The sequence below is a fragment of the Eucalyptus grandis genome, chromosome 8 (genome assembly GCF_016545825.1).
Source record: "Eucalyptus grandis isolate ANBG69807.140 chromosome 8, ASM1654582v1, whole genome shotgun sequence".
Lineage (NCBI taxonomy): Eukaryota > Viridiplantae > Streptophyta > Magnoliopsida > Myrtales > Myrtaceae > Eucalyptus > Eucalyptus grandis.
The window spans coordinates 72714640-72786081 of NC_052619.1; the positions used below are offsets into that span (position 1 = coordinate 72714640).

Here is a 71442-nt window from a genome sequence, read left to right on the forward strand (position 1 = left end):
TGTGCAGTTATGTGTTGCACATATGTGAGTAGTTTCTGCTTTGTATTTAGTTGTGGTACTCGACAGTTTTTCCTTTGAACAAGATGTATGAAGTTCTATGCTGTATTTTTCATCATTTCTCTCCCTTGAACAATAGAGATGTTTTCTCTTTTTGATTGTTGTTTTATGAGCTTTAACAAGATTACCTTCACCGAGAAGCCCTTCGCTTAAGTAAGAAACGGCAACTCGAGCATCCCGGTGGGGCTCGAGATCAACACTGCATTGTTCCACAAATGTGGGTTCGCCACAATTTTGTACCAAAGTTCAGAACAAATGAAAGCCTTTGCATTCATGGGTTTCTCGACATTCTTCCTCTCTTCATTCCCAGATTGACAACCATGGGATTCATCAACCGAATGTTCCATATCTTCTTCATGTCGCACAGCAGAAAATTCGGGAGGTATAAGGGCGAAAGCAATGAGAGCAGACAGGTCTATTGGACAATCAATCAAGATCCTAAACCCACGGACACTTAGCACGTGACATGGGGGAGAGTAAAACCCTTTACCTCTGCTCAAGCATGTCTACATAAGAGCGTATATGTCGAATTCAAATTAAACTGAATGCAAGCGCCAGATGCGTCAACTGATGAAAGAAAGTGTGTTACAATACCAGTTAAAGAGAGATTTACCAACTTCATGAGGCCAGACCAATGTGAAGAATTTAACAGGTAATTCACACCAAATTTTTTAATTAGAATGAGGAGATTTAACACAAACACGGTACTCTTGTTCTTGGGTAGAGCTCAAGCAAAGGAGAGTAGATGGTTTTTGGTTTTTGGCTTTTGTCACTCTTCAGACGAGAAGGAAGAAAAGAACGGAGACCGGCAAGCTCTCAACGTCCGCTCGATTCCTACTATTCTCGACTCTTACAATTGGGTCCTCGCGAAAAGATAAAAAAATTATCACCTTTGTTTCGCCAAAAATGAGTGACGTAAAAAACAAGAACGAATAGTCTTTGTAAACTAGACCTAAGAACAAGAAGAGGAGTTGTACGGCGACATCAGAGGAGAAACGGGAGCAGTACCTCGAGCGCCAAGTTGGGGGCGGCGGACGGCCGACGGCGACTGGACGGCGAGATGCAAGACCATGGTGTTGGTTGCACGAGAGAGAGAGAGAGAGAGAGAGAGAGAGAGAGAGAGAGAGAGAGAGAGAGAGAGAGACGGAACTCGAGCGCGGCACCTTGGGCAGCGGATGGCGGCCAGCCGGCAAGACCACGGCGGCTAGGCGATGGCTGGCAGGCCGCGCGAGAGAGAGGGAGGACTGGTGCGAGCGTAGGGGCGGGAGATGAGACAGAGAGGGGCGAAAAGGGGAGAAAATTTGAGAATTTAAAACCTTATTTAGAAATTTTGCTTTGCTTCGGAATAATAAATTTTTTTTTAAAAAAGAGGAAATTTGGGCCGTAAAAAAGAAGAATAAAAACACAAGGCCTAAGAATTGAAAAAAAAAAGTTGAGAAAAAAACGCAAACATAATTTGGTAAATTGCCAATTGAAATGTTATTCATGAAATTGAAATAATTTTCCAAATGAAATCCAAACCGAAAATATTTTCGGTCACATATTACTAAATAAAAGAAAATTAATCGTTTTCCAAAAGCATTTTCCCTTATCATAATATTTTTTGCCAAACAAAGTTATGAGTTCATTATCTATGTGATGAAGTCATTTCTTTATTGACCCACTTAGGTGTGTTGATAAGAGAATCTCTAATATCATAATATAGAAAATGCAAACCTCCACAAGTATTTCAATACAGCCCCCTAAAATGCAATTATCCATGTGAACACGATGGAAACCTCAATAAATTATGGTAAAATCATTCAAATTGCAATGAGTAATGAATCTATTTGAAGAGCTCCTAATTCATGTGAGTGATTTGAGGAGGAAAAATTTGAATTGGTGGTTCGAATGGCTTCATCACAATTTTGAAATTTCATCGTGTAAAAGTCCCTAATTTTTTGCTAATATTGAAATTGTACCGTTCTTTTTTCTTTTTCGTTTTGTTGGCTAATAACTCATTCATCCTTAGTCATGGATTAATTGGCAAGCGAGGATTAATAATAAAGTAAAGATTAATTAATCATTTAGGGTTGACGAATTGCTATCATGAAGTAATTCATTTTCTTTTATTTCGGAAGATCGAGTTGCATTGACGAGTGTGGTTAATATAGTTAAAAATCATATTTTCTAATCCAAATTAATAAGCGGCTTTATATGAGACCTTTCCAAGTGAAGGCCAGTTGTAATTTTGCATGAAAGATGTGCTCTTTTTTTTTTTTTTTTCACATTAAGCTTGCAACCAAAGTACTACAAGAGGAGGATTTCCTCTCACCTAGTGTCAATTTCTCTTAATCCCCCAGGCGATGGTTCTCCTCTTTCAAACCCTAGAAACCCAAAATTGGATTTCCCATCCCATGGCAGCACTAATCTCACCTTCTCCAATTAGGGATTTGGCTGACTTCCACCAAGCTTTCTCCAGTTGGAATCAATCCGTAATGCCCTCCTTAGCGTTGAATCCATCATCTCTATTCTCTCTCCCCTCAAGAAAAATCAAAAATAGGAATACTGGAAACCACCCTTCCACTCATACTTGAACCTAGAAACCCATACAAGCACACCTTTACACAACCATCCCAAAAAACCATCTAAACCAAAAACCCCAATTGTAGCGAACTCTGCTTTGTTAAGAGCTCCCTTCACTCCATAACTTGGAAGCTTCTAGCCCTTCTTCCTCACATCTACCCCTTCAAGCAATTGGATCACAGTAGGCTACAAAAGGTAAGGGCTTCCAAGAACCATCTTAGGCTGGCGACTTTGTGCAGGAAAATGAGCAATCTATGGTTTGAAGAGGATATCAAAAAGCTAGCAACAAAAATCCCTAAAGAAGAGAAACAAGAAAGTGAATTGATCCTCTATGGAAAACTTTATTATAAACCCAATATCAATTTTCAAGCATTTCTAATTATGATGAGGAAAGCATGGATACTAGATTCAGTAAAATGTGAGCAAATAGAGCTTGGGATTTTCTCTTTCATTTTCAGTTTTGTTGAGGATAAAAGAAGAGTATTGAAGATGGGACCTAGGTCATTTGCCAGCAATCTTCTTGTTCTATAGGAAGGAGACCCAGATATTTCATAACATTGTTATGAATCCACGCATCTCGCTTTTTGGGTACAAATTATGGAGCTCCCTCATGCTTGTATTAATGAAGCCTCTATGTAGCAAATAGCAGAAAAATTAGGCAAGTTAGAAGAAGTAAAACTGGAAGCAAAAAGCAACAACTCATGTAAAGCTAAAAAGGTGAAAGTATGTTTAAATTTGACAAACTCACTGAAAACTGGCACAATTATCAACATGGGTGACAAAAAAATGGTGGTTAGACTTCAAATATGAGAGAGAATTCCATATTTTTACTACTCATGTGGGCGTATAGGCCATTATGCTACCTATTGTCCAGAGAGTTCTTCTAAGAAACTGGCATGGTCCAAGATCAACCTAGAAGATATGGTTCGTGGCTCAAGGCGGAAGTGAGGGAATCGAGCCCGTTTTGGAAAGTTTTTTTTTTTTTTTTTATGGAAAAATAGAATCATGTTTTGAAGAAGAGAAGACAATGCCAACCTCACCAATACTTTCTATTGATGTCATTACAAGGAAGGAAAATGCAGCATGAAGTGAGATGGAAATTACCCCACACAATGCATAAAATGACATTGTGGAAGAGGATAATATGGCATCAAACAAGTCCACAAGCCGGGAAAAGAGAACACAACAAATGCAAGTTTGGCCACTCAACTCAGCAAGCCCAGTGAAGTATCCAGAACTGTTGAAGAAGGAAAAAACATGACACAAAATTCCAGTGGCCCAAAAACAGAAGTATATCCAATCTTATGAGAAGAAGATATCATCAGTTATCTTACCTAATGATGAGCATCTACTTGATACTCCAATCCAGGTGTGGGAAAGGGAACAAGAACCGGCTTTAGTGGCTAGCCTTAATAAGCCACCCAAGCATACATGAAGTTATTGAGTTGGAACTGTTAAGGGTTGAGCACACCATTGATAGTCTAGTATCTTTGAGCCTCAGTGGCTCTAGATAGGTCCGACTTAGTTTTCCTTAAGGAAATTAAGAATAAAAACAACATGGTGACTCGCATAAAATAGTAATTGAAATTTACATATTCAGTCATCATTGATCCTATTAGAATTGCGGGAAGACTAGCACTTTTGTGGAATGAGGAGGTGAAGGTAGAAGTGGAATCTAGTTCTAGGGAGTTAATAGACGTCACTTGCAAGGACATTAACAGCAGATACCTAATGAGGATATCTTTTCTTGGTGCCCCTACAAACTACTAGGAAAGATTACAATTATGCCAGATTATTTGCTCTATTATTTCATCCAATACTCTCCCATGGCTTTGCATAGGAGATTCCAATGAAGTATTGTACCAATGGGAAAAGATTGGAAGGTGAGAAGCGGACCAACATAGGATTGTAGCGTTCTGGAAACTTTTGAATACGTGCTCACTCATGGATATTGAGAGCAAAGGATGTACCTATACATGGACAAACAACAGGGAATGAGATGAGTTAGTGAGAAAGAGATTGGATAGGGCCATATGTAACCTATAGTGGAGAGTTCTCTCCTCAAATGCAGAGGCTTTTGCATTACTAGCTATGGGGTCAGATCATTGCCCAATCCTACTTTCCTTGGACTCTAATGGGGTGTGAAGAAAGAAAATTTTCAAGTTTGAGGCCTACTGGTTAGAAAACACGAAATGTATAGAATTATATGCAGAGCTTGGGAGAATGAGAGCTTCAATTACTAGAATATTAAAGCCAAGACAAAACAAGTGGCTACAGCAATGGGAAAATGGAGCAGGGAGAAATTCTAGAATGCATCAAGGCAGATCCAACCACTTCATAATAGACTTACTGAGCTTTTCGACTATATAGAAGATGGACCAAATAGTGAGGAATACATAAAAATTGTAAAATAGATTGAAAACTTATGACAGCAAAAAGAAATGTTCTGGTTCATGCGATGCAAAATAAATTGGATGAAATGGGGAGATCAAAACACAAAAATTTTCACATCACAACATTATAGAGAAGACAACGAAACAAGATCTCCATGTTACAACTTGATGACCAGCATTGGAGCTAAAACCCATTGAACATCAAACAACACATCAAAGCTTTCTATATTTCATTATTTACTTCAGTGGGTTATAGAGAGTACCAGCCCATATTAGACCAATGCACACAAGTGGTAAATGATGATATGAATGAGTCTTTGATCAAGCTAGTTTCTAGAGAAGAAGTTAAAAAAGTAGTGTTTGAAATGGAAGCTACAAAAGCCTTAGGGCCAGACATGCTAAATGGATTATTCTACTAAAGCCAATGGTTGGTTATCCAGGAAGACATTTTCAAGATGGCCGACACATTCTTCAAACAAGGTATTTTCGACCCTTTAATTAATGAGACCTAAATGGTTCCAATTCCAAAAGTAAATAACCCAGAAAACATCCCTTACTATAGGCGGCTTAGCCTTTGTAATTTCAACAACAAAATCATTGCAAAGGTAATGGCCAATGAATTGTAACTATGGATTGTAACTCTGGCTCCCTAATCTATCGCCCAAGAACTAAGAGCTCGTGTTTGTAGCCACCAAATTCAAGACAACAAGTTCATCATCTAGGAGGTGTTGCATCAGCTAAAGGTGCAAAAAAGGAAGAGGAAATTTCAAGCAGTCCTAAAACTTGACATGCAAATAGCCTACGACAAGATCGAGTGGGACTCCTTATGTAATTATATGTTGAAATTGGGCTTCAAAAAACATATGTTTGCTTGGATTCTTGCCAAAATTAACAAAAAAAATAGAAGGATGGAAACAGGAAACTGATTTCAAAGGCAGACAAATTTTTTTTTATCAAAATAGTTATTCAAGCAATGCCACAATAAGCCATGTCCATCTTCAAAATCCCTATATCCATTTGTAGGGCAATTGAAAAGAGTGTCTTCATTCTGGTGGAGACAAAACGCAGCAAAGATTGGCATACATTGGAAAAGATGGGAAAACTTGAAAAAAAGGAAGGATTGTGGGAGCCTAGGCTTTAGAGATTTGGTACATTTTAATAAAGTGATGTTGGGAAAGCAAGCTTGGCAATGAATCAAAACACCATATGCTTTATGGAGCAAAATTAATGCACAAAAAGACCCCCCACCTTCTTGGGAGGCAAAGTATTTTAGTAGGAAGAGATGTCATAGAATCAAAAATTAAATGGGAAGTTATGGATGGAAGAATCATCCAAGTAAGGGAGGACAAGTGGCTGATCTTTGGAAAAATTGGAGGACCAGCAAACTATAATGACCCCACCTGGTCAAGGATCCAATTGACAAAACCTCAAGTTAGTAGAATACCCAAAAATTGAGCGTCTTTTTTTAGGAAAGAATAGTCAACGAAATTACAGTAACCCCTTTGAATCTAAACCTTGGACCTGATAAACTAGTGTGGACAGCAAACAATGTAGGGATCTATCAAGTCAAGTGTGGCTACAATATTATACATGCTTAGGAAAGTAATAAAACAGAGAAACAACCATCAACATCCTACCAAGCCCCTAAAATGCTATGGAATAACATCTAGAAACTACAGATCTTCCCAAAAGTTCAATTCCTATCGTGGAGTATTTGCAACAAGGCAATCCCAACAAGGGAAAATCTAAACAGGAGGAAGATGATACTCGAACCAACTTGCTCACTATGCAGCCAAGCTCTAGACAAAAAGAAGTTTGGTTAGACCCCAAAATGGAAGCACATGTCTCACCTATAACAATCACTAGAATCGACAAAGTGGTTTGTGATTTCCTCACCTTGAACACGAACCCAAAGTCAAAAGCACTATTTGCGGGGGTCCTATGATAGCTCTAGAAGGCTCGGAACACTCTAGTTTTTCAAGGAAGGAGACCATACCCAAAATCTATTATTGAAGAAGCCACCTCCAAGGATTATTTTTATGTGAAATGGAAATCCAAGGGAACAGAAGGTGAGACGAGACCCACGCCGAGATAGACGCAATGGAGTCTACCGCTGCCAAACTCCCTCAAGCTAAACATCAACAGCTCTTGGAGAACGGGGATTTGCCAAGTAGATCCGAGCTCCTTTGGTGTTGATTGCGGAAGCCATAGTTGTCCAAGAAGCCTTATTGTGGCTAAAGAGAAGTTCTTGGAAAAAGGGAAGTACATCCACACGAATTGAACTGAACTTTGAACAGCCTTTGCACATGGAAGTTATCCCCAACAATTCTCAAGTGGTGGAATGTGTGTCGGGTCGGTTGGAAATAACTTGGGCCGCTCAGTCCATGAATGAAGACTTCAGATTATTAATGGGCCCACTACATGGGGTTTCTTTAAAGTGTGAGTCGAGAACTACAAATCAAGCCACGGACTGGATTGTAAATGTCCACTGAACATATTCTCTACAACCGAATTGGAAAGGGAGCCCTCTCTCCACTATGTTTAATCTTATGTCTTGATCTTGAAACTTTTATATTATCCACCTAATCGTTAAAAGTTCATCTTCTGACCTTAAAAAAAAAAAAAAAAAAAAAGTACTACAAGAGAAAAAAGATGAAGATGATTATATTTCTGTACTTTAGAAAGTCAATAAATAAATAAAATAAATAGATAAATGGAAAGTGGGAGAAAATTCGCAAGAAAGAAAATCAGGTGATGTCGACGTTTGCGCCAATCCTCCTCCACTTTAACTGCGGTGGCTCTCCGAACTTGCTTGGCCCTCTCGGGTCATGACTCTCTCTTCCAGCTTCGATCCTTCCTGTTCCCTCCTCAAATCCAATTCCTCATTTTCGATCACCAAACCTCGCGTTCCGAACTCAGAATCACGGTCCTCGTACCCAAGTTTTAGTCTTTTTCCACGAGGACGACACGTTCTTGCCATCACTTGGTTTGAGCAAGAGGAAGGTGAGCCTCTCGATTCATGCAATCTTGCTAAATGGGTGTGGCTCAAGTGCGTCGATGGCGACATCGTCCCAAGAATCGGAGCTGGACAGGTACTCAGACAGGTACTCAAACTTCAAGAATTGCAATCTTGGATTAAGGTACGCACTTGTATGTACAATGTACAACGAGGTATCATGGACATCAGACTTGCAAAAATTGCTGCGACTGTCCATGCATTGTTCGAGTAAAATTGAGGTTGATCTTTTGTTGGGATTGAAGGTGGATAAAGCAGGAGCGACTCTGCTGTTTGAGGAGCCAAACAAGGGGGGCAGCAATGTGGGAGTGGTGGAGAGTCCAGTTCGTTTTGCAAGCCTGGCGAATTTGGCAGTCCTCCGTTTGTTGCGGACAAGCTCGTACAAGCCAAAAAGCCCAAAGTAGGTGCTTTTGTCTAATCGCTTGCTTCGTTCTAAATGTGGTATGTCTTAAAATATGGCGTCCGAAGCCTCTTATGTTTTCGAGTGATGGACTATGTTGGTAGTTTGTTTGTAAAACAAACAAAAAGATGTTTTGTACCACGTCAAAAAGATGTGAGTGCACATATATTTGACATTAATCAAGGATCATTATTTTTTTATTTATTAAAATTCGAATTAATAATTATAAAATAACTATTGTGTCCTATTGAAATAGTGTGACTATTCATAATAAAGTGATGGTTATTTTTTAGTTATTTAATTTCGAATTTATTATTTTTGCCTAACGGTTATTAGGCACTCTTACAACCTTTGAAAATTTGTGTTTATTCGAATATAACTTCTTCATCTTTGAAAGGTTGTATCCGCTCAAATATTTATTCAACATTGGTGTTCAATTCTTTGCAAAACTTTCAAGTCTTTTCATGATCTTCCTCTTCCCACTTTCAATTTCTTTCGAAAGAATATACAGTCATTATTTTTAATTAATTTCCCCTGAGAAACTTTGGAAAAATACTATAATTGCTATCTAATATTCTCATTTGAAACTTTGTTATATCCATGATGAAATTTGCCAATGATCATTAACAACGTTGTAGGACAAATAAATTCTTAAAGAAAATTATATTACGTCTCAAAGTCCGACTTGATTACTCTAAAGATCCGAGTTCATTATTCTACTCAATTTGAAGCCTTATTTTCTCCAACAATTTTAAGGATTTATTTTGCAATAATGGAGTCAAGTGGATGGAAGTTATGAATCAAGCGCCGGTTGTCGACGCAAGCCTTCATCGTCTGATCCACGCGTTCTTCGTTCATTTACAAAATCAATTGGATCTTCTGGTGGAGTTACTGAGGATCAAGGAAATTCGGAGGATCCGTGAGTCTTTTCTTTTCTTTCCTTCACTTTTTGTTATTTTTGCGCATGGTGATTGGGGGACTCGATGACAAGAGAGATTTCGGCAAGAGCGATCCGCAACGAATTATGCGCACCATGTGGGGTTCGATTTTATCGAATCCCGACATGGGTTGTGGGTCGCCATGAGGAATGTGCCAAAATGCTAATCTGAGAGTTCCTTCTTCTTCTACTTCTTCGTTCTCTCTTGTATGTTTCGATGTTTCGTTGTTTTGTTACTGCAATTGGGTGTCTGCGATTTGATTGCTCTTCGTCTGGTAAACAGTGCTTCCGTTTAACTATGAATGCTTGGCTCGCTTCTGGAGATTCTCAGTCGGGGATCCTTCGATTTGAGAGAATCATTTCGGGATGCGACCGGGGTTGGTTAAATCCGATCCCCATGCATTTGACTTAATTTTGCTTACGTTTCTTTGTTGTTAAGACCGAAAATCTGATCTATATATATATATATATATATTATGGATTTGGTCTCTGATCTGGGTTCATCAATGCCAAGTTTTATCCATCGGTTGACGTACACAAATTATATGCTAAAGCTATTATTATGCTCCGACTTTTACATTGGATTATCATCTCTTTAAGAAGGGTGGTTGTTCCCCTGGGGTTGCATTGGTTTCTAGAGTGCATGCATGTCGAGAAGTTGCAAAGATTGAAAGAATGTCTTCTCATGGTCTCGTGAAGTCATAAATCTATTGGTTTATGAGAGTGGTAATGGTCATTGTAGTGGCATCGAATTTTACGGCACTAGAACTTGGCAATTTCCGCATGAACATTCGTTGATATTTAGTGTAACAGATTTGACATAATTCTGTGATCAGTGAAGAACATCAAAACTAATGTAGTCAACCTGGGGCACTTTAGGATGTATACGTGGACTCCATGTTATGGCAAAGTGATGCAGTCTTGCGTGCCAAATTCTTTAGGTATTAAATGTGCCATCATAATGGTTAATAGCTTGCTGGAAATTAACCATATGAACATTCTGTATATAAGTTTGCACTCATTTTGAGCGGGTTGAATCTTTTGCTGTGGATTTTCATTGAAAGTGAATAAATATGTTGCACATCCTGACTCCATTCTTCTTCGCGTCATGGGGTGCGTCATCCCCAATGAGAAAGGTGGAGTCAATATAGGTCTCTTGGATGCCTCTTTAAATAGTCTTGAAGTGGGGGTATTTGAAGGGGACCATGGAGCCAATGTGATTGGAGTCATTGAGACAAAAAAGTATCTAACGTTCATTTTAAAATGAAAGATTTGAGTGAAGTAGATACTATCTTAAATATTAAAATTAAAAAAAAAAATTAGTGGGGGTTATTCTTTAAACTAAAGTGATGACATGGAAAAGATGTTAAATAAATTTAAACATCTTGACTTCAAAGAAATGAGTGCTCTATTTGATTCAATATTGAATTAAATTATAATATTGGTAGACCAATAACACAGTTTGGTATATTAGTAAGTTGAGTAAGACTTTTAGTAATCAAAATATAGAAATGGTGGGGGGGGGGGTTTATATTATTGTTCTATAATAATCCGGCTATATTAGAAGGATACGCTGATGCTACTTGGATTACAAGTGTGGAAGATGAAACTTCTGGATGGATTTTCACATTACGTGAATGTGTTGTTTGAAATAAATGTGTATAATTCACTCAATTATGAAATTTAAATTGTTCTTTTAGTAACAACTAGGAAAGATGCTGAATGGATTAGGAATTTGTTGTTAGATATCAAGTTATGGCCTAGTCCTATGCCTCATAATTCTATCAATTATAATAGTTATGTCACTTTGATAAGAGTTTGTAATAACACCTATAATGGTAAGTCCAAACATATTAGTCTAAATTATGAATATGTGAGACAATTGGAAAAATGGTACCATAACAATTGTTTATGTGAAGTCAAGTAATAATACCAAGAGACATGGTAATAATGACCTCACAAGAAACAGGATTGAAACCCTTTAATTAAAATAACCAGTAATGATAACCCGACATTTTTCTATAACATTACCAGTTACGAGATTTAATGGGAAAGAACAAGTTATTGAATATGATTGTTTGATACTAACGCTAACTCTGATTTGTTACGTTTTGTAGATTGAATTAAATTCTTAATGAAATGTAGTATAAATTTGTAATGATTCTTAATGAAATGTAGTATAAATTTGTAATGTGTTAATAGTAACAGAATCACATGGTAGATACTTCACCTATATGAGCTTAGAAGTGACGCCACTTTTTACGAAAGTCAGGGTTATTTTCTAGAGAGCTCATGAAATAGGATCAAGCGCAAGGCCATGATAGTGCGAAGTAATATAAAACTTCACGCTGAAACAAGGGGTTAGTATATGTGTGGTATGTCCGATTCTATTATATAAAAGTATAAGTTTAAAGCCGAACTATTTGTCATTTTGATAAAGTTTTGAGATACTTGCACTAAGTAAATGTTTAACTCGAAAGAGACTTTTATGTGTGTATATTAATCTCGCTGAAACTTTGGTTGTATATTTTTAACGTTTTCTTTCTATTTTTGTTTTACAAACAAAGTGGGAGATTGTTGGTAGTTTGTTTGTAAAACAAACAAAGGGTTGCCTTGTCCCACATCGAAAAGATGTGAGTGCGCACGTGAATAAGATTGGCACTAATAAACGATCATTATTTTTTTATTATTAGAATTTAAATTAATAATTATAAAATAACTATTGTGTCCTATTGAAACCGTGTGTCTATTCATAATAAAGTGATAGTTATTTTTTAATTATTTAATTTCGAATTTATTAATTTTGCCTGACGGTTATTAGACACTCTTATAACATTTGAAAAGTTGTGTTTGTTCGGATATAACTTCTTCATCTTTGAAAGGTTGTATATGCTCAAATATATTTATTCAACATCTTTTCCATCTTCCTCTTCCCAATTATATTTTCTTTCAAAAGAATATACAATTGTTTCTAATTGTTTTCCATGAGAGACCTTGAAAAAATACTAGAATTGTTATTTAGTATTCTAATTTGAGACTTTGTTGTATTCAGAAGAAAAAATTTGCCGGTGACCATTAACAACGTTATAGGGGCAAATAAATCCTTAAAGAAAGTGATATCATATCTCAAAACCTAACTTGATTACTTTAGAGATCCAACTTCATTGTTCTACTCAAGTCGAAACCTTATTTTTTCCAACAGACTGTTATAGTAGATAACTTGGTTTTTGGTAGAAGTGCTGTAGATATTAGGCTTGGAGCTGTGTCATTAAGAGGAAACATCAAAGTGAAGTATCTTTCTACGGTAGATATTTTAAGTTTGCTACATAATTATTTTGTTGTATGCATGGTCACAGTATCAGTTTCTTGCTCAAAACTAAAGGCAAGAAATATTAGCTTCATATCTAGATCTAGATGGATGGACTCATTTGTGAGTAAATAATTCGAACTCAATTGTCTACACAGTGCATAAGAGATGATCGACATGATGAGCGAGAGAGAGAGACAATTCTGGGCTGCAGAGATAATGGCAAATGTTACATGATTCTCTTCAATATTGACTGCCTTATGAGGCGTGGTTGCTCAGAGTCCCAGTTCAATTTAGCTACATGTTACACCAATCGTCAACCTGACATGGTCCGTTAATTTCAATATTTGGCCAGATCTAAAACCCGAATAATTTAAGAGGAAAACTGAACCAAAACTCTGGTTCAGCTGCATTCAGTGTTCTATCATCACACGTGATGGTGTAGTTATAGTTATCGCTTGATCATATAATTGAATATGTAAAATGCATTCAACTGTGTTTACTTGACTTTCATTCCTCCATATTTTAAGATGATGATTTAATTAAGTCAAAATTGGCTTGATTCAGGTCTTTAGGTTCTTTGTCTGTAAACCTATAAGTGATAGGTCGATAGTTTTGGCTTTGGCTCGGAGCTTCCATTTGCTCAAAACGCTCTTTTTCCAAACAGGAAAGTACGAAAGACGCTGAAGTGATTGGAGTGGCGGAAAGATCGGGCCATGGAGGCTTGCCAGTTTATGGGTTTGAGTACATAGTAGACAGCACCAGGGGAGGGATGAAAAAGGATCGTTGGCTGCCTTTGTCACCTCAAAGAAGCTCTATCTGTCAAACATCGCTCACTGAGACAAGCCAGAGAACCCGCTTGACACCCAAAATAAGGACGTTGGAGGAAGCTCTCCATTCTTTTGATGCTGTTCTGGGAACATGAACATTAGTGTCTATCACGACATGACTATTTTCTCGATGTCGCTCTGAATACGGTCACTGATCCTGAGGTAATGCACTACTGAATTGATTTAGTTGAATAGGTGTCGATCTAACGGAACGAGAAAACGCAACATGGTTTGTGCTTGGACTGTTTGGACTGTGGCAGAGAGATTGAACTTATGACCTCTTTGGTCCAAAAAACTATTGCAGAATTTGGAATATGATTAGCTTAAAAATATTAATATAATCACATTCTTCTGTGTCACTCGTTGCGCATCTATGTGCCGTGCAACATACGGTACTTACTATGATTATCTGGCACCGTTTTCGTGCAACTTAAAATGCTACTTGACTGTGAAACTTCGTCATTTAAATCTCATGCGTCAGTGAGGGCATTTCAAGAATTTTTTTTGGGCATTTTTGTCTTGTGGAGAGGAGTAAACAACATATCTTTTGAGCACTTTATCTTACAAGTTAAACTTGTGTTACATGTGGCAAAGCTCACCTCTTCAATGACTCTGGCGATGCATTCCAAAAATCATTCTTTACATTCTTAGACGAAGTAAAAGGTGAGGTGATTTTTGTAAGTAGCCTCCGTGCGGCATTATATCATTCTTGCGTTTCCACATACCTACAAGAATTTGTTATGTGAGATTTCTCAGATTCTTTATTGTGTTAACGTCATTAATTTGTTGGAGAAAAGAGGTCCTTCTCATACTTCGTTTTCGAAACTTTTCAAATGAAGAAGGTAATTAATAACATATTAGCTGAAATGCTTGGCAAATTTGAACCTTATAAAGATTCTTTGTCCTTCTGTTTCAAGAGACGATAGCACAACCGATCCAAGAAGACAAACAAGAGCACTTTATAGAAGGGAAAGCGGTGCATGTAAAACCATTTTGTCGAAACCTAGTTGCTGGTCCGTTTTCCAATAGTATTTAAAGGAAGTTGGGAACAACGTCCTCCAAAGTGCCAAATGTTTCATTTTCCTTGATATAGGTTTTAGTTATGCTAATTGGAGGGTTTCTTTCGAAGAAGAAGTTCATGCTTTTTTGAGATATCTAACGATCTTATTTTTGTGAACTTTTAACAGACGACCGATTCCTTTTATTTTTGGGCTGCCCATCTCTCCAGCCCCACTTGGGTTCCATTTGCTTCATGGGGTTGCGCTTGACTTGAAGCCATATAGGCCTCATTTGACATCGATATCCTGGTAGATTCCGTATTCTGTTTCATGTTGCATTACTTCTTTGGAGTATCTATCAAATTTGGTGAGTGAATTGATCCCACGGGTGATTTCGGAAGGCATATGGAGGATCACAAACCCTTCAGAGCATCATATTATTGTGCACTGGCACAAACAAAGATGCCGGCTACCTTGTGCCGAAGTGTTTTGTTCTTATGCATGTACATGGCTCTTACTTTCATATGGACTGTCCTCTAACACATTCGTGCTTGAAGTAATTGCCTTCATTGAAGTGATCTCAATGTGGTGAGAGGTATATTAAAAAACTTGAGCATTTTCTATCAGAAAATGTATTAATAGTTTGTATGGACTAAAATGAGTATTATCACCTAAATTTTGATGATCCGATTAATTGTTTATTACATTAAAAATTAGGGATTAATTTTTAAGCCCTAAACAAAAATATAAATTGTATAGCATATAATTTTAGATATATTTATTTTTCTTATTATTGTATTCGCGTTGGATCGGCAATGGCGAATAAATTTGAATGAATGGTTATGAGCTTAATAAACACAAGGATACTCGATTTTTTGATGCGATATATTTTTGTTTAAAATAAAAAAATAAAGCAAGAGGGAATAAATATCTTCGTTAAATATTTGGAACGAAAATTCATTATCGGAACAAGATAAAAAGAAATATTGTGCATATATTCATTCACAGCAAGATCAAAAGGGAGAAGGGCAAGAAAAGGTCTCATAAGTGGACGCATGTCTGAGCAATGTATCATTTAATAATATTTGATTCACAGAGAAGGAAGATCTGTTTGTATCTTTTAATATATTGAGTGATATATTTATTGTTCTAAAGCAGGGAAGATGGTGCCGTAAAGAGGAGTCCACGCGTCCAAAAGGAAAGAAGAAAAGGACAAAAGTAATATTTTAACGGAAGTTTTCCTTTCTTGATTAGACTTTAAAAAGGAGATTTCCGTCTTTTGTTCAACAGGTCAAGAAAATGTTTTTTTTCCTTTCTCTGACAGAGTGCAGAGAGAAAAGAAAAAGGAGAAGAAAAACGAGTAGAAGAGAGAGAAGAGAAAAGTAAGAAAAGAATAAAGAAAAAGAGAAAGAGGAGAAGGTGGGGGCAGGGGGGGTTCATCTTCTTCGGCCGTCTGCAACTTCCCACGCTCGCCACCCACCCCGCCGCTTCCATTCTTCGGACAAGCTACTACGCCATGCAAGCTTCGACGCCATCGCCGTCGTTGCTGCCTCAAACGCCACCGCCGTCCCAAGCTCGACCGCCTCGACGACGTTTGCTGCCCCTCGGCAACGCTTCTGACGCCCTTTGTCCACAGTCACGGAGTTGCCATCCGAACCCTCGACGCCAATCGCCGTTCCCGCTCGTGTCCGAATCAAGTCAATTCCGCAAGCTTTCTATTCTTGCAGGTTCATTGGTCGTGAGCCCGCTGCTGCTCAGCCTATCTCGACACAAACCGTTACTTGTGAATCCTTCATGCCGGTCCCGTTTTGGAAGCAAATAATCAAACAAGGTAATTTTCTTGATCCAAATCTCATCTCGATATTATTTGCCTAAGCTAGTAATTAAAATCATTATAATTATTAATATGATTTTAAGACTTTGAATTATAATTTTAAAATATTTTGATTTTTCTTGCGTGTTGTGGTGTTTAGGGTTAGAACACAATGTATTTTTTTTTATAATTATTTTAGCCATTTATTCGAATATTTTGAGTGGGTTGGATATAATGCTTATATTTGATAATTGCTTGTTTTCGAAAAACACCCAAAAAATCAAAGTATGTATTAGATATGATAGTTTCCTAAATTAGGATGGCATGTTTTAGATTAGATTGTATATTAGAATATATAGGATTTCTAGTTTGAATAGGATTGCATGTTTAGATAATTCTAAAATAAATTCTTGATACCATTTTGTTCTAAATATACTTGCATGTTTAGATAACATCACATCTTTAAAATAGTCTTTTGAGATAGGATAGAATTTAGGTCAAATCAATTCCTAAACTAGATTAGATAACTATTCATTTTAGATAGTTTAAATTAGGGTTTTTATAAACTTCGAATTTTAATATAAAAAGACAAAAATAGCTTGTGTATGTCATATAGGTTTTAATTTCAAGACAAAGAGAAAACCCAAAAAAATAATTTCTTACTTTGGTGCAATTTATTTGATTAAAGTTTTAATAATGGTTGCACACTTGCATGACCATCTCATTGCACGATAGTGATTTAGTCTAAAACTAATCTAGACGGTTTGCAAAGATATTTTTTTGAAAATGAAAATAACGGTACCAATTAGAGAAATCTAGTGTAATTTAGTCCTCTATCCAAATTCTCTTATTCATAAGAGTAAAATAGTTCTCATGTTATTTTACTTAGATGTCTAATTGATCTACTATAAACTGATTAGTAGTGATTTCTAAATAAAATTTATTTGCATACTAAAAACTTGAACGTAAGTCGCAAATTGATATAGGTTTGGGAGAGCTTGAACTAAGTTTAGACTTAATAATCCATTAGATCCGAGGTTAGGTCGCAACAATAAGTGACATATGATATTCAAATACTAATCAAAGCTTCGTTTCCTTTTCCCTTAGTTAATGGGCGGAATTGTCGGCGGAATTGTCATAGTTATAATGTTTGTGCTCATAGCACTGACTACACAGTCTGCGTCTTTTGTGTTCGGCCATTTCGAAATGGCTGAAACAGCTGAGACATCAAGCGAACCTTATGCGGTAATTCTAGCTTTCTTGTCAGTCAATATTCAGGAATGATGCGGTTGCGCATCTAACTAAAGAAACTAAAGGCGTTGACAAGAATGTCACATTGCCATTCTTACCGGTCTAGGTATCATTTCAGTGTTTGGATGGGCCTATTTATTGGGCCCGTTTGGTTTAACTTTGCGGAAATGACTTTAAGAAAATGTAAATATATTTGAGCTAAAGGAGTTTCCCAAAACATACCGTTTGGTAAATTGCAATCTCAAATAGCATTGAAAAATAATTTTATCGTAAACACCATTTGGCAAAACTCACATTTGTAATTGGCTTTTGCTATTTTTTTTTTTTTAAAGTTTGAAAATAAAATCTAGCGGCCGGCTAACCGCCGACCAACTGTCAAACGGCCAGATCTGGCAGCTGAGGTTGTGACCTCAGGCTGCGTCACCTGGTTGTGCGAGCCAGACGATGCCGCCTGGGTCGCGGGTCGTGTCATCCTAGTGGTCATTGGGGACGCGCGACCCCCACAAGGCAGTGGCGGCTACTAGAGAAGCTGAACTCTCAGGTAGCAAGGAAGACGAAGATCAATAGTAACATTGATAAATAATGAAATTGCATTTCCGAAATGCCCAATGCTCAAAGCTAGTTCGGATCTGCATTGGGCTTTCAGTATTGAGAATGTTGATATTTGGCCAATGAGCTTTCAAAAATGGTTGCCAAACACAAAATATTTTTCCTAGGGAGCTTTGGGACCCAAAGTAGTTGGGAAAGCTAAAATTACTTTCAGCATTCAAGTAAGGAAGTAAGGAACTCTTCAAATCTACTTATTAAGTGAAAATATTTCTTTGTTAAGTAATGAAGTACCAAGTTGAATGTGGAAAAAATTTGCAACTTCGGAAGACTGAACACACAATTTTACCTCTCATAGATTTCTGAGTTATTCCAAAATTAAGAAATTGAGTAGACTTTTTCTTGTTAAGCCACATCTCACATCACCACTGAACTCCACTCCGCTACCTTTTGCCAATATTGAAGTCAGCGACGTAGTATGTCTAAATTTGTACAAAGAGCAGGGGAAGAATGCATATGTACTTTTTTTTACCCTTATTCTGAACATCGTTATTAAATCTATCCTTTGATTTGCTTTTGAAACTGTTTCTGCTGTATTATGCCATGTTTTGCATGCTGATACTTTCAGAACTTTTGACTATCTATATGATCGGACCAATGATACGATAGGTGTGCTCCATTCCAGCTCAAATACTCTATGATGCAGTCCATGGGTGCTGTCGCACTGCTTCTGCTGCAGTCATCTTGCTATTCATTATATGGGTTCATTCTTTTTAGGTGGGCTTTCCATCACTACCAGTGAAGCAAGCGTAGTCGGTGTCTATTTCTCTTTTCTTTTGTTATGCTTAGTTTCGGGTACTCTATCTATCGATACAGTACCCGTTCACCACGGCTCTCTTCAGGTATATGCATTGTCAAGAGACAAGGGCATCGCATTTTCATTGATATGGCAAAAAGTGCATACGAAGCACAAAGTCCCATCTAATGCAGTGTGACTTTGCGCAGCCATCTGCGTTCTACTGGGAATTCCAATATTGAAAGTGAATATAGTCTTCACTGCCATAACTTACAAATGCACGATAGGATGAGTCATAGGATACACAATTGTGATATTTGCGATGGAAGAGAAATATTTTAAGCCTGGGCCGTTTTACTTGTGCAAGGCAAATAGATTGATTAGTTTGGTAGTGTTTCTGTAGATGTGTTATACATACTCAGTGTTTCTTCTGCCGACTCTATATCCCATTACTTAAGACACATTCAACTATGAACCAGTTGATTGTCTAGGTATGATAATGCTTTGGTGGGTGTTTGATGCCCAGGGATGGTTTAATGGACCTGCTAGGAACATCAATGTACAGAACGGAAAGGTATGATCCGATGCTCTATATCCAATGTTTCGCTATAGTCAATTGGTTGCCTCTAGAATGATTTGAAAAAAAATTATATTGTGTTCTACCTTCGGCAGATGTCATAAGCATTCGAACTTGATAACTTCTTAGTGCAAAACATGACCACTTAGTTAACATTCCAAAAAAGCATGAAACTTGAATTTGTTCAAAGCGCAGAACTAGTTTTCCTGTCTTTGCATCACTCAATAGTCCCTCATGCATCTTTGGTCGATCGGTGAGGAAGTTTGAGAATTGATGTAACGACATAATATCATCCCAGGTGCATCATATCAAGTTTTATCATCAGCATATTCATTCGTACATAAAAGATTATTGTCTTCTAAGGCTTGATACTTAAAACCCACCTCAGTCCCTGGCACCATATGAAATCTTGCTCTATTGTAATATTACACTAAAACGACGAATTAATCCCCAGTCGAGTGGTGTACAATGTCAAAGAAACATATATGAGAGCCAAGTCTTATGGCCATGGAGGTGTTGATCCTCTAGATCTCAAGGTAGTGGCTCCTTCGTGGCCATGGAAGCCGAGCTTCTGGATCAGAAGGGGATGGCCCCTTATCGGCTCGGGCAGGAGCTTGATGCCATGTCAATTGATGCTCTTAAGGGGATAAATTTGTGATTTCAATGCTCTCCATTCTTCTAACCACATACTAAAGCTTGAATTCTTAGCCACAACATCAGCTGACACCTCTAATCCTTTAACCTTCTTCATTGCGTAAGTTTCGAATTCAATGAGTCTATCCAAAAGAGAAGCCAAGTTTGCCGGTTTGCTCTCTCTCTTGATTTTATCTAACCACTCCTTTGCTTCCTCCACCATTGCCCAAAAGCAAGTGTCTTGGGTCAAGCCTGCATACCGAGTCCTCCTATTGCCCAGTTTCTTTATAACAACTCTTTGAGCCCACCACTCCCGAAAATTTCGTACCTCCTTGCTCTTCCATTGCCTATGTAGTGGCCTTTCTTAAGGTGCATCCTGACCGATAATACTCCGCAATGTCCAATGGCTCCACAAGAAGCATGTAGGAGTGCGACGCGCATTTACCCATTTTGACCCTCTGTGCAAATCATGTGGGAGCTCTTTCCCATCCAACTTGTCTATGACATCGTCCCAAAAGGCTGCAAGCTTGAACCGGTTCATGTTTATCTTGAACTCTCTCTTTGAGGCCCCCCTTTGTTTGAAAGAATCATAGTATCCTCTTTGCTCGTCAGACTTATCGCAACAAGCTTTATACCACTCAATCTCTGCCTTGTAAGGAGTGATTTTGGATAGCCTAATGGCTAAATTAGCGGCATTTAGGTTTGGTGCGCGCCCCATTGCCATAGTCAAGCAATCTTTTGCCATTGGCGCAATGGATACCTGCAAAGTTGAATGAATCATAGAACTTCTAAACTAGAGGAATAGCACATGGGAATAAAAGCCTAAATCAATACATTTATAGAACTCGATCACCACCAATCGAAGGTGCCATTTTCCTACCTGTCGATGAGTCACCGAGAAGTTCAAAGCCATCGAAAGACTTGCTTCATAGCGTGATTCAAAGGGATCTCCTTCCATGAAGCTTCTAATTAAAGATTGATGAGTCATTCTTTCAACATGCCATCCATACTTAAGGTGCTCTTCAATGATACAATTCGGAGAGCTTGTCCTTAGCATTAAATGCATCATCTTGTTGATTGATATAGCGTTGTCCAAACAAACCGCACCCTCATCTGAACAAAACAAGTAATTCCCAGACGGCCAAAACGACCTCCCTCCTGAGCCTTCCCCTACCTGCACTAGGCACTCCATGTTGGCAGTAGTGAAGGAAAATAACCAAGCCTTGTCTTCTTCAGTTAATTGGAGGTTAGTGAGATTCATAGAGTTTGGTGACATCATAGATGTGTACCAGAATCTTATGAGGGCCTGCCACTGGGAAGTCGGAACAAGTGATTGGTTGAGAGATAACCTCGGCATTATATCGTGCGTCAACACGATGTTGCAGAAGCTACTGCCCCATCTCTCATGGAGGATGGCTCGAGAAAGTGACTCATTGCCGAGGAAGGGAGAGCCAAAACCAAGGCATAAGACTGAGACGGGTGGGGAATTGGCTTTGAGCTTGGAGAGGAGCCAAAGAGCTGTGAAGAAGGCAATTGATCCTCCTATAGAGTGGCCTGTGATCACTATTGACTTGGTTTTATCCAACAAGCTATTAATCTGCATACACAGTAAATAATTTCTAAAATCTGGTTAAAAGCTTTTTGAAAAATCTCAATTACAACGCTTCAAAAGTTGCACTAAAAATCAACTTTCACTGGATCATGTCAGATTGGAAGAGTTGCACGAATAGATCAAATAGGAAATCATTGGTTTACTGCAACTGCGAAACATATGGAACTATTTATTAAGCAAGCTAAAACAACACTAACATGTTCAGCAAAAATGATAAGTGTGCAAATACGTTTTAACACGTGTATAGAATGTATTTATACGTATGGCTCTTTTATTTAGATAATCTTGTGAGAAGAGTACAATTCATGACCAGGAGATCTGTTTCATGAATAAACGGTTCGGTTTGAAATAACTCCAAACCAGACTCATCGGGCTACAGTAATTCGAAATTCGGACCCAGAGGTTATCATGGACCAACCGGGCGGATAGACCCACAGCCCATGCTTGATCAACGTGAATAGGCCCGAAGGACAAAATCGCGGGCCTGAGCCTGGCCAGCCCACTTTGGCCACTTCATGTAGAGTAGAAAGAAAGAAAGAAAGAAAGAAAGAAAGAAAGAAAGAAAGCTGGTAAATAAACAGTGAATAACGTGGATATCAGGAAATAGAAATTGCTAACCTGGCTCTGGAAATCAGGGCGCGAATGATAATGAAGGAACAAGCCGAGCACTCCGGAGTGGACCATGACCGGCTCCTCGCCATCGTAACGGCATTCCAACGGCGCAAACAGCTTGTCGCCTGCCGCATACAGCGGAGCCAGCATGGTGCCGTTCGGATCCCAACCAAGCGCCGGCAGCTCTTGGATGCCAGAGAATGCCACGTACCCCACGCCCCCGACTTGCTCAGCCATGAAGGCACCACATCCCATTGCGTTTGCAGTGCTGCACAGCCTCCACGCCTCCTTCAGCAGCGGCGTCGACGCCAGGAAGGTCCCCAACATGTCGCTCATCTCAAACCTTTTCAGAAAAACAAAGAAAAAGGGGAAGAAAGTAAGAAAAGAAAGCAAAAGCTAAGGAAGAAGGGCGGGAGGAGAAGGGAGGATGTCGTTACGCTGTAGCTTCGGTGTCCATGATTATATCCGATTCGGGCAGAGCTACAAGGCGGAAAGAATATCAACTCTCTATGCACTGATCCATTCCCGGCACACAGGCCGTGGAGGCTTTATATTTCATGACGTGCCCGTGGTCAATTACAACTCCGCCATCCGCTTGTCTGCTAAACACAGTAATGATTGATGTGACTTGCGTTTTGGGTTGTGATGGAACAAGCGTTCGAAAGGCAAAATGTCTTCCTCAGAAATTGAGATAAAACATTTTTTGTAGTATGGTTTTTTGAATCTTCTACGAAAGCAATAGCTTGGATTCTTTTAGTGCTTGGAACCATAACATCACAGTGATGTGTGATTCATCTACTTGACTCATCCTGTTCTTTTGGTGCTTGGAACCATAACATCATAGTGATGTGTGATTCATAGTGGCGACGTGTGATTCGACTACTTGACAGCTACTTTTAGATTTTTCTTAATTTTTTGTGCCCGGTATCGGCAATGAGTGTCTAGATTCGAATCTGCATGCGCCAGCACTAGTATTAATACTGAATCTTTAAAAATTTCGCCGCATCTCCTCTCCTTGTTAATTGACGGGAGGCAATAAAAATGTACTTTATGGGATGAGGGCTTTCGTTTTCTTTTGTACCTTCATTTTCTTTCTTCTTCTTCTTTCCTTTTATCGAATGTTTTAATCTCGTCATTATACTCGATGTAGGACTAGCTTTTAATTCACATTGTCGAAGATTTGTCCAGCTAGAACCGCTTTTAAATTGTTATTTTTGTGTTCTTGATATGGTATTCGAATTTTGACATGTATTTTAATTTTGTACACTCCAAAACTTGTGACATTTTTAGAATCTCGCGAAACTATTTCAACTTCCTAAAACTAAAAAGAGTACTTTTTATTCTGGTGAAGCTGAATAATTTATAGTTTTCTTTTGCTTAATCTCATGGTTCCCGTCTTAAATAAACTCTAAAATTGAGAGAGAGAGAGATGGGGAAACAACTTAGGATATTCAACCTTATGAGAATTTAAGGTTAATTACTAAGCACATTGAAATTTAAATGTGAGATTTTATGAAATCATTGTCAACTGTTCTAAAAACTTAAACCGTCAGATGTAGCGTAATTTAATATTTAATTATTCGAACATCAAGAATCAGCAAAATAGGAAAAAACAACTAGAAAAACAAGAAAATCAATGGAGACACATCAAAAAAGTTCAAAAAAAAAAAAAAAACGAAAAGGAAGAGAAGGGAACCTACTGCTGATATAGACCGTGCTTGCGCCTCTTGAGTCTTGAGAGATAAAATTGCCTTATTGACATCGGCGACCTTGGGCTTCTTGACAAACAAAATCCCCATTAATTAAAATCGACTTAGGTGATCAATGCTTATTGATGAAGTCAAAAGTTGTTTGATGAGGGAGGGGCTTTCGACGTCGTTTGTCTGGTTTGGCAAGAAGGGGAACGGAAACTATTTGGTTGATCTGTCAAATGTGCTAAGGATATTTTATGTTCTTTGTTTGTTCGTCAAAGACGGCTAAGGAATCCGAATGATCAGGATCATGGATCTAGCCCGATAAATCAACCTGACTCTTTTTTTTCTTTTTTTAAACTCGACTTGAGTTTAAATATTAATTAATTACATAAATAGTTCATAAACTTTTACTCAATATGCAATGTTGTTCTAAATGTTTAATACCCAATATGTAATTTTCTCTATGAACTTTTAATTTGTTCGAGTGGTTAAATACATGTTTCAAACATCTATAAAAAAAAAAAATTCAAGAATTTTCTTAAATAAATTAAAAATTCAAGTCGGTATTGAATAATGAGTTAAAGTTTAAGAACCATTTGTATTATTTTTCATTTTCAATATTGAAATCCAAACTCAATCATAAAAATGAATCTGAAACCTTTGCCAAGACCGTCGGAAACAAAACTTGGCTTGGCCGAACATATTGTTTAAATTTATGATGAATTATGAAGTTCACATTCAAGAGAAGATGTTATGCTTTCGATTTGAAGTGCGACGAAATCATAAAATGAGGACATTTAAATAGCGGAGTCAATTAGGTCCCAGTGTTGGGAGATTTACCAAGTGAACCCTATGCGGCTCGTGCCCAGCAGGACTTTCTACGGGGACCTCGAAACCAAAATCGAGGGCGCATTTAGACCTAAATGGGGTTCGGAGATGTTGAGAACTTGATTAGTTTCAACTCATTTCCATACCCATGCACTTGCATATCGTCTGCTGGTCAAATTGGAACGAGTATTGCAATGCGTCCGGTAATTGGTAAGACACTCATAACATCCGAAAGAGTTCCTATGCGCTTAAATGCAGGAATCATCAGGGCAATCCACAAGACACTCATAACATCCGAAAGAGTAATTATGCGCTTAAATGTGGGAATCATGAGGGCAGCTCATGTTCGAGGTGTCCTAACAATGTATTCATGATACCGGATTGATCAAATGGAATTGCCAGAACACTACTGAAAAAGTTAAGTTGAATTTCAATCGAGACTGGTACTTAACATTTGGATTCAGGCACGGTTTGAGCCACGACATCACCCGAAAGAAACCAAATTGCCAGATCTTTGATATTCATATTTCAACCTGTCAGCCATGCCATGGTGTGTTTAGCAATATATTCTATGTTTCCACACTGACTTGTGGTCCACTCACAGATATGTGCATGCTGGCTTTCAGTATATCTCTTGCTCTCCAAGCATAAATCAAAACATTCCAGCATCAATGTAACCCCCAACAACATTATGCCGAGAAGCAACTTCTTTGGTTAGCTCATTTCTAAGTCAAAGAGTACAGATAAGACACGAGATCAAGTACCATCCAGGATGCTGTCCACGGCATCCCTAATGAGGAAAGCCAACTCCTCATTTGCAGCACTAATTAAAGTGCTCGTGCTCCTAATTTCAAGCTTCACTAGGAGCGTCGATGCACACGATACAAGCATCGCTTGATCCATCTGTGACACTGTCTTCTTGTAGAGATCCGCCAATACCCATCTCTGATAAACAACCCAGGAGCCTCTGCAAGTCTGGAGCCCCCCAAAGCAACGGGGGTTCACTTTTTGAGCAGGATGGCTCACTGCTAGGTAGAATCCGCCTTCTGGTTTCTCTCATGACAAGGTTTCCTTTCACTCTTGTGATGCTCAAATTTTGGTCGTTCAAGTTTTTCCAACGTAATTGGGAGATCAAGTCTGCTGTGATTTCTAGTTCTAAATCTTCCTTCAGGGTAGGCAGCTTTAATGTCTCGTTCACAGAGAAGTGAAGGAGTGAGTATCAGTCTGTGACTGGTGATATGGTTTGCTGCCTAAAATCTTCAGGTAACCATCTTCAACAGAAAATGCAAGAACAGAGAAGTTATCAGTCTGCAGTACCATCATTAGAAAAAGAGTGGATGGAAGGTTAGGTGATGTTACCACAACAAACTTTGGTTGCAATACATGGATTAAAGGTTGAACCTTCTTCAACTGACAAGTGAGGTCGATCCGTGAGATAAAATGTGCAAGCATAATATTTTTATAGTTGATGTACATGCATGAATGCAAAGCAATTGGACCGGTGGAGTAGTTCAGTCTCATGAAGAAACGGCGAAATAGCTAATGCAGTCCTTACACTACTCCTGAAAGAAATGACATCGAAGGACCTTCATCTTCATCTACTTTGGATCAAAAGGCAAGAGAGCTATATCACTATCCATGCCATCCTGCAAATTGAACAAAAAGGTTCTGCTCGTTGAATGGCTTTATTTGCTGAAAAAATAGGAAAGAGAGAAGCACTTTTTGTTGTCAGATGAGTGATAGAATATATTAGCACCTACCAGATGAGTAATGATTTTTCATCTCCATGCCAGCGTCTGAGCAAATGAACAGCTGGGCCAAGTCGAAAACTCCAGTAAGGACAAAATACAATGCACGGCTCCTGTCATTGAAGTCTGCACACATTCTAACAGCAATCAGAGGATATGATTATGTGACAAGTTGCAGAGTCAAAAGAAAAGGTTACCTTACAATAGCTTAGGCGAGTAAATTGCAGGATACACTTGCAGCCTTTCTCCATTCAAAAGCTCGGCATGGGCAAATAATGGCTCGCCAGAGAACAACTGTGAAGGACATAAAATCAACAAAAAATCTTCTTTTAGTAGGGATGTAAACAATCAATTGGAGACATATATAAATCATATGTCCTCAGTTATATACCTTTTCTTGCCTTTGTTTGCACACCCACTCGGGTATTATGTTGGTATATGCCAATAACTCTTCTGCTACTGACCAGATAACAAATATGGGAACCTATGGAGAGAACAAATGGTATTACAAGGACTCTTTTTATTTATAAGACAGAGAACTCTGGAGAACCATTTTTCTGAAAATATCGATTGCCTTTTTCATTCCGGAATATCTTATTCAGGAAGTACATTGGACATAAACTTCACGTGCAGCAGTGAGAGCGGCCAGGACTCTAATTCGCAAAAGCAATTGCAAAAAATAAAATACTGAGACCTGCATGATCACCTAGGAGATAACACTACCAGGTTGACCACAGCCAGTGATTTTTATCCAGCAAAACAATAGGAGGATTATGTTTGTAGCTCTTTGTGGTTCTGAAGCACAAGATCACACTGCTGTTCAAACGTGCAAAAGGAGTTCCCACCTGGTTACATTGTAAAACCATCACACAAGCACGAAAAGTAAACAGAATATACAATCTTCAGAATCAGCAAGTCTCATCAAAGTAAGATTGGTTTACAGCTAAAATGAGGTGACAGCCAATAGAACTAACTAACACCATCAAATCCTAACCAGATGAAGACACACTCAGGGCATCTGATGTGGACAAAGTGCCAAATATAGTGATTATAGCTTGTTCAGGGATTTTGCAGAGGGTTTAAACGTAGCATACTAATTGATCACCTGACTTTTTGGAAGGTGCAACTAAAGAAACAACATAAGGATATAGTTCAGTCAAGGTAATTTTCATCATCCAAAAGATAAAATTCTCACATAGGAACACAAATAGTTCGGGCTTTTTTATCACCATCATTACATTCATTTCAAGTGAAAATCAAACTTTATGATTGTAGCATCAGCTTTATCTGATATCCACTGAAGTAAGAGAAGACCAATGTCACAGTATAAATTTTAATTGCAAGCCAATGGAGTACTGTATAATGTGATGATTCCAGGCAAATAGATATCTGCTCCAAGAGTTGTAGGATGATTCCAAGTCATCCTAGAGGAATGTGTGCTGAACCACCAGCTTTAACAGCATTGTTAAATTCCTGATCCAATTTCTAGAATCAACTAGAAGATACTATAAGAAAAATCCTGACTTTGGCAGTAAAGGAAATCTCTAAAGTACACTAGATTTATGTAAAATAGACTACAATGTTATCTCTGCAATTTGCAGAGATATTTAATTGCAGAGATATTTCCCCTTGAAAGTTGGTTTACAAGCTGACTAAGGGGAAGAAAATCTCTGACTTGGGCAGAGATTTTTGCATGAAGAAGTCGGTGATGTAGGCCTATAAATAGGCTTGTGGTCTTCCATTTTGAGGGGTAGATCAATAAGGTAAGCTCCTTCCCCTTCCCTTTGTACTACAACTAAATAATAAAATTTTTCTTTTGTTCCCTTGTGCTCCCTTGCTGCCACTCTATATTGTTACTTTGCCCAATCATTTCTTACCCATATTGTTCTTAGTTCTTTTGCTCTCTCGATAGTTCACACACAAAACACTCACTTGCATACATATCAAACACACACTTCCGCAAATACCAACAAGCATCAACTGCACAGGAGCATATAAAGTTCAATTTCTCCATTTCCTCTGAGCTCTCATCTGCATGAAGTAAGAGCTCCTCCAAATCATTGGTTTCATCACAGTAAACTCACAACTCAATTTCATAGATGCGAACTGTCAAAATCTACTGTATTAGAAAAATAAAGAGCCAGAAGAATCAAATGGCATTACATTATATAATGATGCATTTGGCCATAGTATTCACAACCCAAGAGGAGATATACTCAAAAAAACATGATACCTCGAAGTGAAGAATCCTCAAGAGTAGTGTAATTACTCCCCTTGTTGGCAGTTTCCAAGTTATCCAGAGACGAAAAATCTGAATATATCAGCACATCACACAATCAAAGAGCATTATAATTAAACTCCAAACATGACCAGGAACAAATTTAAAGCTCAAGACAAATCCTATCATTCCATCTGGATATCTTATCGTCCAATTACACACTCCTACTTCCAACCCAGAGCTGATTGGTTTGATACTTAATGTGCCATTGTAGCATGCCACTTCCGCATATTCAAGTCTTTGAACCTTCTTAACACAATCCTCTATGTCAGCTGCATTGATAGGCACTCTTCATCACTATCTCTTAAAAGGTTATTAAACAAACGAAAATGCAGTTTCTTGGAAGAAAAGTAAGGTGTAATATGCAAACAAGTGTGGTAACACCTTGGAAGATGAAAGGACGCCAATAATTCATAATTTTCAATGGCTGAAGCTTCTGACCACAAGATGTGAGCCTTTGCGCATTTAATAAAGAGATGCGTGACCAATCAAGAAATTCATCTAACAAGAAAAGGCATTTTAAGCCTTGGCTGCAGGACAGAACTCCCAACATCAAAATATAAGCCCCATCTCGGGAGATTATAGCATCTTCTAAAGGCACGCCAAGCCAATTGCTGCTAAAAAGTTTGGGGTCTATCCGGACTAAGGGAGGGGTGAAGTAGAAGAACCAGTACCCTGAGTTCCGCAAATAGTTACAATGAGGATCTAAGCCATGATAAACTATCAAGCCACATCTTGTATGCCATTTAGCTATAGAACAGAACTACTACACAAAGGGCTGTTCCTTACCTATATAATGGGATCCATCCACCAAGCTCAATCCCATCACTGCCCAATACTATCTCCTTCAATGCAGAAGGACGTGATTCCAGCTCCTACCACTTCATCCAGTGAGGACTACTGGATTCTTTAGACCCATACAACTACCTGAATTCCTCATGCATCGAAACAAGGTCCTCCATCATAAGTTTCCCAAGTTTCGCTGCTGCCTCGGTTACATATACCTAATGTAAAAGCACAAATCTTTAAGCAAGTCACAATCGTTTAATGCACAAGCCCAAGACCAAGCGATAATTAAACTAACACTCAACCGTATACGTAAAAATTACTCCAGATTCAATCAATGAGATGAAGATTACCTTCACTGAGAAGCCCTTCGCTCAAGTAAGAAAAGGCGACCCGAGCATTCCAGCAGGGCTCGAGTGTTCAACACTACATTGATGAACGAGGGATTCCACAAGTGCAGGTTCGCCACAGGTTTGTACCACGGTTTGGAACGAATCAAAGCCTTTGCAGTCATGGGTTTCTCAGTATTCTCCCTCTCTTCATTCCCAGATTCACAGCCATCGGACTCATCAACTGAATGTTCCATATCTTCTTCATCTTGCACTAGAAAACCCGGGAGGTTTGGGGGCGAAAACAGCGAGAGCAGACAGGTCTAGGGGACAATCAATCAAGATCCTAAACCCACAGACGCTCAGCATGTGACGTGGAGGAGAGTAAAACCCTTTTACCTCTGCTCAGGCATGTCTGCATAGGAGCGCATATATCGAATTCAAATTAAACCGAATGTGAGCCCCAGATGCGTTGATTGACGAAAGAAAGTGTGTTACAATATCAGTTAAAGAGAGAATTACCAACTTCCTGAAGCCAGACCAATGTGAAGAATTTAACAGGTAATTCACCCAAAATTTTAAATTAGAATGAGAAGATTTAACACAAACTCAATGCTCTTGTCCATGGGTTTTTGGTTTTGGCTTGTCACTCTTCAGACGAGAAGGGAGAAAAGAACGGAGACCGGCAAGCTCTTAACGTCCACTCGATTCCCACTGTTCTCGACTCTTACAATCGGGTCCTCGCGAAAAAAAATGAATCACATTTGTTTCGCCAAAATCGAATGATGTGGAAAACAAGAACAGACAGTCTTTGTAAACGAGACTAAGAACGAGAACAGGAGCCGTACGGCGAAATCAGAGGCGTCGGACCCGCGAAAGAAAATCGAGCCAAAACGGGAGCAGTGCCTCGAGCGCGAAGTTGGGGGCGGTGGACGGCGACCAGATGGCGAAACACAAGACCGTGGTGTTGGTTGCGCGAGAGAGAGAGAGAGAGAGAGCCATAGAGACGGAACTCCAGCACGGCACCTTGAGCGGTGGATGGCAGCCAGCCGGCGAGACCACGGTGGCGGGCCAGTGGTGGGCTGGTGGCTGGCAGGCTGCGCAAGAGAGGGAGGACTGGACCCAGGTCCCGTTTGGTTAAGCATTCCTAAAGGCTTTCAACCCCGAAACCCATTAGGAAAAAATTGAGGTATTTGGTTCAACTTAAATGTGTCCTTAGCCGAATGTTGGCATTTGAAATGCTGAAGGCTCAAAGTAGGTGGGGACCGCTTTGGGATTTCAGCATTTTAGAAATGCAAGTCTATCTCTATTATTGACTTCTTCTTCTTCTTTTTAAATCGATCATCTTCCCCATCTCCCAACCGTCATTAATCGGCGACGAGTTTCATTAGATTTTATTTTTATTTTTCTAAAAAATAATAAAAACCATTTGCAAATGTTAGGTTCACCTTTTTTTGTCATTTTTATCTTTTGACAATCAATAGCCAAACTTTTTATCAATACACTAGAATGATAATTAATTAACAAAAATGATTAATACTATAATAATTAAAAAAAAATATTCAAAATTGAAAACATACCTAAAAGAATCCTAGGCCAAAAGTTGAGTTTTACATCTAATCTATAATCAAATTCTTTTAATATAATTTTTAAATAAATTTACAATTATATATCTTTTACATTTTTCTCAACATAAAAATGTAAAATATTATATAGTCATTGTTTTTTTTTGCAATTTTAAAAATACTAAAACTAAAAACTTAATTTTGTCACACTAAAGAGCTTTTCAAATCTATGTTTACCAAATAGTCTTACATTCCTTTAAAGCACTTTTCGGTTATAGTTTACCAAATAGTCTAGCATTTTGAAAAACCCCTTTACTTCAAAGGTATTTGCATTCTTCCAAATGCATTTTCCCAAAACCGAACCAACACAGGCCTTGAGAGCATGAGCGTGAGGGCGGGAGAGAGGGGTTTGCTTTTCTTTAAAGGTGAAAATTTTAAATAAGGATACGGAGTGTCATCATCTTTTTAAATAGAAGCATAAAATGAATATGTCTCAAATAAATATTTGAAGTGTTATCATTTTTTCAAATAAAACAATGAAGTGGATCTCCTTTTAAATAAGGGCTTAAAGTGTTCCTAATAATCTCAAAGAATGGTCTAAACCCAAAATAACAATTTCATCTTTAAATTTTTCATTTTTTTCTACTATTTCTTTTTCATAAAAAAAACATATAAAAAGGAAAATATAGGTGGGCCAATGCCCCATCGTTGGAAGAAGGAGAGGGCGGCAACCCTCTCCTAGATTTAAGGGAAGGTCACCTGCCCTTGCCCTGGAGTGGGTGAGGGTTGTTGATCCTTGTGCAAGCTTGGCGACCCTTGCCTAGCAACTCTAGATCTAGGGCAAGGCCCGAAGGCGCTGGGCGAGGACCGGCGATCCTTGCCTAGATCTTGGAGAGGGTCATCACACTCTCTTGCTTTTGGCAAGGGCCTACTAGCCCTCATCTCTAATCGATGAGGGTCGTTAGTCCACGCCCAAGTGCCAGTGATTGTGCCAGCCTTCGTCGGGCCGTGGCCATAGGCACTCCCTCCCACCCATGTTTTCCTTTTTTAAAAAGTTTTTTTTTAAAATTTTTTTAATCCAATTTAATTTATGTTTGGACAATGATATCTTTGATCGACTGTAATATTTTACTGATCAATGAGCTAGCGAGGGTAGGCTCTTATTTGAAACAAGCATAATCATTTTAAAAATTTCTTTGGGATTAATATGGCTACTTCAGATCTTTACTTAAAATAAGGTTCATTTTGGGCTCTCATTTAAGAAAATGAGAGCACATTTGGCTCTTATTTAGAATTTTTACCAAATGAAAAGCTAAAAAGAAATTTGGGCCGTAAAAAAAAAGGCCAAAAAATTGAAAAAAAAAGTTGAGAAAAAAACAAAATCTAATTTGGTAAATTGTTAGATCAAAGGTTATTCACGAAATTGAAATCATTTTCTAAATGAGATTCAAACACCAAAAAATATTTTCGATCACATATCGCCAAATGAGGGAGAATTTACCATTTTCTTATAAAATGATTTCTTCAAAAGAATTTTCTTTTATGGTAAGGCTTTTCCCCAAACAAAGGTATCGTAAGTTCATTATCTGTCTGATGAAGTCATTTCTTTACTAACTCATTTAGTTGTGTTGATATGAGAATATCTAATATCATAATAATGTTCTAGAATGGAAAATGCAAACTTCCACAAGTATTTCAATACAACCCCTAAAATGCAATTATCCATGAGAACACGATGGAAACCTCAATAAATTATGGCAAAATCATTCAAATCGCAATGAGTAACAAATCTATTCAAAGAGCTCCTAATTCATATGAGTGATTTGAGGAGGACAAATTTCGAATTGGTAGTCAAATGACTTTATCACAGTTTTGAATTTCATTGTGTAAAAAAATCTCTAATTTTTTGCCAATTCTGAAAATTGTATTATTCTTTTTCCTTTTTCGTTTTGTTGGCTAACAACTCATTCACCCTTAGTCATTGGATTAATTGGCAAGCCAGGATTAATAATAAAGTAAAGAGCAATTAATCATTTGGGGTCGACAAATTACTATCATGAAATTATTCATTTTCTTTTATTTAGGAAGACAAGTTGGGTGTAGTTAATATAATTAAAAATCATATCCAAATTAATACGCGACTTTATACAAGACCTTTCCAAGCGAAGGCCAGCCGTAATTTTGCACGAAATATATGGTCGTTTTTTTTTTCCACATTAAGCTCGCAACCAAAGTACTTCAAGAGAAAAAAAAATGAAGATTATTATATTTCTTTCCTTTAGAAAGTCAATAAATAAATAAAATAAACAAATAGATAAATGAAAAGTGGGAGAAAATTCGCGAAAAAGAAAATCAGTCAACGTCGACGTCTGCGCCGATCCTTCTCCACTTTTACTGCGATGGCTCTCCGAACTTGCTTGGCCCTCTCGGGGCATCACCTTGTCTTCCAGCTTCGACCCTTTCTATTCCCTCCTTCTCAAATACTATTCCTCATTTACGATCACCAAACCTCGCGTTCCGACTCAGAATCACAGTGTCCTCGCGCGCAATTTTCGGTCTTTTCCCACGAGGACGACACGTTCTTGCCATCGCCTGGGTTGTGGTTTCATTCTTCACTTGGTTTGTGGGGATCGCAATGGCTGAAATCTGCTCCTCTTTCCCAGTTTGTTCCTTGTCACTTGTTCTCCTTTATATCTTTTGTCATCTTTGTTTGTCGATCCGGTATTATCTTTGAAGTTTTCGGTGATAACTTAGGATAGTTTGTTTGTGCAGTATCTTTTGATACTTAAGAACTTGTTTAAAAGTTATGCAGGTGGTGTCATTACTCTTAACAAAAAGGATTGTTTATCTGAGCATCATGATCTATCTTGCTTAAAAGAAGGGTACGGTTTTCGGTCTAAAATAGACTCCTCTAGCCAAAACATCTTACATGAATTTTGGAAAAACAAACAGAAAGGATACTCGAAGTTATGCTGGTGTAATTCTGAACTGCAAAGCTCTTTGCTTAGCTGAAATGTTTGGCAAATTTGAACCTTATGGAGATTCTTTGCTCTTCAATTTCAAGAGACGATAGCAGAACTGACCCAAGAAGACTAGCAAGAACACTTTATAGAAGGAAGTTGGGAACAACCTCCTCCAAAGTACTAAATGCTTCATTTTCCTTGCTATAGGTTTTACTTATGCTAATTGTAGGGCTTCTTTTGAAGAAGTTCACGCTTTTCTGAGATTTTTAACGATCTTATCTCTGTGAACTTTTAATAGATGACTGGTTCCCTTTATTTTTGGGCTGCCCATCTTGCCAGTCCCACTTGGGGTCCAATTGCTTCATGGTGTTGCACTTGACTTGAAGCCATGTAGGCCTCATTTGGCATCGATACTCTGGAGGATTCCATATTCTGTTTGCTTCTTGTTCTGTTTCATGTTGCATTACTGCTTGGAAGTATCTATCATGGTGAGTGAATTGATCCCATGAGTGGTTTCGGGAGGCATATGCAGGATCACAAACCCTTCAGCGCATCATATTATTGTGCACTGGCACAAACAAAGATGCCAGCTACCTTGCGCCAAAGTGGTTCTGACACATTCATGCTTGAAGTAATTGCCTTCATCGAAATAATCTCAATGTGGTGGCAGGTGTATTAAAAAACTCGAGCATTTTCTATTAGAAACTTAATGTATTAATAGTTTGTGTGGACCATTAAGTGACCTATGAGATTAATTTCAATTACTAATCAAAGCTTCATTTCCTTTATCTTTAGTTAGTTGGCGGAATTGTCATAGTTATAATGCTTCCACTCCTAGCACTGACTACACAGTCAGCGTCTTTTGTGTTTAGCCATTTTGAAATGGCTGAAACAACTGCGATATCAAGCAAACCTTATGCGGTAATTCTAGCTTTTCTTATCAGTCAGTATTCACTTTGCGGGAATGATGCAGCTGTGCATCAAACTGAAGAAACTAAAGGCGCTGACAAGAACGGTCCCATTGCCATTGTTACCAGTCTAGGGATCATTTCAGTGTTTCAATGGGCCTATATATTGGCTTTTGCTTTCAGCATTCAGGTAAGGAACTCTTCATATCTATTTATTAAGTGAAAATATTTCTTTGTTGGAAGTAATGAAGTACCAAGTTTAATAAGGAAAAAATTTGTAGCTCCGGAAGAGTGAACACACAGTTTTACCTCTCATGGATCCCTAAGTTATTAGTAGACTTTTTGTTGTTAAGCCACATCTCACATGGCCACGAAACTCCATTCCACTACCTTTTACCAATATTGAAGTCGCTGACGTAGTATGTCTAAATTTGTACAAGAGAGCAGGGGAAGAAGCACATATACTTTTTTTCCCCTTCTTCTGAACATTCTTATTAAATCTATCCTTTGATTTGCTTTTGAAACTGCTTCTGCTGTATTATGCTATATTTTACATGCTGACACTTTCAGAACTTTTGACTATCTATATGATCCGGCCAATGATATGACTGGTGTGTTCATTCCTGCTCAAATACTCTATGATGCATTCCATGGGAGGTGTCGCACTACTCCTGTTGCAATCATCTTGCTATTCATTACATGGTTCATTCTTTTTAGGTGGGTTTCCATCACCTTTTCTTTTGTTATGCTTAGTTTCAGGTACTCTATCTATCGATACGTAACCCGTTCACTGCGGCTCTCTTCAGGTATATGCATTGTCTTAGTGTTGACACCTAAATTTTTGCATAAAAAATGGGTTAATTTTTACCCCAAAAATATGTCCCTCGGTGTATATTACCTGAATATGTGAAAAATCTCACGTCGAATCAATGCTCACCGTCGGTCCAATGCAAAAATGAAATAAAACTTAGTAGTCCATTAGCCTAAACCCTAAGTGGTGTATCCGAAATTTAGGTCGCAACTCTTGGTATGGCAAAAAGTGCAAACGAAGCACAAAGTCCCATCTAATGCAGCGTGGCTTTACACAGCCATCTGCTTTCTACTTGGAATTCCAATATTGAAAGTGAATATAGTCTTCACTGCCATAACTTACAAATGCACGATAGGATGGGTCAGAGGATATGCAGTCGCGATATTTGCGAGGATGGTCATAGAAGAGAAGAATTTCAAACCTGGGCTGTTTTACTTGGGCAAGGCAAGTAGACCAATCCGTTTGATAGTGTTTCTATGGATGTGCTATACTTGCTCGGTGTTTTCTCTGCCGACTCTATATCCCATTACTTGGGACACATTCAACTATGAACCAGTTGATTGTTTAGGTATGATAATGCTTTGGTGGGTGTTTGATGCCTGGAGATGGTTTAATGGACCTGCTAGGAACATCGATCACAGAATGGAAAGGTATGATTCGATGCTTAAATATCCAATGTTTCGCTATAGTCAATTGGTTGCCCTTAGAATGATTTGAAAATTTTTTTTACCTTGTTTTGCCTCCGGCAGATGTCATGAGCATTCGAAGTTGATACCTTATTAGTCCAGGACATGACCACTTCATTAACATTCCAAAAAAGCATGAAAACTTGAATTTGTTCAAAGCGCAGAATTAGATTTACTATCTTCGCATCACTCAGCAGTCCCTCAGGCATCTTTGGTCCATCGATGAGAAAGTTTGAGAATTGTTGTAACTGCATAATATCATCCCAAGTGCATCATATTAAGTTTTATCATCAGCATATTAATTTGTACATAAAAGATTGTTGTCTGCCAAGGTTCGACATACTTATAACCCACCTCCGTCTCCGGCACCATAGGAAATCTTGCTCTATTGTAATAGTACACTATAACGATAAATTAATCCCCGGTTGAGTGGTGTACAAGGTCAAAGAAGCATATACAGGAAGTAAGTCTTGTGTCCATGGAGGTGTCAATCCTTTAGATCTCGAGGCAATGGCTCCTCCATGGCTATGGAAGCCGAGCTTTTGGATTAGAAAGGGATGGCCACTTCTCGGCCAGGGCAGGAGCTCGATGCCTCGTCAATTGATGTCCTTAAGGGGATAAATCTGTGATTTCGATGCTCTCCAGCCTTCTAACCACAGACTAAAGCTTGAATTCTTAGCCACAACATCAGTAGACACCTCTAATCCTTCAACCTTCTTCATTGCATAAGTTTCGAACTCAATGAGTCTATCCCAAAGAGGAGCCCGGTTTGCTGGTTTGCTGTCCCTCTTGATTTTATCCAGCCACTCCTTTGCTTCCTCCACCCTTGCCCAGAAGCAAGAGTCTTGTGTCGAGCCTGCATACCTAGTCCTCCTATTGCCCAGTTTCTTTCTACAAACTCTCTCTATCCACAACTGATCGAAAATTTCGTACCTCCTTGCTCTTCCATTGCTTATGTAGTGGCCTTTCTTGTGGTGCATCCCCGACCGATAATACTCTGCGATGTCCAATGGCTCCACAAGAAGCATGTAGACTTGTGATGCGGTTACCCATTTTGAACTTTTGTGCAAATCGTGTGGGAGCTCATTCCTGTCCATCATGCGTACGACACCATCCCAAAAGGCCTCAAGCATGATCCTGTTCATGTTTATCTTGAACTCTCTCTTTGAGGCCCCCCTATGCTTGAAAGAATCATAATATCCTCTTTGCTCATTGGAATCATCGCAACAAGCTTTATACCACTGTATCTCCAAGTTGTAAGGAGCAATTTTGGATAGCTTAATGCTTAAATTGGCAGCTTTTAGGTTTGGTGAGCGCCCCATTCGCCTCGTCATCTTCAAGCAATCTTTTGCAATCGGCGCAATTGATAACTGCAAAGTAGGGATCAACGAATCTTTAAACTCAGGAGAATTGCACCCAGGAATAAAAAGTCTAGATCAATACATTTATAGATCGCGATCACTTGATGATCTAAGGTGTTGTGTTCCTACCTGTCGAGATGCCCCCATAGAGTTCAAAGCCATCGAAAGACTTGCTTCATAGCTTGATTCAGAGAGATCTCCTTCCATAAAGCTTCTTTTCAAAGACTGATGAGGTAGTCTTTCAACATATCGCCCATACTTAAGATGCTCTTCAGTGATACAATTTGGAGAGCCTATCCTTAGCATCAAATGCATCATCTTGTTGACCGATACAGCGTTGTCCAAACAAATGGCACCCTCCTCTGAACAAAACAAGTAATTCCCAAATGGCCAAAATGACCTCCCTCCCGAGCCTTCCTCAGCATGCACCAGGCGCTCCATGTTGGCCACAGCCAAGTAAAATAACCAGGCTTTGTCTTCTTCAGTTAATTGGAGGTTAGCGAAATTTATAGAGTTCGGTGACATCATATACGTGTACCAAAATCTTATGAGGGCTTGCCACTGGGGAGTCGGAACAAGTGAGTGGTCCAGAGATAACCTTGGCATTATATCGTGCGTTGACATGACATTGCAGAAGCTGCCACTCCAACTTTCACGAAGGATGGCTCGGGAAAGTGACTTGTTACCGAGGAAAGGAGAGCCGAAACCGATGCATAGGACTGAGATGGGTGGGAAGATGGATTTGAGGTAGGAGAGGAGCCAAAGAGCAGCGAGGAAGGCGATTGATCCTCCTATGGAATGGCCCGTGATCACTATTAACTTGGTTTCAGCCAGCAGACTATGAATCTGCATACATATTCAGGATTTCTTAAAATTAGCTAAAGCGCTTGTTAACTGCAAACCACAGGCATCGGTTTACAGTCTTCCGAAATTTGGATGCAGAGGTTTACAGAATTCCGAATTACTGGAGCGGGGACATCTCAAGAACGGCAAAAATGGCTAACCTGGCTCTGAAGATCAGGGCGCGGATGATAATGAAGGAAGAGGTGAAGCAGTCCGGCGTGGACCATGACCGGCTCCTCGCCGTCGTAGTGGCATTTCAGCAGCGCAAACGGCCCGTGGCTCGCTGCATCCAGTGGCACCAGCATGCTGCGGTTCGGATCCCAATCGGGCACTGGCAGCTGTTGGATGCCAGAGAATGCCACGTAGCCCACGCCCCCGACTTGCTCCACCACGAACGCACCACACCCCATCGCGTTCGCAGTGCTGCACACCCTCCACGCCTCCTTCGGCAGCGGCGTCGACGCCAGGAAAGTCCCCAACATCTCGCTCGTCTCAAACCTTTCCAAAACAACAGGAAGCACATAAAGAAAAACGAACAAAACAAAGCGAAAATAGGGCAGGAGAACGGAGGAGGCTGTTACGGTGAAGCTTCGGCGTCCATGGTTTCCTCTTTTGCTCGTCGAATGGGCACCGAAATGGAGTCTAGACGGTGGAATTATGGTTTGGATATAAGTAAAGGAGGCGGTGTTATATAGGAGGGACTGAGCGTGGGCCAGCAATGCGGGTCCTCTTCGGACAGATCGACATTTATCTGCCGTGTGGAAGTATCTTGTCCGAATGCAGCTGTAATCTTTTGTCTTCTCCCTCAACTTTCTTAATTAAGAAAACCCTTATCGAAAACCCCAATTTTACCAGCGAAGTCAAAAGTTATTTTTCATTATGTTTTCAAAATACATTTTATTAAACACTACTTGTATTTCGATTTTTTTTTTTTAAACTCAAGGGTTTTTGCAATTTTTGAGGGACATCCCCTCAGAATCGAAAGGCCGAGAACCCTCCTTTTGAAGCACCATATGCTCAAGAGAGTTGCTTTTGCCTGTACCTTTTTCTGGCCAATCACGTAACTCAAATTAGTGTAGTCAAGCTATAATTGATTTTTCCATTCGCAATTTCTGAGGGACGTTCTCTCAAAGCCGAAGAGCCGAAGACCCTTCTTTTGAAACACTATGCTCAAGAGAGTTGCTTTTGCTTGTACCTTTTCCGGGCAATCTTGTAATTGGATTTCTCTTGGTGAGCTCAAGTCGTGCCAAGACTTGGATCTTCCTAAAAATTGGACGTTGATTTCCAGAGATGAGGAAGATAGAGAATGTGAAATAGCTAGTTGTGTTAATTATACAACAACAATTATAATTCAGCCCTCTAATTTACACAAATAAAGAAGATTTTTATGAATCCATGGATCTTCCTCTCTATGACATGCATTATGTCCAAGTATGAAACTATTTTTCTTTTTCCATAAATATTTATACAATTTCTTCTTATTATGTATTCTTGTTGATAATTTCCCTTTGTCATATAATAATTCAAATATTTCGAAATTATATGAGTTGAAAGTAAATTATTTATTAAACATTCAACAAAAAATAGAACACTCTTGAATACCAAACCCATAAACGAATATAATATACAATTATTGCTTATTAACCATATCCATAAACCATGATGTGATGTTTGATATCATCATTATCTAAAAGAGTTATGACTCGAGAAGGAATTGATACACGTTTTTTTCTTGGGTCGAAGGAATTCATGCACTTTAACACACGTAAATTCCACAAAATTTCTACGACTTAACAACCCGTCTTTTGAAATAAATAAATAAATAAATTCCCCGGTGTTCACCACGGAGGTTTATGACCGTGGCTTGCCTTGGGTCGGTCAAAGGATCCCTTGGAAACAAGTGAGGTGATTGCCAAGTGTACCAATTGTGAACGACTGGCTGAGACAAGGGGGACCTAGCAATTTATGGACCCGAGGAAGAAAATAGCCAGGCAGTAGCTATCCAAAGCTTCCGAATTATAATAAACAGAAAGCACAAAGCAAAAATAGTTATCCTTAAAGATAATACAATATAATATTAAGATATGTCTTGAATTTGAACTCATTAAAGGACCGATTCAAAGTTAAAGACAAATCTTACGGATTAGGAAAATTATTTATGTATTGAAGATGCGGTCAAGAGTAAAAATGTTATTGACTTGGACTTTTATAGTATGAAGTACGTCAATAAAATATCTCCTATGAGGTATCACAGTTGACCAAGGAAAGATGGAAAAGGACAGCTACACTCGTGTGGATTGAATTCCACTGTGCCTTCTTGACCAAGTTGATTCCATGTTTATACAAATATATTTGGGCCAGGTTCATTAAAAATTCTAAAACTTATCATGGAAGTGTAACTGAGCTTTAAGACTTGCAAAAAGTGTATTAAAATCTCAAAACTTATTAAATTAGTTCAATCAAGTCATTTTGTTTACTCATCAAATTTAGCTAATGGAAAATATTAACATGTCTTATTTTATTCTTAAGACGTGGGGCGATGATGTACACCAACCAACATGTCATAAAAAAATTATTATAAAAATAGATTAACATAAAGAGCTAATTTACACTCAATTGACTAGTTTGTCTTTTGAGTGTAAGTTTTGGATCTGGGATCTCCTTCTTTTTGTATAGTTGGTTAAAGTTCAAAATAATATATTAATAATAATTAATAAAATAATAATAATAATAATAATAATAATAATAATAATAATAATAATAATAATAATAATAATAATAATAAAGAGCTAATTTTTACTTGTATTTTTTAAATAAAGAAAAGCACAAACCCACCCGAGGCTTGGCTAGGCCATTGTGACCGCTGCCATAATGTTGGGAAGGGCTAGCGGAGGTTGCTTGGGCCTTCTTGAAGCCCATTGACCTCGCTAGCCTCGAGTGAGTGCTTGGCAACCCCTAGTGAGGGGAGAGCATGACTCTGGCCCCAAATCTAAGGGAGGGCTGGTGAGGCCTCACCTACGGTGGAATAAATATATATATGAGAATTGACACATTAAATTCTAATAGAATAATTGCACATCATTTTGTTCTTCCAATTATTATATTTTCATTTTTTTTCCCTTTCTTCTTCTCATTTCACTTTCATCGTGACAAGCCACCATCAACTAGGGGTGAGCATTGATTCAAGGTCAACTTTGAACTAGTCCAATCAGTTGGTCCTAGTTCGGTTCTCAAGTGGACTGGGCTGGTCCTTGTTCTTGGAACCCTTGGACCTTGCATTGTGCAGCTTTGTCCTCAATCATCGGACTTAAGGGTTAACCATGTATATATTATGTATATATCTTATTACACATCATATATAATATATTGTCAACTTTAAACCATTGTGCCTCTACTATGTTTTTTCTTATGCAATTATGTTGTGTAAATTATAAAGTAGGAATCTAGCCCAGATTCAATCAAAAAAAAATTAGAAACCCTCTTCACCACTTCATTGCTCACCCTGGCCTCTCCTCTCTCACCTCACAAGCATACCTCAGCTAATGAAATCACTCGCCTCTCTTGACCCTTCTCTCAAACATAACTCAACAAAAGATTCTATATATTTTATCTTAGATTTATGTTTGATATGAGCCGGTGTTCATAATTTGGTTGCTTAATGTCGCATCGATGATAGATATGTAATTTGAAAAAGTATATTTGGTGTTTCAAGGAATATAAAAAATGAAGTAAGAAAATAATGGGTTGGTCTCGGATTGACCTTGGAATCAGATTGGACCCATAAGGTCAATAGCAATATCTCTAAATAGGAAACACAACGCCGAAATTCAATCAATGGGGCTGAGCTTGTGGAACAACACTGGAATTTAATCGACAATGATGAACCATATAAAGATACGTCAGAATTTAATTAACAATGAGAATCTTAACAATTACATCTAAAATGCAATAAAATAAAGATAATTGTGTTTTCGGGGGCTCTTCGTTGAATAGGTTGGGTATTTATAAGGTGAACTGGTAGCCATCAATTGGTTATTTCTCCTTGGACGCCACTCTTAGCATTCCTCACGTTTTCCTTTTCTTCTTGGCAACTTTATCTATAAGTAACGGTTTCCTAACTTGTCAATGACACTTGCATGACTTGCCCATCAAGTAAATAACAGCTTCCTATTTTTATGCCCATTTCGTGCTAGCTATTCTTGCGTGGGCTTTAGTGCTAATTCCCCTTAAATTCCAAGTCTAATGCGTTACACCTAGAGTCTGACACGTGGCAATTAATTCCCTTGCCATCGACTCAGGTAAATATGTCTAGAATCCTGTCGATACTTAGCTCAAATACCCTACACAAACGCTGGAAAAAGATGTTTTCACAAACAAAATAGAGCGTATCACCCTTATTATTCCCCCTCGTGGCCAGCATGTGAAAACATGAGTACTTTTGGGTGTCAAGAGAGGGCAATTTGGCTGTTCTTGCTCTGGGAATCAACACCTCGTCCTGGGTTGAAAAAGTGATGATGGGTCTTGGTGCATTTCCTCGTCTACTATTTTAGTGAGACTCACCAGAAAGAAGTTCAAGTTCTGAGAGTTTCGAGGACTGAAAATGGTCCGAATCAAGAGTTTTGAAGCCAAAATGATTTGATTTTCACGGTGAATCTGTGAGTTTGAGCCCAAAGAGCATGTGCGAAACTGAATCTTGGTTCTGTTTGGTCCAGGGTAAGAGGAGATTACCCCAAACGTGAGATTGCGCGCCTCAATCGCGGGTGAACCTCCATTAATAGAGGTCGACCATTGGGGAGAGAGAGAGAGCTTGGGCTCATTTTGTCGTCGCCCGGGCACAAAATGGATCTACAAAGGTAATGGCCAGCGAAGGTGCCTTCTTGAAGCTTGAAAAACTGGAACTGGAAATGGGGGTCTTGGCAAAGACTGCCGGCAATGATTCCGACGACTGCCCACAGTCACGGAGGGTTTGTCAGAGCTCGTGGTGTGGTGTAGGAGGTCTGGGTGGCCATGGATGAGCGCAGGTGAACTGTGGCCCAGCGAGTCCGTGCGAAGAAGCCGATGAACAGTGTCGCTCAATGGCGGGAGTAAAAGGAGGAAGAAGAACAAAAAAAAGAGAAATGTCAGCTAAGCTGATATGTAGGAAAACGACACAGATCTCTGCTGGCGTATATGTCTCGCTTACACGCATGTTTCACCTCTACTGGCGCAGGTCCCTCTGTCGCGCTTCTTTGTAAGCTTCACGAACTCTACTTCGCGCTTCGCTATGGTTCTGTTACTGTTTGTGCCTGCAGTACGGCGAAATGTGCGGTAATGTGGCTCGCGTTTCATATTGTAAGTCTTTGATCCTTTAGAGTCGTTGACCTGCTGGATGTGCAATTGAGGAAGTTTGCTGTGAGCCACGCTGCGTTGCTTGCTGACATTGCGCTCTATTGTTGCAAATGACGAGCTAAAAGCCGGTTATTTAATCGGTTTTTTGCATAATGAGGGGCATTATAGTTTGAGGGTGTCGCGTAAGATTTTTTAAGTCTTCTCACACTGGGTGTTTAGGTCTCTTTCCTTTTGGGGCTTCGGTGCTCTGGTTCTGTCTTAGGGCACTTCTGTGCATTTTAAGGGAATATTATTGCGTCCCTGTTTTTTGTTATGCTTGAAATAAGGGTGTAAATGAGTTAAACTATCTTCTTGTCTCAACTTGTAAATTACTTGAGGATGGATAGAGATGGAGTTGGCGTAGGTTGCCCCAAATCCACCTTCGGCTCCTCTAAAGGTTGTGGCTTCATTCTCGACTCAACCATGAGCTTCTCAATCCATAGCTGTATTCTGGAGATGCTCTTGGTCTTTGTCAACCCAAATATCATTAGTAACACCCATGGCCATTTTGGGTTAGTGATAATGATTGCCTTGTTTCTCGTGTCGATCATGGCATTCACACTATAAAAGAATTCCAAACCAAGATAAGATCATATTCATCAAGGGGATTACCTCAATATTGAATTTTCCCTTCTAGTCACCAATGTGTAGTTCCATGTTTCCAGCAATGCCAATAGCTGGTACATCCTCCAAGTTGACCTCTTTAAATTGATGTCCCGTTGGCTCCACTTAAAATTCCAAACTCTTCATAGCTTTGCTCAACAGGAACACGTTAGACCGCCCTCATTCAACCAAGGCATAAAATTTTGTGTTCCTAACCTTGACATCTACGAATGACAAATTAGTACTTGGAGGTTTCTTGGGTGGAGCTTGAGTCTTTACGAAGTTGAGAATCTCTACGGTTCCAAACCACACTTCTCTCTTCTCCTATTTTGGTTTCTCCTCTTCTATAGTGAGCAGTGTCATGAGTTTGTTCTTCTTTGGGCAATCTCGCGACCATGGGGACCATCGAGAAAGAAGTAAGGCAATGGTGGTGGCTTCTTTTCCCTTTCTTTGTGAGAGTCACCTTTGGGTCAATTCCATCTTTGGTGGGTCATTTGAAAGGAACTTCTACCCATGATCTTTCCCATTGATCTTTTCGACCATGGGTAAATTTGCCTTACTTGTCTTCATTATGGAGGTGATCCATTCTCCACTCATTTCCATTGGACTTGGGAGATTCAGGTTTTTAGAATCTAGCAGGAGACTTGGCTAAGATGAGTGCTTTCGAGATACGTCAAACATCTTGTTGTTTTAGATTGAGTTGGTCCCAAGGCTTCAAACCATCAATGAATGCTCCAGGAGCTCTATCCTCTCCTAAGTTGGGAATTTGGAGCTTGAGTTCAGTGGACTCCTTCATGTTTTCCCAAATCATGCTTTTTTTGTTCAAGGCAATGAAGTTTGCTATGGAGCTTTGTTGGGCAAACTCGGGAAAGAAGCGATCTCAAAATTCTTCGACAAAATCATTCCACGTGTTGATGGGATTGGCACTATCCTCGGCCTCATCATCATTTATTTTGCCATCAAAGCATGACATTATCAGTTAGGAACATAGAGACGTTTTTTACCTTGGCCATTTCATCTTGAATGCCAATGGTGTCGAAGTATTGTTCCATGTTTCAAATGAAGCTGTTCACCTCTTTAGTGGATTGGTTGCCTTTAAACTACTAGAGCTTCGACATATCCACCTTGTGTGCCGCTAGAATAGGTATGGCAACGTTTGCTATACTAGTCTTGCATAACACTAGTTCAGTCTTGAGCTTTTAGACCTTAAACTTCGAAGCTTCGACCTTGGCTTTGTGGGAGTTGTCCTTTTTAAGCTCTAGGACTTTCATCTTGAAAGTCTTGATTGTGGCTCAAGGGATTTGTCTTTAAAATGTAAGGGGGCCGTGGATTGATTCACGATAGTTGTGAATTTGGGGCGAAGCATTTTTCAACCTTGTTGATTTGCCCTTTTGCCTCATCGAGTCCGTCCATGAACTTCACCATGGCAACCTTCACTCTAGCGAACCTCTCCTTGAGAGCGGACATGACATTTGTTGAGAAGACCATCCTCTCAGCTCTACCGCTGGTGTCTTTCTGTTAAACAATCTTCTCTGGGGAAGCTTTACAACGATAGCAACAATGGTAGTCCCTTGGTTCGACATTCTCTTGATCACTTGATATGCTCCTTGATTACTTTGAAAAAGCTTTCTTCTACTTGTGATCCGATATGACTTGTCACAGGCCGACACTTGAGATCGAGACCATCGGCAACATAGGCTTCCGCTAGTTCGTTGGGTCCTAAGCCTAACCTTATTCCCAAAGATTGACCACTCACTTACTCACTTCTATTGCTCAAATGTTTGACAATACAAATAAGGGGAGAATGCCCCTATCTATACATGAAGTATTGCAATTATTACTGTCCCAACTACTATTTATCTTACTACTATATACCCCACTAGGGGATGAGGAAGTGATCTCAAGTAACATATCAGTTTTGGAGTGCTTATCAGGCAAAGCTCAAAGCGCATGGGCCATTTGAAACCTCATCGAGGAGTGTAATAGTTAGATGACCCAGTTGAAAGGAGCTATAGTAATCCATTGTCCATGAGAAATAAATCGAGATGTAGATGTGAACTGGATTGTGAAAGCCCATCAGAAAGGGAACGTTCCTCTTAGTTGGATTTCTATGCCTACCCAACAATCCCTTTTGGAAATGTTTAGGGACTTATAGTGTATGTTCTACGAACTTTGTTCTTGAATGAAGAAAAGTTTTTTTGACCAAAAAAATAACCTGCTTGATTTATGCTTCAATTAATTAAGTCTATTAGAGTACGTTCATATTAAATCGCACATTCATCTATTAAATTAGATTTTTAAAATAGTTAGCAGTGGTGTCATTAAGTTTTACAAATTTCATGATTTTTCCTTAGCATTTTATGCTAAACATTGTCTGTTTTATATTCTATAAGCGAGATGATTGTCTAAAATATCTTAAATCTGTTGTTTGGAGGCCAATATAGTTATAAAACAATTCAATTGAGCATATTTTATCCTAAAAATTTTGACAATTTGCCAATATAATCATTTTGACCAGTTTTAGTTTAATAATGTTGACATACACACCGACTATTGTATGTAGCATGGTTAAAGCTGAAGATCCACATTTTTACATTTTTTTAATTTTTTATTTTCTTTTTCTTTTTCCTTTTCTTTTTATTTTTAAGGGCCAATGAGGCCATCAACCAATAGTCGAGGCCTAGGGACCCACATTAGCCACTAACTGAGAATTGTGACCCTTGCCCAATGCCTGCAAGGGTCATGGAGAGTGCTTCGTGGCCCTTTGTGTATGGTCGGTGAGGGTCACCAATGACCCTACAACTTCCGTTGGTCATATCAAGAAGGAACGATTAAAAAAATAAAAAGAAAAAATTTTAAAAATTCAAAAAAGGTTTTAAAAATTATAAAAATTGTCGATGTCAATGCCATTTGTGCCATATAGGACAGTCAAAGTTCACGCCATTAATTTCTAATCAAAATTAGTCAGAAGACTAGATTGGTAAAATGTCAAGATATTTATGATTTATTGGCAAAAGAATCCTTCAAATGTCAAAAGTTGGCATAAAGGACACTTATTTTTTTATGAAAAATGAGACACTTGAATGCCACATCCGACGAACCTTGCTGAAAATCCTACATGGTATTTTTTTTTTTTGCTTATGTGGCTCACCAAAGGATGACTTAACAAACCACACACAAAAACGACGTTGTTTTGGTATAATTTGAATTTTAATATAATAATAAATTAAATTAATTTTTAAATAAATAATTAATTAATTAAAAAAAAAAGGGGAGGGGAGTGGGGGAGGAGTAGGGAGGTAGCCGATGGCTGAGGGCTTAGCCCACGCCGCCATTGCCTCTCCTTTGTCGCCGGGGCCGTCGGCCCAGTGGCCGGGTTTGACGGCCCCGCCGACACTCCCCACCTTCCCGCAACGGAGAGGGGAGGCGGCAGCGGCAAGGGCTGAGCTCTCAGCCGTCGACTACCTCCCTCCTCCTCCCCGCTCCCCCTTTTAAATTAATTAATTAATTTTTCAAAATTTAATTTAATTAATTATTATATTAAAATTGAATTATACCAAAACGACGTCGTTTTGATACTTTGTTTAGCCACATCAACATAGAAAACAACGTTGTTTTGCGTGCAGCTCGCTGGAAAATTGCAACGTCGAAGTGTTTTGGTCGGATTTTCTCACTTGGTGGCACTTAAGTGATCCATTTTGCTCCGATTTTAGCACTTAAGTGTCACATTCGTAACTTTTGGCACTTAAGTATCCATTTGTGCCAACTTTTGGCACTCAAGGATTCGGGTGTCAAGATTTATTTGGTCATTTTAAAAGGTTTATGACTAAATTTGTTATTGTACGATGACTTGGGACCTTTTAAACAATTATCTATGATAAAATTAGTAGTCACTGATGGTGATAACATACTTTAATTTTTTTTTTTAAAAGTCTCACAAATAAAAAAAGAAAAAGTTACATCCCTACAATATATTGAAAGTTTCTCTTTAAAATTAAAATTAAACCATGACTAATATTACTGACTTCTAATACTTTCAAAATTACATTGACGTCAAAAAGGGGAAAAGTGCTAAAAAAGTCATAAACCTTTTGCATTTGTGCCAATATAGTCATAAACTTATTTTTGGTGCCAATTTAGTCATAAACTTTTTTACGTTGTGCCAATTTAGTCATTTCTGATCAATTTTGATCGGATTTTGCTGACTAAACACTGGCCAACTGACGTGACCTCATTAGCACTAACGTGGATAACTTTTAATAATATTTAAATTTTTTAATTTTTTTAATTTTAATTTTAATTTTTTTCTTTTCCCCTTCTCCTCCTCCTTCCTCCAGCAGGCCGCCTGAACCTCGGCGACCGGGTGGAGGCAGAAACGCCGGCGAGGTCAAGGTCGACCTCGTCGCCACCTCGCCAATGGCCACGAAGGCGGTCTTGCTCTAGGCTGGTGGGGCTCGCCTTGCTGGCCATGGGCGAGGCTCGACCCTTGCTAAATCCGGTGAGGGAGAGCCTTGCCCACCCAAGCCTTGAGGGCAGCCGCGTTGGGCAACGAGGCTTGCCCTCGCCCGGATTTGGCGAGGGTCGAGCCTTGCCCATGGCAACGCCGAGCGGCGAGCCTCACCGCCCAACGCGAGGCTGCCCTCGTGGTCGCGACGAGGTGGCTGGCGAGGTCGACCTCAACCTCGCCGGCTGTCGCCTTTGGCTAGTTGCCGACATCTAGCGACCGGCTGGAGGAAGGAGGAAGGGGAAGGAAAAAAAGAAAAAGAAAAAGAAAAAGAAACAATTTTAAAATATTAAAAAATATTAAAAATTGTCCACATTAGCGCTGATGAGGCCACATCAGTTGGTCGGCGTCCAATTAGCAAAACCCGGCCAAAATTGGCCCAATGTAAAAATGTTTAGAATTAAATTGGCACAAAAAAATGTTTATGACTAAATCGACACAAATGTAAAAGGTTTAGGATTTTTTTAGCGCTTTTCTCCGTCAAAAAGTTACTAAGGACACGACAAAGTTACCAACTTAAGATGGGAGAAACTTACTTTGTGATGAAGAAAATTGATCAAACTCTTTATATGCCCTAAAGAAACTATCAAAATATCTGCAGATGGGTAACTTCGTCGCAAGGAAGAACATTTGTAGAACTATGAGGAAATCACGGCTTTACAGCAAATGTGGCCCTGTATTCGAATTCGTATTTGCGGCTGGGGATCTGCTGTAGAGTAGAATTGGCCTAGTCTTGAATACATCTCTGCTTATGCATGCGTAATGCCAAGCCCAGTGAGCTCATGCTGTTGCTGGCTAACCAGTAGAATTGGCCTCTTCCTTGTGCTTCCATCTCCTCTTATGAAGTGTTTCTCCAATTCTAAAGAAAACAACAGAAGTTCTTTGATATAATAGATAAAGAGATTGGGTATTTGTTTTCAGACTAATGAAATGAAAAAAAGAGAGAGATATAGACCGAGAAAGTGAGCTTCAAAATAGGGGGGACGAAAAATATATAAGTTGCTATAAAAAGCATTGATGAAGAAGATACAAGTGTTTATTTTCTAAAAAAATAATAATAATAAGTTTATTTTCATTAGAAACCATAAAAAGAAAAACAACCAAGTCAAAGGAAGCTGTGCAACTATGGAAACCATTGACGCAATAAGTGGATTTAGTCATCTATGAGATAGAAGTATCTCTACCCTAATCTATCTATTTTTTGTTTTTATTTTTGAGAATAGAATCACAATAGTTCAACTATAATAAGGAGAGTCATTAAAACTCTCTTCTTGATTTAGATATTGAAAGAATTTTCATCTAAACTTCTCAATGATGGTAACATAGTTATTAACCATCGTCCGAATGGGTATTACATATAGGGGGTGGCCACCATACATATCTTACATCTACTTTGTAAGCATGTCGAAAGGGCCTTCCCTGCAATTTGACGACGGCGGATGCACCTACCCAGCATGCTATGTTGCACGTAAGCCTAACTTAATTTTGTGGTTCCCTTTCTTCATGATATGAGCAAAAAATGGTTTGGGATTCAAGCATCGACGGTGAGGCATCCCATCAATGGTGTACATTGACATTATAGTGCTTTTGGGGTTTTCAAATACGATAAATAAATCCAGTTGGCCGGAGTTGGTAGGCATAGATGGGGCTAATGCAAAGGAAATAATCGAGAATGAGAATTAGCAAGTGACTGGCGTGATACTATCGAAGGGAACCTCTCAGTCTCTTGATATTTGCTGTAACCGTGTATTCATTTGGGTCAATGACAAGGGCAATACCATTGAAGTGCCCACGATCGGATGAGGGCAAGAAAATGCTGTACTGAATCCTTCCCCACAAATCCTGAGTGTTCTAAAGTAGCTCATCAAGATGTTTGTATAGACTAAAATGAATAAATAACGATTTCATCTGAATTAAATATGTCGGGTTTAATTTTTTTTCCTTTAAATTTTCCTTTTTCATTCCTCGGTCGCTTTGGAGAGGAGTTAATTCTATTATATCCTAATGTATATAAAAAATCAATTACATAAGAGGTGTTATTAATTGTCGATTTGAAAATTATAACCATCCGCTTTTTGACCATCTCTCAAATAGAGGGTGGGTGAAACAACTTGTGTAAAATTTTCTTTTGCTAATGACATATGTTCTAATATTCATCTAGAGCGTACTTTATATTTTTAGTGGGAATATTTGCACCTTTTAGGCTGTTTTTAACAGTAATGACAAAATTCAGAAGAGAATAAAATTTATCATATCTTGTGTTTGATAGTACTTAACACATGATAAAATCAAATATAAATAAGATATGATCCAAATAAAATTCCGTCATAAGGGGATATCATTATGCAAGAGTTGGAATTCTAAAGATCGATCTAAAAGAATGCTTTTAATTACAATTTCTGTCCCAAGAAAGAAAACAAATTAATTAAGATAAATAAAAAAATAGCCAGAAAACTCGCGAAAGAAAAAAAAAAGAAAAAAGTCGGTGAGAGATTATCCACTTTACAGAGCACGCGAGTGGATGGTTGCTTCTCTTTCCATCATCCCCCGACTGATTCAGCGATGATGTCACTGTCCGCGCCATCTCTCCACCGCTCCGCCGGCCATGGCTCTCCGAACTTGCTTGGCCCTCTCCGACCACCGCCCTCTCACGAAATTCCTCATTCTCGATCGCCGCCCCTCGCATACCGACTCAGAGTCGCGGCCCTCGAGCCCGAGTTTCGGGCTTTCCCCACGAGGGCGACCGGTTCGTGATGCCAGCAGTTCGTCCGAGCAAGAGGGAGGCGAGCCTGGCGATTTTCGCAGTCCTGCTAAATGGGTGTGGCCCGAGCGCGTCGATGGCGACGTTGCGACAAGAAGTGGAGCTGGAGAGGCGCACAGACTCCGAGGACGGCTTCACCCTCCTCTAACCCTCTTCTTGGACGAAGGTACACTTTTTATGTAAAAATGTACTATGTACTGAGGATGCCGGACGTGCAAGAATGCTGTGACGGTCCGAGTATTGTTTGAGTACTATTGGGGTTGATTTTTTTTTTTTTTTTTGGGAATTGAAGGTGGACAAAGCAGGGGTGACGGTGCTGTTTGAGGAACCAGCCAAGGAGAGCAAGTCCTCAGTTTGTCGCGGGTAAGCTCATACAAGCCAAAAAACGCAAAGTAGGTGCTTCTTCAATTGCTTGCTTGGTTCTGAATGTGGAATGCCTTGACAGTACGTTGTCCGAATCCTCTTATGTTTTGGGGCAAATGATTATTTGGTAGATGATTTGGTTCTTGCTAGAATTACTGAGAAGAATTGCGTCCGAGTCCGTAGTTTGCATTCATGGATTTCTCAGTATTCTCCCTTTATTCATTCTCAGATTCACAGCCATCGGATCCATCAGCTGAAGGTCCAAAATCTTCTTCTTCTTGCACAGCAGAAAATCCGGGAGGTATGGGGGCGAAAGCAGCGAGAGCAGAGAGGTCTGGGGGACAATCAATCAAGATCCTTAACCCACAGGCACTCAGCATGTGACATTGGGGAAGGTGAAAGCTTTTACCTCTGCTTAAGCATGTCTGCATAATGGGGTATGTTCCAAATTCAAATTGAACTGAATGTGAGCACCGGATACGTTAATTGACAGAAGGACGTGCATTAAGAACACCTGTTAAAGAGAGACTTACCAACTTCATGAAGCCAAATCAAGGTGGAGACTTTTACGAGATAAATTACAGAAAAAGTGACAATCAGAACGAGGAGATTTCACACGCACTTGGCTCTCTTGCCCTCGGGCGGAGATGAAACGAAGGAGAGAAGGAGTTTTGGGTTTTCACTCCTCAGAGGAGAAGGAAACAGAGCAAAGGCCGAGAAGCTCTCAACAACACAACGAGAATTTTTTTATTTATTATTTAAATTGTATTGAGAAATGGAAAATCCAAATCAGGACAAGAACTTCGGTACCCTCATTCGCCGTTGGTTGTTGGCTTTAGCGGTGATAGGGGATTAATAAGAAGCAAATAATTTATTCTTTGAAATCTATAGTATCGTCAAGGAAGATCTTTTTGTTTTAATACTTTATAGTGAGAAAAGAAGATTTGATCTATTGGCTGGGGGGTTTTTTTATGACAACTTGTTATAACCCAAGTTAATTCGCAATATTATATGAGATCTTTAAAATTAAGGCCAATTGTCATTCTGGATAAACTCCCCACCGAAGTATCATAAGAGCAAAGGATGACGATGATTATATTTCTGTCCTCTAGAAAGTGATGACAATGATGATGATTTGGTTTTTGGTGATAATTTGGTTTTTGGTCATACTGCTGAGAAGATTTGTGTAGATATCATGCTTGAAGCTGTCTCATTAAGAGGAAACATAGAAGGGAAGTATCTTTTTGCGATAAATTTTTTAAGTTTCCTCACTGAATATTTGTTGTATACATAGTGACGGTATGGATTTCTTACTAAAAAAGGCTGGAATATTAGGTTCATATCTATATTTGTAAGTAATTTGAACTCAATAGTCTATACTATGCATAAGAGATGATCAACATGATGAGAGAGAGAGAGAGAGAGAGATTTTTTAGCTGTAGAGATGATGGCAAGTGAGGGCACTTCAAGATTCCTTTTTGGCTTCTTGTCTTATCTCACTAGTTAACTTGTGTTTCTAGCGGCAAAGCTCACCTCTTAAATTACTCTAGAGACCTGTTCCAAGAAGCAAATGGTGTCACTCTCTATGTTGTCGACAAAGTAAAACGGAAGTTGCTTTTTGTAAATAGCCTTTGTGGATTGTTAACACCTAAATTTGGACGACCCAATCATTCAATTATTGCATAAAAAATTATTGAATAATTTTTAACCCTTAAACAAAGATATTAGAATTAAATTGTATGACATATGATTTTAGAAGCATTTACTTTTTATTATTGCATTGGACCGGTGATGGATGGATTTGAATTGATGTTTTGAGCTTTAAGTTGACAAGTTGGACTTAAGGCCATAAGAGGGAATTGACCCGAGCTTGTTGTTCTTGATAACCGGAAATTGACTTATGATGAATGGTGATTTGATATTTTCAAAAAAGATTTGTATTATCATTCCAATATCTAGAAAATCTTTCATATATTTATGCAATATATACACTGAGCAATATATTTTGCAATAGAAAGGAAGATTTCGGATAAAATATTGAAAGTAAGAGTGAAAATAAAAAAGACACAAGTGTGTGGACATGGAAAATTTAAGTCGGCAACAATCTTTGCAGAATATGTACTTTCATGGTTTTTTCAGGAAGTGAATGTGAGGAAGACGGGACACGGTCAATTCTGAGGATAGTGGGAGGAATTCGGTCAATGAAAAAATAGTGAAAAAAGAAGGAAATTGTATCTCTTGCCGTGGATATGGGTTTGGAAAGAGGAAAAGAGATATTGCTTCTTTCCTTGGAGGGCACCCCGTCGCCTGGTGTATAAAAGGCGGTCCTTTCTTTTGTCTAAAGAGGGGCGCCACAATTCTGAGGGAGAGCCCGTTCATTCACGAAAAAAGAGAGGAAAGTGTGAGAGGCAGAGACAGAGAAGCAACTGCCCCAATTCAGATTTTTTTTTTTACAATATTTCTCTCCTTCCATCGCCACATTCACGCCTCTGGCCCCTTTTTCTTCGAGCAAATCACAGACTCCACTTTATTATTTTTACAATTCCTCATGATCATGGATGGTCGCGTGGACTATCCCATAATCTGACCATCACTACTTGGACACCACCAGTAGAGAGAGACACGTCTCTTGAAGAAGCCACCGGCGAAGTCAGCTGCGACCATGTACTCCAGCGAGCGCCTGAACCGCCCATCAAGACATCGAGCCCCTTGGCGAAGCTGTTGTTCCGACATGCCAAGCCGACACCAAGCCCTGCCGTGACGTGTTATTTATATTGTGTGATCCTACATTTTGGGACTCATATTTTCTTTTTAAAATAGTAGTTATTCCATATGTAATTATATTTTATTTTGGCACAAATATTTTTGGTTCTTAAGAAGAAACAGTTTGAGAAAGTTCAATTGTCTGAAATGAATTTCTAGATTCATGGATTTCAATATGAAATTTGTAAAAAGAATCAAATTGTGTTGTCATCCGTTGAGCCGATTCCATTGAGTTCAAATTTGGCAATTTTACTTGCTTAGATAATTATCTTATCTAAATTTGATTTGGATATTTTATTGCCTAATATATGTCTATCTCCAATTAGGATTTATCTCTTGATTCGCAATTGCATATAAACTTTGATTTCATCTATAAGATTTTAGATGAAATTTATTGATTTCGCAAGAATCTATAAATAGATAGTTTGATCTTTAAGGCTTAAGATCAAATGATTAGATTTTGTTCCCATGTTTGAACCGATTGGATCACACTTTGTGGATTGAAAGGTTTAAATATTTTCATTGCTTTATTTATCCTAAAAATATAAAAAAGATTGCATCGCATATCATGCGAATTAAAATTGATTTCCTAGATAAAATTGCACAAAATTTCAAATGATTAGATTTTGTTCCCATGTTTGAATCGATTGTATCATACCTTTGTGAATTAAATGGTATAAATATTTTGATTGCTTTATTTATCCTAAAAATACAAAAAATATTGCATTGCATATCATCTAGATTAGAATTGATTTCCCAGATAGAATTGTACGATATAATAATTAGATACCTTTCTAGTTATATTTGAATGCATATTTAGATTATATCTAGGTTAGATAATATATTTGAATTAAATTGAATGTTGAGATAAGTTTCTAAGTTAATATAGGATTTAATTAGTCTACTTCCTAACTTAAAAGTAGATAATATCTCACTTTAGGTAGATTTTTATTTTTAGCAACTTTAATTACGAATTTTAATAAAAGATACAAAAATATCATGTGCATGTCATATAGAATTAGGTTCATAAAATGCATATCATTTAGTGATTGTTGCTAGGTCCATTTAATTAAAAATTAAGCCATTGGGCAATTGCATTGCACATATATTAGATTTCATTAAATAAGTTGAAAATCCTAAAAAATTGAGCGTCTTCCTATTAATTAGAAATCATATGAATTTTGAGTTAAAATTAAATATGCTTTCGTTGCTACGCAATAAGTCCTATAATTTATTACTTTATTGGGTATTAAATTCGTAGTTTGTGCACTTGCATAGTTATCTCACATGTTAAAAAATTATATTAAAATCAATTCAAGCTGCTTGTAAAATATTTTTTTTTTCGGAATAAAAGGGAAAAGATATTAAAATGGGATTAGTGAAATCTAGCATAATTAAGTCTCCGAAATCATTAAAGTAAATCTATCATTACTTTACTTGGATTTCTAATCGACCCACTAGCAATAGATTAACGGCGACTCCTAGTTAAAAAATTATTGTATGTTAAGAACTTGAATCTATGCAGTGAATAGGTATGAGTTTAGGAGAGCTCGAGCTCAGTTTAAACTTAGTAATCCATTAGTCAAACTTTAGGTAGTGCACCCAAGGTTAAGTCACAGCATGGATGATGACTAATAGGCTTTATATCATCCCAATTTCCACTTGTGTTTCTACCTACTTACAAGAATTTCTCATGTCAAGGTGTTCTCCTATCGATGATTAGTAGTTACTGATTAGGCAATGCTTTTTACCACACCCAATATGGTGCTTTCACTGTGCTCGTTCTGAATTATCTGCCTGGCTATGCTCAATTAGTTTCATCTTCCCAATTTTTTTTTTTTTTTTTTTTTTTTTTTGGGTCGGATTCATCTTCCCAAGTTTGCTTTTGCGCATTTAGTACCTTTTCACGCTTCAAAAGTTGTTTGAAAGGTCAAAACAAATGCAGGTGGTGTCATTACTCTTAAACAAAAAAAAAGATTGTTCATCAGAGCACATGAACGTGAAAGAGGAATCTTTTTTGGGTCTGAAATAGACTCCTTCAGTCATAACATTCTATAAGAAAACCAATTTTGAAAAGCAAACAGAAAGGATATAGGAAGTTATGCTGGGGAAACTCCGAACTGCAAAGCTCTTTTCATAGCTGAAATGTTGCCAAATTTGAACCTTAATGAGATTCTTTGCACTTCTATTTCAAGAAAAGCTAGCAGAACTGACTGAAGAAGATTAACAACAACACTTTAGAGAGGGGAAATTGCTGCATGTAAAACCATTTTCTCTAAACTTAGATGCCGTTCTGTTTTCCAAAAGAATTTGTAGGAAGTTGGGAACATCCTCCAAACTACTATATGCTTCATTTCCCTCGATATAAGTTCTATTTATGCTATTGGGAGGAATTCTTTCGAAAGAAGTTGATGCTTGTCCAAGATATTTAATGATCTTATCTCTGTGAACTTTTAACAGACGATTGGTTCCCTTTATGTATGGGCTGCGCACCTTGCCTGCCCCAGCCGGATGTCCATTTGCTTCATGATGTCGCGCTTGGCTCGAAGCCATAGGCCTAAATGCTGGCATCAGCACTCAGGTGGTGGATTTCTCATTCTGGTTGCTTATTGTTCTGTTTCCTGTTGCATTTCTACTTCCAAGCGTCTAGCAAATCTTGGTGCAGGGAATTAATCCTATGGGTGGTTTCAGAAGGCATATGCAGGATCACAAACCGTTCAAAGCATCATATTATTGTTCTCCGGCACAAATACAGTAGCAAGTCGAATGAGGAAAAATATTGCAGCTACAGAGGACAGAACATTCGATTACCTCCCTACATAAAATCAGGACGTACTTTTTTAGTTGTTCAGCCACATCTCATCTCATCGCAAAACTTTATTCCACTACCTTTTACCAATATTGAAGACCGGTTCCCAGAATTTTTACCGGGAAGTGAATAGGTCTCCATGGGAATCGGCTTGGAATCAGTCAGGTAAGGCCAATTCGATTAGGGGATAAATCTGCGATTTCAATGCTCTCCATTCTTTTAACCACAAACTAAAGCTTGAGTTCTTAGCCAGAACATCAGCAGACGCCTCTTTTCCATCAAACAGCTTCATTGCATATGCTTCGAACTCATTGAGTCTGTCCCGAAGAAAAGCCAGATTATTTGGGTTGCTTTCACTTTTAATTTTGTCCAGCCACTCCTTTGCTTCCTCCACCCTTGCCCAAAAGCAAGTGTCTTGGGTCAAGCTTGCGTACTTGGTCCTCCTATTGCCCAATTTCTCGATAACAACTCTCTCAGTCCACCACTGATTGAAAATTTCGTATCTCCTCTCTCTTCCATTACTTATGTAGTGGCCTTTCTTCATATGCATCCCCGACCGATAATACTCCGCGATGTCTAGTGGCTCCACGAGGAGCTTATAGAGCTGCGACTCCTCAATTACCCATTCTAAACTTTTGTGAAAGTTGAGTGGGAGCTTGTTCCTATCCATCATGCTTACGACACCATCCCAAAAGGCCTTAAGCATAATTCGGTTCTTGTTTATATGTGATTCTCTCTTTGAGGCCCCCTTTGCTTGAAAGAATCATAGTATCCTCTTTGCTTGTCGGAGTTATCGCAACAAGCTTTATACCACTGTATCTCCGCCCTGTAAGGAGCAATTTTGGATAGCTTAGTGGCTAAATAGGCGGCGTTTAGGTTTGGGTGGCGCTCCTTCTCCCTTGCCATCTTCAAACAATCTTTTGCCATTAGTGCAATCAATACCTACAAAGTAAAGGTGAAAGAATCTTTAAACTCAGAGAAATTGCACTTGGGAATAAAAAGCATACATTAATACATTTATAGATCGCGGTCCCTTGTCAATCTAAGGTGCCGTCCCTACCTGTTGAGATGTCCCCAAGGAGTTCAAAGCCATCGAAAGACTTGCTTCATAGCTTGATTCAGAGAGATATCCTTCTATGAACCTTCTCCCCAAAGACTGAAGAGAAAGTCTCTCTACATACCACCCATACTTCAGGTGCTCCTCAATAACACAACTTGGAGAGCTTGTCCTTAGCATCAAATGCATCATCTTCTTGACCAATACAGCGTTGTCCAAACAAATCATGCCCTCCTCTGAACAAAACAAGTAATTCCCTAAGGGCCAAAATGACCTCCATCTCGAGCCTTCCCCTGCTTGCGCCAAGCGCTCCATGTTGGCCGCAGCAAAGGAAAATAGCCATGCCTTGTCTTCTTCAGTTAATTGGAAGTCAGTGAGATTCATAGAGTTTGGTGACATCATAAACGTGTACCAAAATCTTATGAGGGCCTTCCAATGGGGAGTTTGAATAAGTGATTGGTCGAGAGATAACCTCGGCAATATATCGTGCGTTGCCACGACATTGCAAAAGCTGTTGGCCCATCTTTCGCGGAGAATAGCTCGCGAAAGTGACTCATTACCAAGGAAAGGAGAGCCGAAACCAATGCACAGGACTGAGGGTGGGAAGATGGATTTGAGGAAGGAGAGAAGCGAAAGAGCTATGAGAAATGCGACTGATCCTCCTATGGAGTGGCCTGTGATCACTATTGACTTGGTTTTATCCAACAAGCTATCAATCTGCATACATATTTAAGAATTCCTAAAATCCGATTAAAAGCTTTTGGAAAAATCTCAATTACAACGCTTCACTGAAAAATCAACTCGCACCATATCATGTCCGATTAGAAGAGTTACATGAATAGATTGAATATGAAATGATTGATCATATTGCAATTGCTCAACATACGGAACCGTTTATTAAGCAAGTCAAAACAACACTAACATGTTCAACAAACTAATGATAAGTGTGCAAGTATGTTTTAACACGTGCATAGGATGTATTTATATGTATGGCCCTTTTATTTAGATAATCTCATGAGAAGAGCACCATTCATGACCAAGAAATTTGTCTCATGAACGGTTCGGTTTGATATACTCCAAACCAATCATCAGATCCACAGTAATTCAAAATTCGGACCTAGAGGTTATCAAGGACCAAATGGGCCATTAGAGCCGTTGTCCATACTTGATCAACGTGGATAGGCCCGAAGGACAAAGTCATGGGACCGAGCTTGGCCAGCGCACTTCGGACAGCCCATGCCTTAATAAAGTTTGGGTTAATACCCTAAAAAACCCCCCAAATTATTTTTTTGACCATGAAAAACCCCAAATTGGTACACATGTGACGAATTTACCTTGATTGACCATAAAAAATCATAAACTGGTACATTTATGACAAATTTATTTCAAATTTATTTATTCGATCGCCAAAAACCTCAAACTGCTAAATTTGTGACAAATATACCATCCGCTAAATTGGATTAATACCACAAAAAATCACAAAAATTGTAAACTACAACAAACAGAGCGTAAAATCCCAAATTTATATACCAATCAACTATTACGTGTCATTTAAATTAATAATATAACAATAAAATTTAACGAAACCTGACAGAGAGTAAATTTATCATAAGTATACCGGTTTGGGGTAAATTTGTCAAAGATATACTAGTTTGGGGTTTTTGGAGGTAAAAAAAATAGTTTGGGGTAAATTTGCCGCAAGTGTACCGATTTTGGGTTTTTCGGGATATTAATCCACAAAGTTTAATACTTTAAGCTAAAATTCCAAATAATAATACAAAGTGCTCATATATTCTCAAATAAAGATATGAAGTGAACATTCTTTCAAATAAGGGTCTAATGTGCTTTCTCTTTTTATCAAATAAGAGTGTGAACTTGCCAGCTAGTAAAGGGCAATTCCGTCGATTTAATTTTTTTCCTTATTCTATTTTTTCATTTAAAAACAAAATAAATAAATAAAAACTTAAAAAATAAGAAGGAAAAATACAAGCAGGCGGGAGCCCGCCTATGGCTCTGCCCCATTAGTGATGGGACGGATACCGCCTATATTTTTCCTTATCTTTAAAAAAAAAAAATCTAATCTAATTTGATTTAAATTTAAATTGTGTTTGGAAAAAAATATTTCTTGATTAGCTGGAATTTTTTGTTGGCCGACAAGGTTAGGCCTTTAATCAAAATAACCATAATCATTTTAGGCTCTTTTTTAGACCGATATGGCAACTTTATGCCCTTATATGAAATAATTTTTACTTTAAACTTTTATTTGAAAAAATGATAGCACTTTGAGCTCTTATTTGGAACGATAATGTAATCGTGGGAAAAAAAAGAGCTCTAGAATGAAAAGGAAATAAGGTATATGTCACCAGAGATGTTGCCGTCACGAAAGTTTGAGATAGCTTCAAGATAGAAGTTCATAAATAAAAATACAAATAAAAATTAACCATTAGCGTCATCAGTCTCACAAAAGTTTTATAAGATTAGCTTTTTCGAAAAGAGTCAACGACGATATGAAAATATAATTTTGTATTTCTAATGAATTTGGAAAAATATGTAGAACCTAGAAAGGCTAGGAAAAATTATAGGAATTACTAATCTTAGAATGTAGTTTGACGAAAATCGTCATTGATTTTCCTGAGTGATCCGATTAGTCGTGGGATATCTCTCTCTCTTTTTTACTTTATTTTTGGTCAGATAAAGTAAAAAAGAAATAAATGAATAAATAAAGTAAAGTTGTTGCCGATGAACTAGCCTGGCTCTGAAGATCATTGCGCGAATGATAATGAAGGAAGCGGTGAAGCACTCCGGAGTGAACCATGACGGGCTCTTCACCTTCGTAGCGGCGTGTCAGCGCCGCGAACAGCCCGTGGCCTGCTGCATCCAGCGGCGCCAGCATGGTGCAGCTCGGATCCCAACCGAGCACCGGCATCTCTTGGACGCCCGAGAATGCCACGTACCCCACGCCCCCGACTTGCTCCACCACGAAGGCACCGCTCCCCATCGCATTCGCCGCGCTGCACAGCCTCCACGCCTCCTTCAGCAGCGGCGTCGAAGCCAGGAAAGTCCCCATCATCTCGCTTGTCTCAAACCTTTCCAAGACAACAAAGGAAAAGGAAAAGAGAAGCAAAAACAGAGCAAAAAGGTTAAGGAAAGAAGAGCAGTTTGAAACATGGAAACGCCGGAGATTGAGGAGAGCAGGAGAAGGGAGGAGATTGTTACGATGAAGCTTCGGCGTCCATGATTCAGCCGTCGTGCTCAGTCGTATGCAACTCCGTTCGGTTCCCGACAATGCTATGGCTTCTTAAGCGAAAGCAGTTTTGCACCCGTTTCTCTTCTCAGTGTTGCATAACGATTCTAATAAAGCCACGTCAAAGCACTAGGGAGAGAGAGAGAGAGAGAGAGAGAGAGAGAGAGAGAGAGAACGAGTTGCTTTCGTAATTTACGATCACTTGGGGGACATTTCCGAAACACGGTACGAGCTGGCACGGTGGCCAAGTTACATGGTCAAGATCAAGAGAGTTGCTTTTGCTTTTACCTTCCAGGAGCCGCTCTTACAGCATCTTCGCGCCATCTCCCAACCGCTTCTCTCCATCACTTTTTTAGTGAGGGCACTTCAAGATTCTTTATAGGTTTGAATTTTCATCCACCAGCACTGGTATTAATATTAAATCTTCAGAAATTTCGCAGCAACTCATCTCTTTGTTAAAGGCACGGATGAGAACCATTTTGTTCCAAAAATCAATTTCTAATCAGATTTTCTGGATAAGTTTTTCAACAAAAATAGGTAGTTAATAGCAATACAAAAATTCTACTTTCAGAATAGAAATTCTTTCTCCCTCTCAAGTGCCAGTGGTGGATGGCTAGTGACAACGGGTGGGTGGTTAGTTAGTAGCAAAAGCGAGTGATGAGAAAAATTTTGATTTTGCATTTCTACTCTAGAAATAAATAAGTGAATTTTTTTTTCTTTTCTTTTTAAATTCTAAATCTATTTATGAACTAAAAATTTGCTTAAAAAATAGAAAATAAATTACATTACCAAATAGATTCCTATTTCAAACCTATTTTTGGAAATAGAAAAATAATTTTGGCTAGAAATGAAATGATTATCATAGGTGCCGTAATTGACCGGAGGCTAATAAAAGTAAGTTATAGGACGAGGTTTCTTTGTGTATTTGATCCTGTGTTTTGCTTCTTCTTCTTTCTGTCGAATGTTTTGGTCTCGTCATTGTCTCCGTTGTGGGAGTGGCTTTGCCTTCCCATTTTCAAAGATATGTCTAGCTAGAACGACTTTTAAATTTTTATTTTTAATTATGTTCTTGTCATGGTGTACGAATTTTGAAATGTCTATTAATTTTGTACACTCTAAAACTTGACTTATGAGACCTTTTAGAATGCAAATGACATCTATTTTGTTCCATAAATCAATTTCTAACTAGAATTAATTTTTCTATTTTTGTTCTTGAATGAGTTTTAAATAAAAATACGCGTTTGATAACAATACAAACTTTATGCTCTCGAAATAAAAATTCATTTGCTAACGATACAAAATTTCTCTCTCTTGGGCAGTTAGTGGTGCATGGTGAACATCAAGTGGCTATGGCGAGTGACTGCAGCAAACGGCGAGTAACGGTGGATGGTGGGCGAGATGGCAAGCAGCGGTGGATGGTGGGTGGGTGGCCAACTAGCGGCGAGGGTTAGAGAAGAGTTTTTATTTTTTTATTTTTGTGCCAAAAATATAAAAGTAAATAATTTTTACTTATGATCTCTTATCCAAATTTATTTCTAGACCAAAAATTTGTTTTAGAAATAAAAAAATAAAGTTGCACTATCAAATGAATTTTTGTTCCAAATATGTTTCCCAAAATTGAAAAATTGAAAACAGAGAAATGGAATGGTTATTATGTGCACCCTTAAAATCTTGTAAAACTGTTTAAATCTCCTAAAACTAAAATAGTACTTTTCATTTTAGTGAAGTCAAATAGTTAATAGTTTTTTTTCGCTTAATCTCATGACTCCCGTCTTAACTAACCAATAAAGTTACTAGGATATTTTATAGACTCTAAAATTCACCTAATATTGATTTAGTTGTCAATAAAATCAAATGCCTAGACAAGTATGCCTGGGGAATTTGAGGAAATTCTATGGTAGTCCCGTACAATTATGCCCTCTATTTTCCATAGCTAGGTAAGATGTTGCAAATATTTGGATCTCCCTCTCAATGACACGCATTACGTTCAAGTATGAAAATCTTTTTTCTCTTTCCATAAAAAATTATACAGTTTCTTCACATTATGTATTATTATCGATAATTTTGCTTCATTATGTAATAATTCAAATATTTCAAAATTATGAGTCGAAAGTAAATTAATTATTACACATTCAAAAAGAAAAAGAAGAAGAAGTAGAGCACTCTTTAGTACCAAACCCATAAAGCAAATATGATTCATAACTATTGCTTATCAACCATAAATTTATAAACCATGATGTCCGGCCCATTTGATACTATCATTGCCTTAAAGAGTTGTGACTTTAGATGATTCTGGAAGAAGTCCATTCACTTAACACAAGATGGAAGATTAATTCAAGTTATATTACATACTCTATAGACCATGCAAATTGCTAATATTGAAGCTGTTTATTATGCACGTCTACGTGATCAATTGTCTAGGTAGAGATCCACTTGCTACGCGATACCATTTCAATAAGCAAGATCACCGTAAATAGCCATTGGACTACATTGTTGAAACTTGCATGCGAGGCTACGTTGACACGATGAAAACGTAATTTGAAACGTGGAAACGCCGGAAATCAAGGTGAGCAGGAGAAAGGAGGAGGAGGCTGTTACGATGAACCTACGGAGTCCATGGTTCCCTGTTTTGCCCGTGGAGTGGGAAGTGAAATGAATATCAACCCTGAATTTGTTGTCGTCTGAATGATGACGGCCTTGAGAAGTGGGTCAAGTCGTGGGAGTCGGGGTCTGAGTCGGAGACCCGCCAAGACGTGAGGCCAGGCCGGCGAGTTGGATCATCCTGAAGATGGGTTGTTGATTTCCAGAGACGAGGGAACTCGCAGACAACAGACGGGAGAGAGATGATGGAGAACGGGTGGAAGTGAAATGAATTTCAACCCCGTAACTTTTTGTCGCCATTATTATGTCGGCCTTGTGAAGGGGGTCAAGCCGGACACCAGCCAGGACGGTAGGCCAGGCCGGCGAGTTGGATCTTCCTGAAGATTGGACGTTGATTATAGAGGAAGAGAAACTCGCAAAAAGACAGGAGAGAGAGAGAGATGGAGAACGTGACGGAGGTCGTGGCGTTAGCGTGGGGAATTTCTTCGTAAGGATTGCCGTCATATGCCATGCGCTGTCTTTTTCCATTTTTTTTTCTTAAATTATGATCAATAATTTGTCTGAGAAAAACGTTTTGCTGTTCATTTGACTGCGACTCCGGGGGACGTTTTCGACACGGGAGACGAGCTGGCATGGTTGCCAAATCACTTCTCTGCGACTCCGGCTATGCTCAGGAGAGTTGCTTTCGCTTGCTACCTTTCTCTGGCCCTTCTTGCAACTTCATCTCTTCCTCTCTCTTTGAAGAGGGACCATAGGGAAAAAGGAAAGTCTGTAACGAGCAATACTAGTCATAGTAAAATTGATTTCGCAAATTAATGTAGTAATCAATGTGTTAAATGATTGTCGGAATAAAATATGACTCATTTATCTAAATGTCAATTTCCACTTTGTAACATCACGTAAGCATGAGAGATATTATCTAAAAAAGTCATAAATCTATTGTACTTTGACAAATTCAATCTTAAAATTTTTAATTTTATCAATTGAGTTACAAAACTTTTGACGATTTGCTAATTGAGTCATTTCGATCAATTTTGTTTGGAAATCATTGACATGGATGTCAAGTGGCATCATTGATGTTGAATGGGACAATTCTTTTAATTAAAAACGATTTTTTAATTAAAATTAATTTTTATTTTTATTTTCTTTTAATTTGTTTATGATGCTGGCAACCCTCTTTGGCCACAAAGACCTTCCCACTTGGGCGAGGGCCACTGCTAATGGCGCCATGGAGTCCTTGGGCGAGGGTCGTTGCAGCCCCTACTGATTGCAAGTAGGGTGGTCATTGCCTAGATTTGGCAAGGGCCTCACCCTCGTCCACATAGCCTGACACATGAAAAAAGCAAATAAAAGAGGAAAAAAAATTAAAAATAAATTATTTTAAAAAATTAAAAATTTGTTCGTGATAGTGTTGGCAACATCACATAAGACAACTAATGTCAACGTCAGCAATTTCCAGCTTAATTGGTCATATGGACTCAATTGATAAATTATCAAAAGATTTATTATTCAATTGACAAAATCTAAATGTTTAGGAATGAATTAATCAAAGTATAATCAACTTAGGACTTTTTAGACAATTTTCCCCTTAAGCGTGCAGTGCTTCGTATATTTCGTTGAGATCAATCAAATTCCTCAAATACATTCTTCCAATCATTATATAAATTTAATCTTTGACCTATGAAAAGTAGTTCCCCGTGGAAAGCGAGAGAGCTATTGATGGAAGAGGAATCACCGGGTTGCTGGATTGATTTTGACCATATTAAAACTTTTGGTCCTGGAAACTTTTAAAATAAAATTCCTATTAATTTGACCAGGCCTTTTATGCTAATTTGATCCATAGAAACCTCGTCATCCCTTTCCAAAAGATTAGAATTGTCAAATCTCATCGCCCACATGCCGCGCAAGTTCCAGGCAATTGAGACGTGGAATTCGGATGGGGTGCTGCCGTAGACCAAAGAGTTGACGACTCCCCAGTACGGTCTAAGTCAAGGACTAAGTCTATGAAGGGACTTCGTGAAATGCATGGGGAAGTATCGTTGCTCTCAGATTGTCCGTGGATTCATTTGCCCTCGAAGGGCTTCGGAATGTCGAGCGGTAAGATAAGCAGTGCCTCGGCTTGCATTCCCATGCATTTCGGTACAATTTTGAAAGCCCATTTGCACCCATGTCTTGATAAAGCCAAAGCCTAGCGCCACTTATCCGGCAAAGGAAGTGGCCAGTTCTTTGTAGGGACCATTTGCATTGAGACTGGAAGGAAAATTTATTCAAAAAGTCTTAAACCTATTGCACTTTTGTCAATTCAGTTCTAAATCTTTTTAATTATATCAAATGAGTTCTAAATAATTTCACTTTTTGCTAATTGAGTCTATTAAGCCAATTTTAATCGGAATTCACTACTGTTGATAGATGGATAGAAAGACAACCTTGCTAGCCTTGGGTGAGGGCGAGGCTTGCTCTCACTGGATCTAGGAGGGCAAGCTAGATTTGGCGAGGACGAGTCTTGCCCAAGGCCCGCGAGGTCATCCCTTTGACCTCGCGTGAGGGCAACGAGGTTGCCCCTCCCTAGTTCCTAGCGGGGGCGACCTCACCTGAGGATGGCAAGGCCGACCCTCGTCGGTCGAGCCTTTGGCCAATTGCCGGAGGCTAGGCAACTGACAGAGAGGAAGAAGAGAGATAGAGGGGGAAAAAAAAGAGAAATTTAAAAAAAATATTCAAAAATTTTAAAAAAATATTTTAAAAATGATAAATTTTGACTGCCTCAATGTCAATCGTGCCACATAGGATGCTCAACGTCCACATTAGCGAATTTCGACCAAAGTTGGCTAAATGGACTCATTTAATAAAAAGTGAAAGGTTTAGGTTTAAATTGGTAAAAGTGTAATAAGTTTATGACTTTTTGAACAATTTTCCAAACTGATCCAGTCAGCATGAGTGGGGAAAACTGACATAAATTTTTTGTAAATTTTGCCTCAATATGTAATATAGTCTTGAGCTTTTAATTTGTTTAGTGTGATCTCTAAATTATAACCTTATATGTAATATGATCATTGAACTTTTAATTTGTTCAATGTATACTTGTTCGATTTAGTCCATAAGCAATATAAAAATATTCAATATTGCAATTGAACTTCAATTAATAAAATGAAAATATTGAACGTTTTCATATAATTTTGGGATTACGTTATACACACACTAAAAGTTTATAGACCATATTGAATAAGTTAAAAATTCAAAAACTATATTACATATCAAATTATAATTTAAGGATTATATATGAGATGAAAGTTTAGAGATCACTTTATATCGTTATCCCGAATTAATGACAGAAAGCGTTAGAGTTCCCTGAAGTTACCATATTGCATATTGGTCCGGTCCCCATCCGGTCCCCATCCGAGCACGTCTTGTCTCCATCGGGCGTCGTTGCCAGCACGAGGGTGTGCTCCACGGGACAGGGCGTGCTTGGCGTTTTCCATCTTTAGTCTCCGACTTCGGCCGTAAGTCAGCACGACGTCAACCGTGAAGTGTTTTACTTTTGAACTTTTCCCTTGATTCAAATTTTGCTGCCCCTACAGTATCTCTCGGTTCTAAATTCGTGACTTGTCGATTTCACAATAGTTAAATATTGGCACGTACGTTCACCGACAAATTTTGTGATGATTTTTTACGACATGTGGATTGAGATTTAATATCAACGGGAAAGGAAAAAAAGTGTAAAAAAAAAAGCGATAAGCAAACATGCCCCCGTGCATTGTCGCGTGATTCTTCGCCCGAGGCCCTTCGTTATTGTCCTTGATCACATACGAAACGGAGGTAGGCCCACTGTAATGCTCAAGCCAACTGACCACTGCTATAATAAGTCATTCGAAACGTTTGGGGATGGGAAACTCTTCTTAAGATCAGTTGGTACTATTATTGATAAATATTTAATATAATCCTTAGATAACATAAAATGTTTGAAAGTTCAGAGATGACATTAAATGAATTAAGAGTTTAGAGATAGACATAGCAAACTAAAATTTAAGGATTATCTGTGTCACTTTAATTATTTCTACAATATATAGAATAGACGGGCTAATAGAGATTCGAGATTTTGTCGCAATATCAAAGGGGAAAATTATTGCTTGAATCGGTAGCGTGCAATTACAGTCATTGATTTTCTCTTCAATGGAGAAGCGCATGGAATCCGTGCCAAAAATCAGAGGATCAAGAGGTCGGGACAGATTCAATATACATGAGCGCGGGCATAGAGAACAATTTCCGGGCGCCCTTAGGCGGGTGGTATGCAATAGGGATGTCAAAAACCGAACCGGAAATCGAACCGAAAAATTCAGTTTTTTTTTTTGTTTGGTTTGGTTTTCGGTTCGGTTCTTATTAAAAACCAATATTTTTTTATTGGTTCGGTTTTTATCGGTTAACCGAACTGAATCGAACCAGATAAAATCTGCCCTCTCCTGTTTCTCTCTCTCCTCTTCTTTCTCTCTCTCGGGTTCGAACAACAGAGGAGCGAAGATGATGCACATGACGCTGTATTGGAGCAGGTACGTGACCCTCCTCTTCGATTCATGGCAGACCGACTCCTGGCCCAGCTACTTCGTCTCCCTCGCCGCCTGCTTCCTCGTCTTCGCCTTCTACCAGTAATGGAGGACCACCGCATCCACTTCAGATCCCTCGCCTCCTCCTCTGCCGCCGCCGTGTCCCCGCTCCTCCTGAAGGCCGGCGCCTCCCGGCTGGCCAGATCCGCGAGGCTTGGGGTGGCGTTGCTCTTCGGGCTCAACTCGGCGATTGGCTACCTCTTGATGCTGGCGATCATGTCGTTCAACAGGGGCGTGTTCCTGGCGATCGTCAGCGGGCTGACGGTGGGTTACTATGTGTTCAGGTTCGAGGATGAGGGGGTGGCCGTCGTGGTGTTGGACAACCCCTGTGCTTGCGCTTGAGGTTTCCGCCACCGCCGCCGCTCCTCCTCAGAATTCTCTGCTTTCGACGTCTTTTTGTTTGATCTTCTCAATTCCCTCATCGTGTAATTTCCATCTCCGAGGCATAGATGGAGGCAACGTGCCGGAAGCAATGGCGGTGTGTTTGAGGTCGGGCTTAAAGTTCAGGTCGAAGAAGGGAAAATGGGTCAGGCGGAGGAGAGAGAGAAAGACGTGCAGAGAGAGAAGAGAGGGTGAGGGAACGAGGGCAAAAAAAACCAAAAACCAAAAACCAAAAGTTGAAAACCAAAAATCGAAAAATCGAATCGAACCGAACCAAAATTTTGATTCAGTTCGGGTCTCATTCGGTTCAGTTCGGTTCGGTTTTTCAAAAACCGAACCGAACTGAACTGTTGACACTCCTAATGCAATGCGGCTTGTGTTGGGCTCAACTGCCTCCATCTTCCCACCGGTCTTTACAATTCACGTTTTCTTACTACCTTCCCTTTTTCATCTCCTCAGTGGTCTCTTGCCCACCTTCGTTGGCTCAACAAAGGGACGAAGGAGGAAGACAGGAGCGAATCGAATTTTTATCTTGTCATCATTGTCCAAAGATAATTTTTAATTTCACTACCCGCATGTGGTATAAGTTTCACTCATTTGATTGGTCAAAATAAATTCCTTATGTGGAATTGAAAAATGCCTCACCGCCGTATAATTAATTAAAGCCCAACAAAAATTGCCTAAAAAATTCAAATAAAATATTTGCATCATTCCAACATAAACTGTCAGACTGAACAATTGGCAATTCGACATTACTAGGCTTTTACTTAAATCAATGACGAGTCTACGAAGTACTTTTTAAATGCACGCAACTATAAAACCGTGTGATATATAATCGAATTAATATAACATTGTCTTTGGTTTGTCTAGGTTTAACTTTGCATGTACCAACACTCATATTATAATAAATCTTCAGAACTTTCCTGTGAACTTCCATTTTTTATCGCTACTCGTGTAAGTTACGTAATTCCCGAAAGTGAGATACCGCTCCACCCTTATGAAGAAAAGGCGAAACAGCTAATGCCTAGTACTTACACTATTCCCGAGAGAAATGAACACCGAAGGATCTTCATCTTCATCTCCATCGGATGATCAAAAAGCAAGAGAGCTATATCACTATCCATGCCCTCCTGCAAATGCAACAAAAAGGTCTCGTTGAATGGTTCTATTCGCTGAAAAATAGGAACGAGTGATAGAACATATCAGCACCCCCAGGTGAGTAATGATTTTTCATCCCCATGCCAGCGTCTG

At 38.8% G+C, this 71442-nt stretch overlaps 3 protein-coding genes, 2 long non-coding RNA genes and 5 pseudogenes across 20 annotated transcripts; 5 read left to right on the forward strand and 5 right to left on the reverse strand.

Moving 5' to 3' along the window:
• LOC104417947 overlaps positions 1 to 679 on the reverse strand; it is a 5495-nt pseudogene extending 4816 nt beyond the window's left edge.
• Positions 680 to 8072: 7393 nt separating this feature from the next.
• LOC120287525 lies at positions 8073 to 13600 on the forward strand (annotated as a pseudogene).
• A 3825-nt stretch (positions 13601 to 17425) lies between these two features.
• Positions 17426 to 19489, forward strand: LOC108954786 (annotated as a pseudogene).
• A 994-nt stretch (positions 19490 to 20483) lies between these two features.
• On the reverse strand, positions 20484 to 22670 carry LOC104417946 (lipase-like PAD4). Its single transcript, XM_039300337.1, has 3 exons — positions 22350 to 22670; positions 21294 to 21716; positions 20484 to 20879 (listed from the first exon to the last, which is right to left on the reverse strand). Exons 1-3 carry the CDS (start codon positions 22668 to 22670, stop codon positions 20484 to 20486), a joined length of 1140 nt encoding a protein of 379 aa, XP_039156271.1.
• A 2618-nt stretch (positions 22671 to 25288) lies between these two features.
• LOC120287633 lies at positions 25289 to 31104 on the reverse strand. 15 transcript variants are annotated; one of them, XR_005545791.1, is made up of 10 exons: positions 30855 to 31103; positions 30529 to 30732; positions 30031 to 30421; positions 29681 to 29895; positions 28847 to 29163; positions 27005 to 27458; positions 26811 to 26907; positions 26622 to 26739; positions 26225 to 26511; positions 25289 to 26136 (listed from the first exon to the last, which is right to left on the reverse strand). It is a non-coding gene; the product is annotated as an uncharacterized LOC120287633 (long non-coding RNA). The 15 variants fall into 15 exon arrangements; XR_005545799.1 differs by having other exon boundaries at positions 26225 to 26275; positions 26421 to 26511; positions 26626 to 26739; positions 30529 to 31103; XR_005545798.1 differs by having other exon boundaries at positions 26225 to 26275; positions 26421 to 26511; positions 30529 to 31103.
• A 2857-nt stretch (positions 31105 to 33961) lies between these two features.
• On the forward strand, positions 33962 to 35320 carry LOC104417945. Its single transcript, XR_005545800.1, has 2 exons — positions 33962 to 34233; positions 34833 to 35320. It is a non-coding gene; the product is annotated as an uncharacterized LOC104417945 (long non-coding RNA).
• Positions 35321 to 37310: 1990 nt separating this feature from the next.
• Positions 37311 to 39785, reverse strand: LOC104416011 (lipase-like PAD4). Its single transcript, XM_039300664.1, has 4 exons — positions 39725 to 39785; positions 39305 to 39641; positions 38430 to 39146; positions 37311 to 38309 (listed from the first exon to the last, which is right to left on the reverse strand). The coding sequence occupies exons 1-4, from the start codon at positions 39742 to 39744 to the stop codon at positions 37536 to 37538; spliced, it is 1848 nt and encodes a 615-aa protein (XP_039156598.1). The 5' UTR covers positions 39745 to 39785; the 3' UTR covers positions 37311 to 37535.
• A 12303-nt stretch (positions 39786 to 52088) lies between these two features.
• LOC104416010 lies at positions 52089 to 53625 on the forward strand. Of its 2 annotated transcripts, none has more exons than XR_720526.3 (3): positions 52089 to 52544; positions 52671 to 52741; positions 52971 to 53625. XR_720526.3 is itself a non-coding variant. In XM_039300665.1 (3 exons), exons 1-3 carry the CDS (start codon positions 52805 to 52807, stop codon positions 53390 to 53392), a joined length of 342 nt encoding a protein of 113 aa, XP_039156599.1. In that variant the 5' UTR covers positions 52740 to 52804; the 3' UTR covers positions 53393 to 53625. The 2 variants fall into 2 exon arrangements, 1 of the variants encoding a protein (XP_039156599.1); XM_039300665.1 differs by lacking the exon at positions 52089 to 52544 and having other exon boundaries at positions 52740 to 52822; positions 52971 to 53136; positions 53235 to 53625.
• Positions 53626 to 58470: 4845 nt separating this feature from the next.
• LOC104417943 lies at positions 58471 to 62437 on the reverse strand (annotated as a pseudogene).
• Positions 62438 to 69674: 7237 nt separating this feature from the next.
• On the forward strand, positions 69675 to 70362 carry LOC120286719 (annotated as a pseudogene).
• The last annotated feature ends 1080 nt before the right edge of the window (positions 70363 to 71442 follow it).

Excerpts from the sequence above, each read along its gene's own strand:
- LOC104416011 (XM_039300664.1), bottom strand. The coding sequence starts at position 39,744 with ATGGACGCCGAAGCTTCACC. Across the intron at positions 39,642-39,724 it reads ATGGACGCCGAAGCTTCACC|GTTTGAGACGAGCGAGATGT; the intron begins GTAACAGCCTCC and ends TGTTTTGGAAAG. Across the intron at positions 38,310-38,429 it reads CTATGGGGGCATCTCGACAG|TTATCAATTGCGCCGATTGC; the intron begins GTAGGAACACAA and ends CCTACTTTGCAG.
- LOC104416010 (XM_039300665.1), top strand. Across the intron at positions 53,137-53,234 it reads AGCATGTGACATTGGGGAAG|AAGGACGTGCATTAAGAACA; the intron begins GTGAAAGCTTTT and ends GTTAATTGACAG.
- LOC104417946 (XM_039300337.1), bottom strand. The coding sequence starts at position 22,670 with ATGTTGGGGACCTTCCTGGCGTCGACGCCGCTGCTGAAGGAGGCGTGG. Across the intron at positions 21,717-22,349 it reads GCCCTGATTTCCAGAGCCAG|ATTAATAGCTTGTTGGATAA; the intron begins GTTAGCAATTTC and ends CTGTGTATGCAG. Across the intron at positions 20,880-21,293 it reads ACATGGAGTGCCTAGTGCAG|GTATCCATTGCGCCAATGGC; the intron begins GTAGGGGAAGGC and ends TCAACTTTGCAG.